Genomic DNA, 67,112 nt, shown 5'->3' with positions numbered 1-67,112 from the left:
TCCTGCCCCCACATCCGCCTGTCCAGAGAAGCCCACCCAGGCGCCCACTGGGCAGGCAGCTGTTGGCAGGAAGCCCAAGGCAAGCACAGCCTGGAGGGGGCCAGAAGGTTGTCCAGGCACTGCCCAGCTTGAGAGGGCCCCCAAGGCCAAGTCTGTCTGTGGGAATCGGGCTTGGTGGCCAGGGCAGGCGGGTGGTCACTGTTCTTTCCAGGAACCTTTCTGTGGGATTCCCCTGGAAACTGCCCTGCCAGATGGGTAGCTTAGGTCTCCTGACTACACAAACCCAACCCTACATAATTGTCAAGCTTTGCTAGCCCTAAAAACGTGTTCTGTATCCCTCTCTCTGGGAAAGTGCTAGCCCATGTAGCTGGGGAGCTGTAGGCCTTGGCTGGACTCAGACTCAGTTTCTTCATTGGAGGGGATGGGCAACATAATAGCCTGAGGGATGGACTTTAGGATGTGGCCTGTTGGGGGCACTCTGGGTCTGAGCTCCCTTGTCAGCAGCCCTAGCTGTGGGTGGGGCCACAAGCTGAGCCCAAAGCTGGAGTTGGACCTAAGCCCTGGTGGGTGGGCGGGTGGGGTGGTCTTTTCTGAGTTGGGCCAGCCCTTCCCTCTCCCCTGACCCCAGGGAGGAGGGAGGGGCTAGGGCTGGCTGTGGGCCCAGGCCTGGGAGATGAGGTAATGTCTGAGACTTGGGGGTTGGGCTGCTCATTAGAGCCCTCAGGCTGACTCACCCCCACCCTTTGCAGTGTCCAGCTCTCTGGCTTTCCCCCTCCTTGACTCGGGCCTTCTTGTCTCTCCAGCCCCCCACCTCACACCCAACAGGGTTTTCTCCTGCTTCCCTCTCCACTTCTCTGACCACTCCTCTATCCCTTTTGTGCTTCCTGTCCTCCTCATTCAGGAAAGGAAGTAGTCCCCAGATCCCCACCCCTCCCTGGGAGCTAGCTGCTCCTGCTCACCCCTAAGACCTCTACCTCAGGCTTAGCCCACACATCCCAGGAGCCAGCTTGTGTGGGTAGGGAGTGGCTGGACCAGGTTTCCCTTCTAGTGACTCATCATGACCTTGAGTAAGTCACTTCCTTTCGAGGGTGTCACTTCTCTATGCTTGTTATAACGGGCTGTTGGATTGAACTAAAAGCGAGAAAGAAGATCTAGGCCCCAGACCCGACCAGGGGTTTAGGGAATTGTTCTAGGTAGGCTGACCTCTGAGTTGGGTCCCAACACTCAGCAGAGGTAGTGTATTGTAGTGAAGCCTTAGGGTCAGGGTCAGCCCTGGCTTTGCCTCTTATTAATGGAGTGGCTTGAGGCAAGTTACATAAACTCCCTTTTTTTCCCATGTGTAAAAGGCATATAATCTCAGACTCTACTCCACAGGTTGTTGGAATTGTCAGTATTAGCATGTGACAGTATTAGGTGCTCCATAAATGTCAGTTGCTCTTCCTACCATTTAGCAGATGAAGGAGGCACCCAGCTGTCTTTCCCTTCTAACTTCCCAAGCATGAAATAGACGCAGCTCTCCCTTCTTGCCGCTGTGCTGCATCTGGTCTCTCTGCCTTCTGGAAATGTCTCTAGAACCTCCTACCTCCCCTCTCCCTGCCTCAACTCAGTCTGTGCATCAGCCCACCTGAGGAGCCTCCTGGGCCACGGGCAGCCAGTACCTCTCAGTCCTACCCTCCAACCTATGAAATGTGAATTGGCCTTCCAGTTGGCCTGTAGAAGTGTATTTAATGCTAGGTCCCTTGCCAGATGCCCAGGCAGCTCTGTGGGCTAGACCCACGAACAGCTGCATCATCCTTTCTGAGGGGCTAGAGGGCTAGAAGCGCCCAGTGGGGTTTGTCAGGGTTACCTCTATCAGGGCTCTGAGAAGTACCCCACTGGGGCTTTCCAAGGCCTGATGGCCCCTCCTAACCTCAGGGCCAAGTTCTGCTTCCTTCATGACTGTCTCAGTTCATGCTGGTGGTGACCATTACTGCCAGCCCCCTACTACCCTTCATTTTTCATAGGAACCAGGGATTCCCAAGGCAGAGCCCAAATGACTGGGGGAGAGGGTGATGTGGCATTCGAAGGCTTCAGGGTAACACTCATTTACAGCCCTAGCTGACTCATTAGACCCCCTTCAGTCACTTCACGGGGTACCTGGGCCTATTCCTGGCTCTCAGAGGGTCCTGGCAGATCCCTGCAGATGGCCCCAGGACAGGGTGCTGGGAGTGTAGGAGGTCAGTGAGAGGACACCTAGTGTCCTGGAGGAAGTGGCATTATACACAAGCCACGGGCTGGGTGAGACAGCTTGGGCAGGAGGCCAGCAGGGACCTCAAAGACTGTGGTTGGAGCTGGGAAGTTGGCTGCTTGGTGACTGTCACAGCAGTTCTGCCCCATGGGGGAGGGGGGTCATGGAGGTGAACAAATGAGGTGATTGTGGTGTTTATGAAGTTCATGTGAACCCCACCCTCCCAGGTTCCAGTATTCAGCAGCTGCTGAGCAATGCATTGAATGAAGAGGCCTCTGGGTTCTAGAAGAGGGACAGCTTAAACAGGGTTGACTAATATTGGCCTCAGTTTGGTCTGCAAAGGCCTTGGACTGCCGTGACCTTCTATCTCCCCACAGCTCACTCCTGGAGGCAAAGCTGCACAGGCCGGTGTGGCTGTGGGTGACTGGGTGCTGAGCATCGATGGGGAGAATGCGGGGAGCCTCACGCACATTGAAGCCCAGAATAGGATTCGTGCCTGTGGGGATCGCCTCAGCCTGGGTCTCAGCAGGTACAAGGGCCCTGGTCTACCTGGCGGGTGAGGGCACCCTCAGGCCTGGCCTGCTATTACCCCTTCCCCTTCTCCTCCAGGGCCCAGCCACCTCAGAGCAAACCGCAGAAGGTAGGCCTAGGACATCTTGGGGTGACATCTGTGTGATGGGAGGGGTGGGATTGGACTGCTGAGCTGACTAGCCCTCTCCCACAGCAAGGAGCCTTGATACCCTTGATAACCCCATTCCTGGCTGGAAATAGAGGGTGGGGGCCAGAGCTGGGAGAGTCTGGGAAACTGGGAGTTGGGCCAGGAGCTGCCGCACGGTCTGGGCACCACGCATGTCTGCCTGTCTGTCTGCTGCCTTCCTCGCTGGCCTGTGCTACAAGCCGCACTCATCTGCCCTTTGGCCCAGGTGGGCTGAGATCATCCTCCCACATGGGCCCCTTGAAAACTGAGTCGTCCCCCCCACCCCCGCCCTGGCCCCCATGCTCCCGGCCGGATGTGTCAGTGTGGGGCTGGAGAACCGCTGTCCTCTCCACACCAGAGAGGCATCCCCCTCCTGTCCAGCATCCCCGCCCCTGCCTGCCCTGCCCGGCTCTGTCTCTGCCCAGGCCCTGGCCCCCGCCGCGGACCCCCCGCGGTACACCTTTGCACCCAGCGCCTCCCTCAACAAGACGGCCCGGCCCTTCGGGGCGCCCCTGCCCGCTGACAGCGCCCTGCAACAGAATGGGTACGTCGGACCTGCCCACCCACTGCCCTCGCCCCCGCCCACGCCTTCTGTCTGAGGCCCCACGCCCCTGCTGCTGCTCAGTCTGCGTTGCGCCCCAGCCTGGCTGGAACCGTGCGGCAGCGACCCCTGGCGGCCGGGGCGGGGCTGTAGGCACTGGGCCCCTCCGAGGGTTGTGGCTCTTGCACCCTCCTGGCGCTGGGAGCCAGGCAACACCCCCCAGCTGGTGGCCCTGGGTTGGGGTGTGGTGTCGGGCGACTGAGCCCCAGACACTCAGTGCAGCCTTGCCCCTGGCTACTCTGACCCCTTGCCATTTTTCTTCTTCCTTGTGTCTGTCCCTTTGTCCCTTTATCTGTCCATCTGTCTATTTCCTTCACAGGTGCAGACCCCTGACAAGTCAGTGAGCCCCCTCTGCCTGTTCCTTTTTTCCTTCCTTTTGGCATTCTGGGCGGTGGCCCCTCCCCACCCCAGCCGCCCTCCTTTCCTGTCACTTAGCTACCCTCCCCCCCCCCACCACCAAGCAGGGCCCTGGCCTTGCGCTCCCCCACTCTCCCAGCACCATAAGCCACATGCACCAATCCCGGGAGGGGCTGCCCCCATGGCCCACCCCCTGCGTGAGGTTCTGAGCCACACCCTCCCCACAGACAGCCGCTCCGGCCGCTGGTCCCAGATGCCAGCAAGCAGCGGCTGATGGAGGACACAGAGGACTGGCGGCCTCGGCCCGGGACAGGCCAGTCCCGTTCCTTCCGCATCCTTGCCCACCTCACGGGCACCGAGTTCAGTAAGTGGCAGCCCAGGGCAGGGCGGACTCTCCTGCTGGCCCCCAGCCTGGGCCCGGGCTCCGCTGGAGCTTGCTCTGGTGCCCTGTGACCTTCCGCTGGGGCTCAGGGCTGGGGTGGCCCTCTAACTTCTCTTGGCCAATGCCTGCCTCTGCCCTCTCAGTGCAAGACCCGGATGAGGAGCACCTGAAGAAATCAAGGTAAAAGGATGCGCAGTAGCCCCTCTCTCACCTCCTGCCTCGCCCATTCCAGCCACCACCCTGTGTCTGCTCCTGAGGGTCCCCAGCCAGGGCTCTCTGTTTTCCTTCCTTCTTTCCTGCCTTCCTCCCTTCCATCCTCCCTCCCTGCCTCCCTTCCATCTCTCCTTCCTCCTACTTCCTCCTCCTTTTCTCTCTGCCCCCCCAGGGAAAAGTATGTCCTGGAGCTGCAGAGCCCACGCTACACCCGCCTCCGGGACTGGCACCACCAGCGCTCTGCCCACGTGCTCAACGTGCAGTCGTAGCTCGGCCCTCACCGGCCGACTGCCCTCTCTGCCTCTCTCTCTCTGTTCCTTCTACCCAGGGCACCCCCTTCTTAGTCGCTGCAGCTTCCGCCTACCTCACTCCCTCCTTTCCTGCCCCTGGACTGAGCCTCCTGCTGGCCTAGTGGAGGGCCTGGCTCTGTCTGACACCGCCTTACCTCTTTGCCCTGTGGTATTATTCTCTGCCAGGTCTGTGCTGGCTGGAGCATGGAAATAAACATTCTCAGCCCTGCTTCCTCTGCCTCTGCCTTCTATCTTCGTGGGCTTGGTTTGTGTTCTGGGTGTGGGGGTGTTAGATGGTTCAGACCCAGTGTGGGCCGTGCCAGTCTGGGTCTCAGTGGGGGGCGGTACCTGGCAGAGGAGGCCCTGCCATCAGAGCTCTATCTGGGGGCTGAGGAAGCCCCAAGAACCATCTCAGCAGGGAGAGCGCCCTGCTCCACCTCCCAGCCCTGTACGACAGACCTGCCAGCTGGAACCTGGCTAGGAGGAGCTGCCCTGCCCTTACCTACCCCTGTGGGACCCGGAATCTAGCCCAGCAGCTCCCATGATCCCAGGCGTCTCTCCCGTGGGGCCAGCAGGACCAAGGTTGGGGGGGTGGGGCCACCCCAGGAGCCTCAACCATACAAGGCCTTGAATGGCAGATCTTGCAGCCAGGTGTCCAGGACAGAAGCCCCAGCCCCAGCCTCAGCTACACCCCAGGAACCCTGGCTTGGTGAGAGAGAGTGGGCTTGGGCCTGGAGAAGGGTGGGTAGCCTCCAGGGGAATGCGGATGGGGGTGGGGGCCCTCCAGGCTGCCCCAGGCTCAAGCCCCTGACCTTTGGGGTCCCTGGGCACCTCCCTGGAGCCACTTTCCTTAGCCCCGGCAGGCCCTACCACCCCCAGTCCCACTAGCCGCCCACCCTGGGCTGTGGACCCCGCCTTTGCCGAGCGCTACGCCCCGGACAAGACAAGCACGGTGCTGACCCGGCACAGCCAGCCAGCCACACCCACGCCTCTGCAGAACCGCACATCCATCGTGCAGGCAGCCGCTGGAGGGGGCCCAGGAGCCGGTAGTGGCAACAATGGCAAGACTCCTGTGTGCCACCAATGCCACAAGGTCATCCGGTGGGTGGCCCTGTTCCTTTTCCTACTCTGGCCTTTCCCGTCCTAAAGCCTGGCCCTGGTATGTTTCCGACCTCTGCGTCCCCACCTGGCTCCCCACTCATCTCAGCCATCACTGTGGGAGGATAAGGATGCAGTTCCCAGTTGTGGCGGGGGCAGGGACCCGGCCTAGGTCCTCAGGTTCTGCATCCTGCATCCCTTCCCCCAACCCATCCCACCCCATGTCAGCCTCTGTCAGCATTTGCCCTGCTGAAATGGAGGATGTGCCCACAGCACACTCAGGCTTCACCCCTAGAAAGACCACTCTCCGGGCAGGGAAGGGCCTGTCCCTCTCAGCCCTTCTGCTCTCCCTCCTGCTCACTTGATCCCTGCCAAAACCTCTGTTCTCAGAGCAGACAGACCCGAGGCCCCTCCCTCCCTGCCCTGTTCCCTGGGGCCCAGAGTTGGCATGCTAGCTCCCTAGAACCTTGCTAGTGCTCAGCCCTTGTCCTGCACTGCTCTTCACGCCTGTCAGCTCTCAGCTCTGCGAAGAGCCCCCTTCTTCAGACATTGAGGTGGGCCTACAGGCCCCTCTCCAGGCCAGATGGACCAGGCAAGTGGGCCAGAGTGGGCACCAAGGTCGGCTCAGGTACCCACTGGTCTTCAGAGCCGCTGGGCACTCTGGGCCTCCTGCCCCCAGGGCACCAGTTCCTCTGGTTTATCTCACTGGGCCCTGGGTCAGCAGCCCCCACACAGTGTAACCTCCTCTTCATCCCAACACCATCGAGCACCGTGTCTTGTCATCAGAGTAGGGTGGCTTCATCACTGTGTCATCACTTGGGTCACCTCCCAAACCTGTTTCTCCTTTATCTGGAAGATGGGGAGAATGAATTTCCCTTCCAGGCTTCAGAGTAGGTATTCACTAACCATCTGCAGACTAGGCATACACCCCCTCTCACTGGCCTCACCTCCCTCTCAGGGGCCGCTACCTGGTTGCGTTGGGCCACGCATACCACCCCGAGGAATTTGTGTGCAGCCAGTGTGGGAAGGTCCTGGAAGAGGGCGGTTTCTTTGAGGAGAAGGGGGCCATCTTCTGCCCACCCTGCTATGATGTGCGCTATGCGCCCAGCTGTGCCAAGTGCAAGAAGAAGATCACAGGCGTGAGTGGGGCTGGTGGGTGGGCGGAGGGGAGGGCGCTTGGGCCTGGGGGCTCACCTCTCGGGACTCCTTTGGGTCCTTAGCATCTTAATAAACAGGATGCTCTCCTAGCCTCACTTTGTGTTAGCCAAGATCTTCCCCAATGACCGAAGTCCTACTCTGAGGGGCTCAAGCAAGCAAGAGTGGCACGGGTTTCCCCAGCTCTCTGAAAGTAGAGTGTTCCCGTGAAAACTTCCACAAGCTGAAATGGCATAGTGAAGAAGCAAGTACTGTTAATTTATGTGGAAGAAAATTTGAGCATTCCCAGGCCTAAAAAATAACCTCGTGTAGGCTTTCCTGATACCTTCAGACACATCTTGCTAACAGATGCACAAAGTAAATCAAGATAAAGCACAGATGCTTGCAGACACAGCTCAGAGCCGTGGGTACCTGGTGCCAGGATGTGGCCTGGTGCCCGGATGCGGAGTATGGCTCCCGGGGCAGGAGCCGGGCAGGGTCCCTTGCTCAGGTGAGGGCTGTGTGCTGCCTCTGGGATGGCTCACTACGAAACAAGCGCTGAACACTCTCACTTTATGCCTTTCTTTGTGAAAGTAAAATTCTTTTTGGGGTGTTTTTTTTAGTTAGCAGGTCTGTCATAAAAGTGAAGTATAACATTGACTTCTGAAAAGCAGAAGGTTCTGTATATGGGCTCAAATACTCAGAAAGCCCAAGGGGCACTCGCTTCAGGCCCAGCTGAAGGCAGAACCTGGGATCATCAAGACTTTTCCCAACTTGCCTCTGTCATCTGTGTTGGCTTCATTCCCTGCATACTTGTCCTTAGAAGGTGGCAAAGGTGGCGCCACAGTGGCTCCAGCGTGACCCCAGTTTCACGCTGCAGGAAGGATAGGCGTGCCCCTGCCAGCTGATGCATCGGGGGTCCTGGTGCTGATGCTAGTGGGACTAACTTGTGTCCCAGGCACATCTCTGGCCCGAGCCTCAGGACTTGGATTAGCCGGGCGTGGGTGCTACCCAGTGGAGCAGAGGTCGGATGGTCCCACCCGCACCACAGACAGACTGAGGGAGGATTGTTTCCCCGAAGTAAAACAAGATGGCCTCACCTGCAGAGGGAGGTCTGCGCGGATCCCAGTAACTAGTCAATGGGGTTGTGTTCAGCGACAATAATAAAACCTCGCCACAGAGATTTCAGCAGAAGGGTTTATTTACTTCACTCACAAGAATTCCAGGGCTGAAACTGCAGCTCAGGATGCCTTTAGACTTTTCCTGCCTTTGGCTCCGAAATCAGTAGCATGTAGACCCTTGTCCCCAAGCCTCTCATATCACAGTTCCCCAAGAACTGCTCAAGCCCCAGGCCTTGTGTTCTTGTTGCAGGTGGGCAGGAGAGGGCAAGGCCAAATGGCATGATTTTAACAAGGTTTTTGCTTTTGATTCTGGAAGAAAAACCAGGAACTTGCATCTTTATCCCAGTGTTTGGAATTGTTATCCTGTGAGCACCTGGGCTGCAGGGGAGGTTGGCAAACCCAGTACTTAAGCCTTCATCTTCCATGAGAAGAAGGCAAAAAGGAAGGGGGTCGTGACAGGCTTTGAGGAAGCTGACCCACAGTTCTGCCACCTCCAGTGCACGAGGAGACAGAAATTCTGAAGGATAATTTACTGTGCCTGGAGGGTGTAGGACTATGGAGTGCCAAAGCCAGAAACCCAGACACAAATCTGTGATTCAAAAATCCCATTCTTCCCACTGAGTCTAAACACACAACAGAGCCTGGCCATGTTTTCTGCAGGGCAGTCCCGCTCCCAACAGGAGCCAGGCTTGGAGCCTGGCTCGGTGTGTCACGGGCACAGTATGATGGGCCATCTACCTTCACTTGTTCATTCTCTTTATTTAATGTGGACAGTGTGCCAGATAGTGTGTTCCATGCTCGAGAATGCCTCATGAAGTAACAGGTTTGGGCCCTGCCCCCAGGAGTTCCTACTAGGTGGGTAGGACTCAGAGGGTGTCAGGGGTCAAGGGCACCGCCAGAGGAAAAGGGGGCAGAACCAGGCAGGGTGAAAAGCTAATGGGGTTCCTGTCGCACCTGTATGGAAACTGAAGCCCAGAGAGCGGCAGAAGCTGCTTCAGGCTGCAGAGCACGAGGGCTAAGCTGGAAGAGCCCCAGGCGCTCTTAACTCTCAGCTTGTGCTCTTCCTCACATTTCCTGCTTCTCCTTATTTCTGGATACCGAGGCAGGGCTGCCAAATGTGGCCAGAGAGCTCTGTGGTGATGTTCACATTAGCAAGGATTACCTTGACCACAAGCAGTAGAAGACTCCAAATAGTGGCAGCTTCTTTTCCACCTAAGAAAGTCCAGGGGTGGGCAGTCTGGGACTAATGGGCAGATCTAGGCCTCTGTGTCTTATTTCTTGGCCATTCTCTGCACCTACTTAACATTGGTAGTCTGAGATGACTCTCGAGCCTTGGCCAAAATTGCCACATTTCAGAAAGCCAGCGGGAAGCGGGAAGGGGAAGAAGGGATGGGGGCCGTGGCAGCCATCTTGAGAAGCTGCTGCTGCCCAACCCCCATTTTAGCATCCTGTCAGCCAGACCTTGGTCACATGACCATGCTGAGCTGCAAGGGAGTTTGGGAGAGACCGACTGTTTGGGGCAGCCTTGTGGCCAGCAACAAAAACAGAGATTCCATCAGTAGACCGAAAGGGGGGAATGGATATGACCACAGTCTTTGTCATAGTGACAGTTTGTGTTGTGGGGCACTTACAGTGTGTGGGGCTTCCACTTCACGGTCCTACCGTAGGAAGTAACTGCGGTGATTCCCATCTTCTAGATGAGGGAGTTTTGCCCCAGATCACGGTCCTTTTCGCACCAGGCTGGGCCATGCCCCACTGGACTGTTCTAAGAGAATGGGCTGGATCCCAGGACCTTTCTTGAGCTGGGCATCTACAGATCAAGGCCCCATTCTTCAGTGACTGCTTTGTCTGCATTACCCTGTACTCTTGTCCTGCTGTACCCCTGTCCTGAGTGGACAGGGTTATCATCCAGGACACAGAGGAGGCGCCAAGACGAATAGGGCCTGGCTGGCTCCCACATCCTGGAGTAAGCCTTGGGTGGCAAACCCTCTTCTGTCCCCAGGAACTCCTACCCAGGCTCAAGTTCCACAGAGGCCCAGGGGCCCTTAGCTTCTCTCTTATAGGGACTCAGGGTCTGACAAACTCTAGGAAGCCCCTACCTCACCCTGGCGGGGGGGAACGGGGAAGGCTTACCTCCCCAACCTGACAGGGGCTCCGTTCCTATATGTGCCCAGAGCTCAGAACTGTGGCTGCCCGGGGAGATCAGTCTGGAGCACAGAGAGAGAAACAGAGGGCAATCAGATTGTTTCCGGGGAGTTGGTGGGAAGCGGCACACCATGAAGGACACATTAGAGGAGACCTACCCAGGTTTGGGGGCCGCTGGAAATCCTGTGCTCTTAAGAGTCCCCTCTCACCACTTGTCCCTCTCCAGTGCTCCAGCCATGTGGCCCATTTCATTTTGCCCATGTGATGTTTCTGTTACCACAGGGCCCTTACATAGCCTGTGCTTTCTAGCAGGATTGCTATTTTAGCACCCTCTTTACCTTGTTCCTTCTCATCGGGGACTCCTTTCATTTCCTCAGGAATACCTTCCCTGATACCCATCCTTTCCACCAGACCAAAGGCCCCACAGTTTGCTTACTACTCCCCAGTCCTTTGTCCCATCTTTTTCCTAGGTGTGAATTCTGTGGGCTGGGACCACGGCTGGTCTGCTTTATATCGTGCTTTAGATTCAGGAGGTGACCAGTAAATGTTTGAAGGACTGGATAGAAGTGGCCTCTGAGCCGAACTTTAAAAATGAGTAGGAACTGGCTTGGAGAAGGATCAGGAGAGAACACCCCAAGCAGAAGGAATAGCTTGTGTCACAAGGTAACACCTGGGAAGGGTGTGAGATGAGACGGAAGAGGTGAGCGGGGGCCGTGTTAGGAGTTTGGCACTGGGGCTGATGAGGTCAGCTCTGCCACAGCAAGCCTCCTCTGGGCAAGGGGAGACTGAGCTGGAGAGGGGAACAGGCTGCTGGGGCCTGGCTCAGGGCAGTGGAGAGGGGAAAGGCAGACAGATTGAGGAAACTAGGGCATTAAAATAAATACTGATAATTGGCTTCCAGGTCCTTCTGAATACCAGCAGAAAGCTGCCTTCCTGCCACACACTGGTCCCAGCTCTGGACTACCCCCGCTCTTGCCCAAGCCCACCATCCTCCCAGCTTGCAGCCGAGTTCCTTCCCCCACAGCCTTTGTCTGCTTCTTGAAATGAGGCAGCACCAGGCAGTGGAAAAGCCTGCTTTGGAGATAGCTGGACCTGGCCACGAAACGCATTCCTGTGATCTAGAGACTCTGTGACCTGGTGTGGGTCACTCTCCCTGGGCCTCACCAACATGGTGGCAGTCACTTCCTGGCCAGGGTGGTTGCGAGGTGTATGTGAGCTGTGACAGAGAGGCGGAGGGCATCCACAGGCCATCAGAGAGCCAGGTGTTGCCCATGTGTCTTGCTTGGTCTACACCTGCATTTTAAATTAACGGGCAGTATCTTAAAATCAGATTTCATTTTAACACCCTGATTTCAACCTAAGCCTTCCGGGCATTTCTGCACGAACTGCCCAGCACTATCCCTACAGGCAGAAACAGGTGCTCCCCAGGAACATCTTGCCCTGTGGGGTACACTTCCAGGCCCCAGCAGGCATGGGGTCTGAGAGCCCCAGCTTCAAACATGGGGCCATCCTTACAACCTGCAAGGCTGGGATTAGGTTCCCTATTCACAAGGGAAGGAACCAAGTGTCAAGAGAAAGTAATGCTATGGGCCAAGTTGCCCAGCTAAGAAGCAAGGTCTGGTTGGACCCCCAAGATTGACAGCCTGGGCCCAGAGAGATCACAGATCCTCCCCAAGCCTCGGCTTCCTCCCCAGGCCATTAAGCAGGTTTGAGCACCCACAGGGATGGGCACTGTTGCTGCATATCAGCTTCTAGAAGTATCACACCTCATTCCCTCCTGGACCTTACATTTGATCAGGAAGAAGGGAGGAGAGGAAATGCTAAGCAATAAATACATCATGGGGTCCTGTGTTAGTAAAACCTGCCGAGGGATGTAGAGAACAGAATTAAAGATCTTAGGAACGTAGGTTTGGACGAGCCTATGGGAAGTACTAACTGGTGTTGTCAGAACAGGCCTTTGGAGAAGGGGACACGAGCAGAAACTGGAAGGCAGTAAGGGGTGAGACCTGGGACATACGTGGGGTAGACAGTCAAGTGGAGGGGACAGCCCATGTGAAGCCCCAAGACTGGAGCACCAGCGGAGGGCCAGAGGCAATGTGGGGAGAGCAGAGGATGCAGCGTAGGCCGGGATTCCAGCAGAGGGCAATGTGGCCTCGCTCAGCTTGACCTCAGCCTGCAGGGGCGGCTGGAGGAGCTCAGAGGGGCGTTTCCGGCCCCCACCAGGGCATCCTGGCCGAGGCTCACATTCCACATCAGGAAGACAATGAGAAGTGGTAGGGATCTGGATGCACCTTGACAGAGGACCTAACGGGTTCTTGGCAGCTTTGATGGGGTGTATGAAAGAAAGGGGCGTCTCAGCTGAGCAGATGAAGGAGGGAGTTACTGCCAGCTGAGCTGGGGACAGCTGTGGGGAGAGGTGGGTTTGGGGTGCAGAGGCAAGGCACAGTGGCCGACCTTGGGGAGACCGCAGGGCTGGAGGTAGAGTGGGGAGGGTGGGTGTGCAGATGTGATGGGTGTGCAGATGTGACGTTTACCATGGGAAGGAAGAGGGCCCATGGCCAGCCTTCCTGTGTCCCCAGCTCTGGAGAGGAGGGGCCAAGCTGCCTGGTGACTGTAGCGTCCTCCTAGGAGATCATGCACGCCCTGAAAATGACCTGGCACGTGCAGTGCTTCACCTGTGCAGCCTGCAAGACGCCCATTCGGAACAGGGCCTTCTACATGGAGGAAGGTGCCCCTTACTGCGAGCGAGGTAGGGGGCCCCAGCGGGGTGGGGGGTGGCCATGGGTAAGGGGTTGGTGGGGGCAGTTGAAAACCCAGGGCCCCCTTCCTCTCTGCCTTCATCCTCAGACTATGAGAAGATGTTTGGCACGAAGTGCCGGGGCTGTGACTTCAAGATCGACGCAGGGGACCGTTTCCTGGAGGCGCTGGGCTTCAGCTGGCATGATACTTGCTTCGTGTGTGCGGTGAGTGCCCCCTGCCTTGGACTCAGGTCTGCCCCCCACCCCCCAGCCCCGTGTTGTTCACCAGCCTCCCTTCCACTCCCTGCCTCTGGAATTCATGAGAGGCTGGGAAGGGGACCCTCCTGCCTCCCCCAGCCCCATGTGGCTTGACCCTGGCTGTCCTCAGATATGCCAGATCAACCTGGAAGGGAAGACTTTCTACTCCAAGAAGGACAAGCCCCTCTGCAAGAGCCACGCCTTCTCCCACGTGTGAGCCACTCCTACCCAGGGCCGCCTCTTCCAGCCCAGCCAGAGGGAGCTCCTTCCGGAGGCTCACCCCAGACTTCTGGATAGGGCTGGCAGAGCTCACCCCCCCCCCACCCAACTCCTGGCCTGAGCCTGGGGTTCCCTGGGCCCTGCCCTCTCCCCTCATCATTTCCCCGCACTCCCTCCATTTCCCCCCCACTCCCTCCACCACCATCACACACTGGTGCTGGCCACACCAGCCCCTGTGCACACCCAGTGCCACAATAAACCTATATCCAGCCGTGTCCGGCGTGTGCTCCTGCCTGTGCACTAGGAAGGGTGGGATTGGAGGCCTGCAGAAGGGTGGAGATTAAGATGGTTTTCCCAGGGCTGGCCATCCTGGTCATCCTTGTTATGAGGACAGCTCATGGTCAGCAGGAGAAGGTCAGGGGGGAATGTGGAGGTGCCAGATTGGGACTGGCTTGAGGGACAGAGAAAAGGAGTTGGAGGTACGTCTGCAGAGATGGGAGGTGGAAAACAACCAGAGCGAAGGCCCAGAGGTGTCAGCCGAATGCCACAGCAGAGGGTGGGATTGGAGAGCCCAGCCCCCCAGGGCCTGGGAGGCCACAGGTGCCTGGCCAAGGAGCTAGGACTGCATCGCAAGGGGGGTCAGAGCACAGAAGAGTATGAAATAGTGAAGCAACCCGTGAAAGAGCTCCAAAATCTGTGAGCAAGGTGGACAGAGGGAGGGGGGGCTAGGAGGAGGGGCCGTGGAAAGAGAGGAGCAGAAAGTGACTTGGCAGAGATGGGACCCAGGGACTCCCAGGGAGCCTAGAGTGGGGGCCTGAGGGATGAGGGGTGAGGAGAGGCAGGAAGGCAACTCTGCTATGCGTCTGGAGTACACCAGGCATTACACTAGCTCAGCCATCCTTCCAGCTGCCCTGGGAGGGCTCTACTCTCATTGTGGAGCTGAAAAGAGCTCCAATTTGAGGACTTCTCCATTGAGGAGACCTGATTGAGGGTTTCATGGCTCCTGAACCATGAACAGACTGGACAAGAGGCCTGAAGCTGGGCACCCTTCAGCGAGTGCCCCTTGGAAACTCCCTTCTGCCTGCTGTCTTGAAACTTGGAGGTTCTGGCAGTGGCCCCATCTTTCTCTGGGGCTTCTTGCTTCCCACTGATGCCCTCCCCCACCCTAGAAGAACTGTCATCTCTCCCTCCCATCTCAAGCCTGGACTGGAGAGAGACTGAGGAGAGGCCCAGACTATAGCCAGGACAACGTGGCATGAGGACATTTGAGCGTGTCTGAAGTTGCTGGCATTCTCAGCAGGTCCCTGGGCCCATCCTTCTCAGAAGAAGAGATGGCCTCTCTGTTGCGTTCTCTTGAGGACCCCCGGAGATGGGGCTTCCTGTGTTATTTTCATCACACCTCACCAGAGCCTAGAACAGTGCTGGCACACAGTGGAGGCCCAGTGAATGCTGAATGACTGCATGGGGTGCCTGTGGGACATTTATGTGATCAGAGAGCAGATGAAGATTCCAGTCCTTATTCACCTCATATTCAACTCAGGAATGAGTTTGGGACAGGGCCAGGGAGGTCACAGATGCTTGTAACTGATGTCCAGAGCTGAGGAGCAGGGGCAAGGCACATCACACAGCAGGAGTCAAGCAGGTAAGATGTGGTTTCCTTTCAACTGAGACATCCTTAGCATATTAAACACAGTATCTTTCACTTCCACAAAGAAATGTACTCTCTCCCACTTCTCTTGAACCGTGAAGCCCTCTCAGTCCATCCTTGGTTTCCATGGATACAGGTGAGCAAGAGCCCAGGGGATGATGGGGAGTGCTGCCAGGAGCAGTCTGGGGGAAGTCTTCTCTGGGCAGCCACCCTCGGCCCCAAGCAAGGGCCACCATGTAGGAATGCCCAGTGGTGCCAAACCCGACAGTTTACCAACAGCATCCAGAGATTCAGACTTTTATGTGAAATCTGGTTTTTGGATGTTGGCAATTAAATTCAATTATTTTTTACCTGTTAAAAAAAAATAATAAACATGGAACAAATCCAGTGTGAGGACAGCCAGGGAAGAAAGGAGAGGCCAGGAAGCAGCAACATCCCAGCAGTGGGCAGAGGAAGCAGACAGATGATAGCCTCTGGAATGCTCGGAGCAGGGAGGCAGGGGCAGGGCAGGAGTGTTTCCAGAAGTTGCCAACAGTGTCATGCAGGCAGATAAGGCCAAGGAGTCCCCATAGCATTGCGTTTCACAACAGAGCGACAACACTTGCCAGATCAGTTAGCAGAGCTGGGGCAGCAGCCCTGGTGAGAGGAACAAGGAGGAGGGCTGGTGAGATGTGGAATGAGGAGATGAGAGACTGTAGACAGCTCTTAAGAGGCTTGTCTGTGGTGGGCCAGGAGGAAGCTGGACCACCAGCAGCCAGGGTCAGCTGGGTGGCCCAGACGGGTGGAGGGAGGAAGCTGGGAGGCTTCTGCCCAGGGAAGGTGGTTAAAGAAGGGGAAGTTGGGGGAGGGGATGGACTGGGAGGGGAGGGTGAAGAGCAGAGAGCTGTCCCCCCCCCCCCCCCCCCCCCCCCCCCCGCCTCGATCCCCAACCACCATCTCAGGAAAGAGGAGCTAGCCTAGATGGAAATAAACATAGCGTGGGGGTACCTGCTCTGAATGCCCCAACCCTCTGCTAGGAACCACAGAGCAATACCTCATATATAATTTAATCATACAATATCACTTAAGAGAGAGCCTCAGAGAGTGACCTGTCTAGAGCCACCCAGCCAGAATGGCCTGGGTCTGCTGCTCCAAGGATCAAAGCCTGCAGTGCACCCCCCCACACCTCCCAGCTGCCCCCCACCCCCCCGCCCCACAAAGAGCTGTAGGGATCACTGTGTTCCAAAGGTGGGGTGTGAGGCTGTGTGGGTGGAGGCTATGGGGACTGGGAAATGTCCCTGTGCCAGGCAGGGAGGCCATTAGCGCCCTTGGAGAGTACAGTTTCCAACCGAGGGGGCAGAGCCCACGACGGGGGGCACGAGTGGGCAACTGGAGAGGCGGCGGGCGGGGGAGGGGCTTTTGCCCTCTCTGAGCGGTTTGAGCTCATTTGAAGTCAGCGGGGAGAGATGCGGTGCAGGGCGAGGGACTGTTTCACCAGAGTACAGAGTATAGAGAACTGATGATTCTGGGGCTGCCTCCTCAGTGCCAGGTCCCATGTAGCCTTGGAACATTCACAGTCCTGTGGACCCCTCCAAGCAGCTCTGCTAGGGAAAGGAAGCTGAGGCCGTGGGCTGAAGCGCTGAGCCCCACAGCACTCAGGGATCAGCCGCTTGGCTGGGATTCCAACAACCTCGTGAGCGAGGAAGGGCTCCTCCCTAACAGGGTCTGGAAGGGGTGGGGGCCAGGGCTCCAGGGGCCACAGTGGAGCAAGAAGCTTGCTGGGAGTCTGGGAAGAACTGGGGCGGGGGCTGCAGCGGGCTGGTCTAGCCCTGGGAGATTGTATGGTGAGGTCACCACAAAGTGGCCACAGAGGTCCTCCCTCTCAGGGCTGGGGCAGGGTGGGGCACTAAAAGGCCAGTTCAGCTTTCACCCATGTCCCTGCCAAGGACAAAAGTAAGTACTACTTGGGGATTAGGTAGATTAGGAAGGACCCTTTTAGCTGCCATTCAAACTAGTTTTAGCAAAAATAGGGATAATTTGTCTCATTTAACTGGAAAGGTCAATGACAGCCGGAGTCTCTCTCAGCTTGCTTTCTTGCTCACTATTTCTCAGCCCTGTTTTCTTCGTGCTGGCTATATTCGCAGGTGGGTGTTGCCACTATTGGCAAAGATGGCCCTCAACCAGCCCCAGGCCCACATCTTGCCTGCCCAGTAGCTCCAGTGGAACCTTTCTTGATGGTTCCAGCAATAGTCTCAGAGCCGACGCCCACGGGACTGACTTGGGAGACATGTCGATCCCAGAAGCAGTCTCTGCCTTGAGCCACCGACCCAGGACTATGTGCTCCCCTCGGAAGCCTGCCATGGAAAAGCAGCCAGAAGACAGGGACAGGGACACCTAACTGTGGACATCCCCAGCACTGGGCACACTTCCTCCCCTCCAAGCCCGGGAGACTCCCCCTGAGTCCCATCCCTAGCCTCCACAGCTGTAGCCTAAAGACCTACTTCAGACCAAACTCTAGGTTAGGCCACAACCCCTGGAAATGAGAGTGCTAAGAGGGGAAGCAGGGAGAGCCTGAGGCATCAAGTGACAGAGGACAGGCTTGGGTTCCCATCCAGACTTTGTCACTCACCAGCTGCATGCCGCAGGGCAAGTCACTGCCCCTCTCTGAGCCTCAGTCTTCCCAGCTGTGAAACAATAACGACTGCCAACATCAACAGCACCTACTATGTGCAGCTGGCACTTGCTCCTTTTTTTAAATCCTCAGACAGACCCTGTAAGATAGGCACCATCATGACCATCTCTGTTTTATATAAAGTTGAAGAGGAGGGAGACAAGAAAGGTCCAGCAACAAGTGTAAGGTCACCCAGTTGGCAAAGTCTGTGCCCTGTGCTGTGACAGCAATGGACTTACCAGGAGCAGAGCTGACGTGGTCGGGTGGCTGGCCCCATACCAGGGGCCGATGCCTGGGAAATGCGGTGAGCACTGGAGCAATGATGGGCACTCTTAAAGGAGTGCCTGGTTGGAACTTGGCAGAGACTGGACAAGGGCAGAGAAGGCTCTGCTGAGGTCAACATGTCAGCCTTAAAACCTTCCCTGAGAGCTGTGGAGAAGCACAGAATGGGAAGACAGGCATGGGATGTGGGGGACAGCCAGGCTTTGAGGAGGAGGGGAGGGAATTCTCATCTTTTAAGCTTCCATCCAGTCACATTTTGTCCCTAGAAGTCATCAAAGAGAAAACTCAGAGAGGGGAAGCCTTTTAGCCAAGTCACACAGTAAGTGATGAGCTTCTAGGTCTGAATCCTCCCTTTTTCTTGGCTTTTGTACTCCAGAAGCCACTGGACCAGCCTCCCAGTGTGGAGGGGGACTTGTGCTCTAGCAATGGGAGAGACCCAATAAGTTAGTGATGTGAAGGGTGACCAGTGCTGGGAGTGGGAGACATGAAAGCCTGGTGGGAGGACCTCCAAGGAGGCACTGAAGCCCACCCACCAAAGCTGAGCACATGGGTTTGTTTCGGGGGTAGCATGTGGCTGAAGAAAGGCAGATTCACAGAGGAGAGGGCAATCAGTGGCCACCTTCCTCCCACTGACAAAGGAAACTGAAGACTATTATGGGGCCACTAAATCTGGCAACTTAAGGATCCCTAGTACCCTTGGCTGGAGCAGTGCCAGGGGCAACAGGAGCAGGAGGAGATGGATTGCAGATCTACAAATTATAGGATGGAGATGATGTGGAGGGGGAAAGGGTAAGAAGAACAGAAGGAGTAGGCTCCAGGACCTGTAAGCAGGGAACCCTCTTTTCTCCCCCTGAAAATAGAGAAAACGGGGCATGGGACATATGAGGACTCTGTACTATCTTTGTAATTTCTCTGTAAATTTAAAACTGTTCTAAAATTAAAAGTTTATTTAAAAATATAGATGGCAAAGAGGTGAGAGTGGGGTGGCTGGAGAGAGTTTGTAGGTGGCTGAGGGGAAACAGGAATTTGAGGAAGGGAGAGCATGCTCATTGGACTTCTCTTTTTTGGATGTGAAATTGAGTGAGCAGGAAGGAGGCTAGGGAGGAGGAGGTGGTGGGGAGTTCTGAGCTGGGACACGTCAAGGGAGGCAGGAGGGGAATGAGGCCTGAGATCCCTCTACCTACCCCTACCAGTCACCCCTTGGCCCTCCTGTGGTTTCCTCCTGCCCCAGAATCCCACTGACTCTGCCCAGGACTTGCTTCAAGTGGGGGCTGTGGAGAAACTGTCAGGGCCAGGGGTCCATAGGCATAGTGGGTGCAGAGCTCCCCAGGCAGGTGTCTGTGAAATACAGGGTACGTGAAGAGGTTATTCCTACTCTAGGCACTGGGACTCACTTCTGATCAACAACCTACACTGATCTCTTTCTCCTCTTGGTGTAATTGATTACCCAGCTCCGAACTCAGAGGCCCAGCTGGGGATCACCTCCTCCTCCTCCATCTCCCAGACTGGACCAAGTAAGCTTGCTTGGTTCTGTCACCTTCCCCCAGAAGATGGGGGTGGGAGGCTTTGTAGGAGGTAGAAAGGCTTCACAGAGCTAGGGAGGATTTCAGGGTCCCACCTCAGCAAGTGGTGGAGATGTTCTAGGAGGCAGTGGTGCTCACTCCCTGATAGGGAACTTCTATACTCGGAGCTTTGGGAAATAAAGGTGCGGGAGGCTGGTCCTGTGGTGTCATTGGAGGAACCCTGCCTGGGAGTCTGGGGTTAGATGCTGCTTCTGGAACTGTATTTGGGATTCCTCTGAGAGGCCTGAGGCTTGGGAAAGAAGGCAAAGGAATTCCTAGGCTGGCCCCATCTGAGACCGCCCTGGGGGCAGCTAGTAAGGGAGGGGTGCCCAGAAGAGGGGTGGGGCAGAGATGGAGAAGAAGTTGGGAATGCTGGAGTACTGATCTAGGTTGGGGCTGGGCATGATCAAGGAGGCAGGGATGGAGGGGTGTGGTTGGAAACTGGAAACCCCAGGGGAATCAGGTAGGCTGGACTGAGGAGGGTGCTGCTAGAGAAGGCGTATGGTGCGCCCTGTGCATGGGGTTGAGAGTAGGCTAGGAAAGAAATGGGTTGGATGTGGCCTGGAGACACAGATGGCAGTGGATAGTGATGGGGATGGTCTAGGAGTGGACCTTTCAGAAGTGGTGGGTATGGGCTGCAGATGGGCCATAGTGGCTGGTCCAGTTGGGTTGGGGTTGGGGGTTTGGACACAAATGGATTTAACCTGGTTTGGGTGGATGAGGCTGGGATGGGGAGAAACTTAAGCAAGGAGTGGGGCTGGGCCCAATTGGAATGAAGTGGATTTGGGACTGGGATCAGCAGCTGGAAAGGAAGAGGGGTGACGCTGGGCCCGGGTAGTGGCTGCAGACAGGAATCTTGGTGAGGTGGGGTCGCCGCGGGGTATGGGGCTGGGGAAGAGGGTGAGCGCCCACGTCGGGAACACGGTAGGCGAGGGTTTGGGACGTGGGTGAGACGCGCCTGGGGAGCGGAAGGGCAGATCCGCTGCGGGGCGCAGCGCGCAGGGGCGGTGGGTGAGGGGCGTGGGGGCGCCCCGGGGCAGGCCGGGAAGGGGGGGCGGCCCTCCCCCTGGGCCGGGCAAGGGCGGCGCTAGGACCGAGCGCGCGGAGGGAGCGAGCCGGGCGGAGCCTGCGCCCCCCGCCCCCCGCCGGCCGGCTCCCCTCCCCCGGCCGCTGGCTCGCTCCGCTCGCAACGCTGCAGAGGCTTCGAGGCGGCGGCGGCGGCGACTCCTTCTTTCCTTCCCTCCTCCACTGGACGTCCGTCCGTCTGTGCGTCTGTCCGTTCGGCCTCGGTCCGGCCAGCAGCATGGCCGGCGTCAGCTTCAGCGGCCACCGCCTGGAGCTGCTGGCGGCGTACGAGGAGGTGATTCGGGAGGAGAGCGCGGCCGACTGGTGAGCCCCCCGCCCCCGCCCCCCGGCCCCTTTGTCCCCGCGCCGCCGCCGCCGCGCCTTTGTTTCCACCCGGCTCCGCCGCCCTGCAGCCAAGAAGGGAGGGGGAGACCCCGAAATGGTGCAACGGCCCGGGAGGGCCAGGGAGGGGCTGCCTTTGTGCGCGCCGGGGGAGGGGCCGGGCCGGGCCAGGCGGGGCACTGCCGGGCCCCGAGCGCCCACAGGCGGTCCCAGTTGCGCGGTGGGAGCGGTGGCCGGACGCCGGCCGGAGAGATGCAGGTTCCAGATGTGTGGCCCGGGGCCGCATGACCCTGCGGAAGCCCATCCCCCGCCCTCTGCCCTCCCGCCCTGGGCCCGGGGGACAGGTGTGCACGGGGCGGCCAAGGGCACCTTCGCCACCTTCGAGCGGGCGAGGACCGGGAGGGGACGAGGCGGGGACCAAGCCAGCGGAGCCAGCGCAGCCTGCCTGGCCCAGCCCGGCCCGGCCACAGCACAAAGGAAAGCTAGGGCGGGGGAGGAGCCGAGCGGGCTGGGGGCCGGGGCGCCCCGCCCACTGGGGGGCCTCTCGGAGTTGGGGTGTGATGGAAAGACGTTCATTTCCACATAGCAACCACCAAGCGACTCCTGTTCCCCTCAGGGGTCGCGGAGGAGGCAGAGATGAGTCCTCCTCTCCCCGACCCCGAAGGGGATTGCGGGGACTAGACAGCCGGGCTGAGAGATACCACAGGGACTGAACTGCCTGGCTAGGTGGCCAACTGGGGTCCCTGAAGGAGAGCTCTCAGGCACACAAGTGTGGAGGGAGCCCCGAAAGAGGCATGAGAGAGTGAGTAGATCCAGTGAGCCCCTAAGCCTCGTGGCCCAGTGGCCAGAGGCTCTCAGCAACCTGGTGGGGGAAAAGCTGAGCTACCCTCTCCCCCTTCCCCAGAGCTGTGGGAGCGATTGGACCACCTGCTCTTGGGCTGGAGTTCCGAAGGTGGGGGGTGGAAGCAAAGGGGTCCCACACTGCCCCATTCAGTAATCCTCTTCTCCCAAAATACTCTGTCCTGGGACAGGTGCCCGTTCTCTTCTCTAGGACTGATCTTCTCTTGGGAGGCGGGAAACTGAGGCACAGAGTGAGGATAGGTCTGAGGGACCTCACTGGGGCTGGCTTCACCCTTATCCCAGGAGGGCAGTTAGGTAGGGACACTGACCTGGGGGCTGGAGGCGGGGCAAGATGGCCAGGCGTCCATGCCAAGGTACTGCAGCACTGGCGGACAGCCAGGCCTGGAGGGATGGACGCGGGAGACAAGCTCTCATGTCCTGCGGGTCAGTCACAGGAGAGGCCAGCACAGGCTAAGCCGGCAGGCGGCCCACCCGTTGTCCCAGCCCTGCCCCAAGGGGGCTGAGATCATGGGAGGAGTTCAGGGCAAGTGGCCAGCTTGGCCTGGTGGAGGAGCTAGGCTTGGGGTAGGGGCCTTGCCTGCAGAGAGGCACAGCTTGCCTTAACACCCCTCTCTCACCCTCTGGTCTGGTGGTTACTGTCTACCATCACCCCATTTCCCTCTAACCTCTGGCAGCCCAGTGCAGGGAAACACAGCCACTGCTGGGCCATCTCCTACTTAGCTGGAGCCTGGGCTCCTACCTCCTAGCAGCATCCATGTGGCCAAAGCAAGTTATTCATCACTGGCATGCGTCACCCCCCATCTGGGTTGTGTGTGGGACACACACACACACACACCCTTGCACATGCACACATTTGGTCAATCCCGAGGGCCTGGATAGCATTTTGTAAAAAGGGTGTGAGTGTCCCATCCTGCAGAGTGGGGCATGAGTACTCCCAGTGCCCAGTACAGAGCCAGGGGTACAGTGGAGTCTTAAGACGCAGGGGCAGACCCTACACTCAGAGACCAAAGGAGAGCATCTTGGGTACAGTTGCTATCTTGGTCAGGGGCATGGGCACTGCCCTCCTGTACCTTGCCTCCTAGGGGGAGCTCACTTCTAGGTGGCAGAGGCTTTGAAATGGACTGTTGCTCCAACTACTCACTGTGTTGACCACACACAAGGGTCTCCTCCTCTCTGGACCTCTTGAAAAGAGAAAGCAGGGATAGGACTCTGCCCTATCTGGGACCCCCAGGGCACTTCCAACTCCAACATGCTGAGAGTAGAATTGTCCTGAGGGGTTCACCTGCCTTTGGTCCCCCCACCTCAGCTGAATGCAGGATCTCCCTGAATGCAGTGGCTACATTCCAGCCCCACCTCACCCTCGCTCAGTGTCCCTGGCCTGCGCAGTTTCTTCTGCGAGTTGGTGTCAATATCGTGGATATTTACGGGGGCTGTCTTATGCTGGCCCCGGGACCCAGTGAGTGAGAGGTGTCAACTGTCTGAATCAGCTATCTCTGCTTCACCCAGCTTACAGTTAGAGGCATTGTCTATCTCGAGGGGTTGAAGCTAAAGAGACATGTAGATTCCTGGGCCCCCCATCCTGATACCTTGTGGTTTCACCAGTTCCTACTCATTCAGGCCTGGGCTGCCTCTGATGTGTTTGGAAGCTCAGATCTAATGAGATCTGCGATGGGCTCAGAGGCTTCTTGCCATCCATGCTGGGGTATGGTGGGTGTTCTAAGGAGGGGCAGCTTAGGGCAGGACTTCCTTGGGAGCTGGTACTGGGTGCCTAAGGATTTCAGCAGGGGGTGGGGGGGCGCCCTGAGGTAGAGAAGTAGGTCTGGCCCTTCTCTGGAGGGAACCACATAGCCAGAGGCTCTCTGGTGGGAAACTTGTCCACTTGTGTTTGTGATTAGGGAACCATGCAGCAATCCCAAGTGTTTAATATGGATCTGGAGGTCTGGTTGGAAAGGCGGGCAGGGGCAGAGGTCAGGATTTGAAGGTCTGCTAAAGGCTTTGAACTTAGGTATTGTTTCTGCCAAGCAAGGACTGTAACAGTTAGCAGAAAAAGTTGCCCAGAGGTGGGTAGGCAAGGGTTGAGCGTGCAAGGGGTCCTTGGCAGGGCTGGTGTTCCTGGCCCTCAGAGAGGCTGACGAGTTGTCCCACGGGGGTGTGCTACCTAGAGCAGTGTCTGGCAACCAGGGTCTTTGAGTTCTGCCTCTGTTTCTGGTCTGTGGCATGGAGAGGGGCAGACCCCTGCTTCTCTGAGGGCCCTTTGTTCCCAGTGGTGGTTAGGATAGCCAGACAGGTGGTGGGACAGCTGTGCAGGGAGGCAGCTGCCAGGGTTGGGGCCCAGGCAACAGTTGGACCAGGAGCTTCCCAGCCCCACGGCCCACCTGTGTCCCTTTCCGGAGGGAGGGCTCCCGGAGAAGGGGGGTGGGGTGGGGGCTGGGGATCATTTGGCCCCGACAATGACTTGTGCTGACCTCATCTGAAACTGAGCCAGGCCCTCCTTTCCTTGCCTCCGCCCTCTCCTCCCTCCTCCTCCTTCTCCACCCCCGCCCCCTCCTCCCTCTTTCATCTTTCTCTTCATCCCTTCACTTCATTCCTTTCCCTTCTCTTCGTCCCCCTCTCCCGGGTTCTCCCTCCCATTCTCTTCTCCGCCACCCTGTCTCTCCTTCTAACCCCCACCCTCCTCTGCCTGTTCTGGAAGTAGGAAAGGAAAGCATGTGGAAGGGGCTTGATACCTCCTGAGCCTCTGGGACACGGCCCCTCACCCTTGCTCCACTGGGTTCCCAGGAGGAGACGTCTCTGCCTTCCCTTCCATGAAGTGGGTGCTTTGCCAGTGCCGCTGGGGGGTGGCGGGGAGCCAGGGCAGAAAAAGCTAGGGAGGAAGAGGAAGGAGGAAGGCTCCTAGGGTCAGCTTTCTGGTGAAACTAAGGCAGAAGGAAAGGCCAGCATTCCCAGGAGGCCAAGGCCGCCTGAGCTCTGGCAGAGGCCTGGGACTGGGAGGCCAGGAGAACATTCCCACCGGGGGTCTGAGGCTGGGCAAGAGTGAAGAGAGTGACTGCGGTGACCTCATCCCCATTTCTGAGAGGCAGAGGTTGAGGCCAAGGGCATGTCCCCAGGGTCCTTTGTGTTCAGGAGAATGTGGCTAGGGTGGGCCCGTCATTTGCCAATTGCCAAGTTGTCATGGTTACCAAGGGATGCCCAGCAAAGAGAGCACCAGGTTCTCCTCCCCCTTCCTTGCCTTGGGGGGAGGGGTCGTGGGTACTGAGAACACGCCAGGTAGGTTCCCCGCGCTGGCCAATGGGGGCTGAGGATCCTGGTAGCCAGGGAACGGTAACCAAGGAACCGTCGCCTTGGAGTCTCCATCTCACACCCGCTCACTGGGTTGTAGGCTGCCAGGGCCCGAGCTCTGAGAATGGGACACATGGGCTCCCTCAAAGCCAGCAACCAGGCAGTGATTTCTGCCCCCTTGCCTATTCCCCACCTGACTCTCGCCTCCCTCTACAAAGACCCAGGCTGCCCCCCCCCATGGGGCTTCAGCCAGAACTGGGGCCTAGCCCTGCTATCATGATGACATGGCAGCGCTAGACCAGAACCCCTACTCCTGTCCTGCCTCCTGGGTCCCTCCTCCTCTCCAGAGCCATCCCCGCCCAAATTGGCAGCCTGGGCCCTGTCAGTACTCTGAGCCATCCCTCCCTCTCCCCAGGGCCCTGTACACATATGAGGATGGCTCAGATGACCTCAAGCTCGCAGCATCAGGAGGTAAGAATTCCAGCCATTCCTCTGCCTTCCTCTCCGCCCCCTCCTCCGGTTGTTTTCTTTCCCACCCTCCTGGCTCTGGGCCATCTCCCTGCCTGCAGCCAGCAGACCCACACTTGTCTGCCTGTGTCCTTCCTCCAGCCACCCCAAAGATCCCCAGGGTAGGGAGGGAGGGAGGGAGCCATGCTTGCTCTTTGATTATGAGAAGACTGAGCTTCAGAAACGGAGAGTGACTTGCTCAAAGTCACATAGCTAGGAGGGAAGGGGCCTGGCAAGGATGGCCCAGATCACATCCACTTTCTCCAGAGCCCAAGAGTTTTATTTTACCTCACTGGGCATAGCACTGTGTGAGAGGTGATGATGTGCGAAAAGTGAGACATGGGGTGTGTGAAGAACAAACACTTCCTTGGTCCTAAATCGGGCCCTGGGGGATTCAGACAAAGCTTGCTGCTGCCTGTTGTCCCTGTCTCACAGCAGCACAGAGCTGCGGGACCTCCAGATCTCTGGGTGTGCTTGCAGAGCCCATGAGAGGAGTCTTTCCTTCAGGTTCTAGGCCCTTTGCAGGGCAAGGGTTCAGGAGATGGGGAGTCTGGCTTGATACCCTCCTTATTCCCCCAGATGGGGGTCTGCAGGAGCTTTCCGGCCACTTTGAGAACCAGAAGGTGATGTACGGCTTCTGCAGCGTCAAGGATTCCCAGGCTGCTCTGCCCAAATACGTGCTCATCAACTGGGTATGCAGCCGCGGGCTGGGGAGGGGAGGGAAGGCCCCAGGACACTTGCCCCTCTCCCCACTTCACCTACTGACGCCACCAGAGAGAGCCACACTAGTCCCTGGGGAAGACAACCCAGGCTCTCAGGCTGGTGCCCCCTCTTGTTTTTTTCCCAACCCCCTCTTTGTTGGGTACTTTGCAGGTTGGTGAAGATGTGCCTGATGCCCGAAAATGCGCTTGTGCCAGCCATGTGGCTAAGGTGGCTGAGTTCTTCCAGGTGCGAGTGGGGCTAGGACTTGTGGGGGCGGGGCCAGACCCCCAGGGCAGTGTCTCTCTGCTGGTGGGGGGTCACGGGATAGAGCCATGCTACCTGAATACACCTTCCTGCTGCAGGGTGTCGATGTGATTGTGAATGCCAGCAGTGTGGAAGACATAGATGCGGGTGCCATCGGGCAACGGCTCTCCAACGGGCTGGCGCGGCTCTCTAGCCCTGTGCTGCACCGGCTGCGGCTGCGTGAGGATGAGAACGCCGAGCCGGTGGTCAGTGTGTGCCTGGGGCAGGCCAGCCCTACCAGGGCTTCCCCTGCCTCCTCTGTGCCTGTTCATCTTCACCCTTTTGTGAAGGGGAGCTCCCAGAGCACTCAGCCCGTTTTCCTCACTCATGCCAAGCTGTTTGACTCTGCAGGGCACTACCTATCAGAAAACTGATGCAGCTGTGGAAATGAAGCGGATTAACCGTGAGCAGTTCTGGGAGCAGGCCAAGGTGTGGACCCCGGCCCCAGCTTTCAGGCTGAGCTGCCCCTCCCTGATCCCACCCCAAGGCACAGATCTGGCCTCTGTCCCCAAGTCCCTTGCTCATGTGTCCCACCTTGTGCGCTACCCCAGCTGAAAGAGGGAGTCGTTTTGGCTTAGCCCATAAGGCGTAGTTCCCAGAACCTTCCGGTCCTAGGTCAGGGTGGGTTGGAGGGGTGGGGGCGGGCCCCAGCTCAGGGCCTGCACTGCCTTGGTATGGGGGGTTGCAGAAGGAGGAAGAGCTGAGGAAGGAGGAGGAGCGAAAGAAGGCCCTGGATGAGAGACTCAGGTTTGAGCAAGAGCGGATGGAGCAGGAACGGCAGGAGCAGGAGGAGCGGGAACGGCGCTACCGAGAGCGGGAACAGCAGATCGAGGAGCACAGGTTGGCCCTGCCCCACCTTACGCCACCTGTGCCAGGCCTCGTGCGGACCCACCCTAAGGTGTGCATGCCGGCTTATCATTCCAGGAGGAAACAGCAGACTTTAGAAGCCGAGGAGGCCAAGCGGCGGTTGAAGGAGCAGTCGATCTTTGTAAGTTTCTGGCCAGGGCTCCCCATCTTCTGGTGAAAAGTGAGAACGGTCCCTGGGTGCTTGGGTCTTGGCAGGAGGTCTCGGAGGCATGGTTATCAGTGGCTTGGGGACAGTTCTGGGTGTTCGGAGTACCTCTGCATGGGCACAGAGTGTCCTAGAGTATCAGGCCAGTCACCTGACCATGGAGGTCTCTAGTCCCTGGCTGTGGAAAGAGACCTCCTTGAAGAAGCTTATTCTGTAGACTGATAGAGAAAATCTACCCTGACCTAGACCCTCACTGACCAGCCCCACCCCCCTTGGAGCCTAAGAGGCTTGGAATGAAGTAGACACACTTACTGCACTTGGGGGGCTGGAGGCCTGAGTCCCACTGCAGTTGTGCTGCAGAGCCACATGACTGAGTTCGGGCCAGCCTTGGGAGCATCTGTGCACACGTGGGTGTCGTTCGAAGGGTGCTGTCTGGCCTCCACACCTTGGCATGGCCAACAAAGTCACACTGGAGTTGAGTCTTCATGCTTTGAATGGAATTTTGTATTTCGGAGCTGAGGTCATTCAGGTGGGAGCATGGTAGAGTTCCGACTGGGAGGCGGCCAGTTATCTGGCTGGGGCTGTGCTGGCCAGTTGTGCCATGAGGAACCAGACAGGAGGCTGGGAGGGCGGAGGCCAGACAGCCCTGCAGCCCCTGGCTGGAAGTGGCTGTTACAGTTCCCTACAGTCACACCAGCCCTGGTGGTGGGGACGGTGAGTGGATAGTGAGCTCCAACTTTAAGTGTTCATTAGGGGGGCAAGACTTTTCATAAAAGTAACTGATAAAGCAAGTTTATTTTAAATCGTGCCAAAATGTCCGTAAAATGTGCCTTCTTGACCATTTTTAAGTGTACGGTTCAGTGGCGTTAAGGTTCCCAACAAATTCACTTTGTACAACCGTCATCACTGTTTATTTCCAGATTTTTTTTTTCAATCTTCGCATATTGAAACTCTGTCCACATTAAACACTCCATCCTCATTCTCTCCTCCCCCAGGCCCCTGGCAGCTGCCTTTCTGCTTTCTGTGAATTTGATTACTCTTAAGTACCTCATTTGAATGGAATCGTGATTTTTTTTTTCCTTTTGTGACCAGGTTATTTCACTTAGTACAGTGTTTTTAAGGTTCATCCACATGACAGAATGTCCTCCTTTTTTTTTTTTTTTAAAGATTTTATTTATTCATTTGAGAGAGAGAGAGTGCACACAAGCAGGGGAAGCAGCATACAGAGGGAGAAGCAGGCTCTCCACTGAGCAGGGATCCTGATGTGGGACTCAATCCCAGGACCCCAGGATCATGACCCGAACTGAAGGCAGAGCTTAACCAACTGAGCCACCCAGGCGCCTCAGAATGTTTTCCTTTTTAAGGCTAATAATATTCCATTGTATGTATGCCCACATTTTGTTTATCCATTCAAAGCGAGTCCACTTTGAAAAAGCTTATTTTGACAGAAATTTTCACACACACACACACACAAAGCCTGATAAACTAGTATGGTGACTCCCTGAAGTGATCACTCTTCAGCAGTTGTCAGAGTTTCAGGCAAAGTCTTAAAGTCTCGTGCCATTATTAGTCTCATCTAGCCCTTCAAGTGTGGCTCATATGACAGTGACTATGGATGTTCTAGCAGGTCAGTGTGGTACCCTACAACTTCAGGCCCTCTTAAGAAGGTCCCATGTGAGAACTTTGGAATTTAGAACCATAAAATGCTTTCCTGTTGCTTAAGCTGTTGTTCTGCTTTCTTTTCTCTGTGAAGAATTGCCTGCCTTGTCTGAGTTCCCATTTTGCCTGGGCTGCCAGGGAGCTCTCATGTATCTGAAAATGCTAGGGCACAGCAGAGCTTTTGACCCTCTGATTAGTGTACTGATCTCACTTTCCACCCTGTAGCCCTAATTTGTTTCAATGTTTTGCTCTTTGTTGGTAGTTCAGGTTTTGTGGTGAGCTTGCCTCCAGTCCTTTTTCTGAATGAGGCAGAGGAATCCGGTGAGGTCCCCCAGGCAGGGCTGGAATACCAGCAGAGGCTGGTGGGATATAATTTATGGGAAGGCAAGGGGCCTGACTGGAGCCCAGTGGGCTGAGGAGCAAGGGAAATTTGATTGGAAGGAGAGAGCTAGGTAGGAGGAGGACTTGAGATCTCGTTCTGGAAGACTCAAAGCTGTAGTTGGAGGGACAACTCTTGAGGCAGGTACCTGGAAGGGTCACTGTCTTAAATTATCCTGAGAGAAAAGCTTAAGTTTTAGGTTACGGGCGCAAAACAAAGAAGCCCTGCGACTCCCCCCACCTTACCTGCAGCTTCTTCCCCCCTTGGCCTCAGCCCCTCGTGCCCCATTTGCCACACTCGCGGCAGGAGCTGCACTGATCCAGAAGCTTGGCTGTCGTGAATTCGGTTGAGCAAGCACATTCCACTGACATGTGCCACCACATGCCTCTGGCCACTGAGACACAGATCTGACTGCTCAGTCCTTGTCACACACGGAGGATGGGGCAAGGATCCCAGAAAAAGGAAGTTAAGATACAGTGTACTCTGCAGTGTGTGCCTGGACCACCTCGTGGAGACCCAAATAGGCTAGGGACCTCTTCCCCAGGAGGCAGTGTTCACACTGAGGCTGGAAGCGGGAAGAGCTGGACCTGGCATGGGAGATGGGAATTTGGGGCAGGAGAGCTTTGAGCTCCTGTGCGAAGGCGTGGAGGGGGGAAATGGCGTGCCTGTTCCAGGAACTGTGACCACATCATGCTACAGGGTGTGTGGGTGAGTCAGGGCAGGAGGCGGGTGTTAGAGAGGTGACAGGCTAGATCAGACAAGGGGAAAGGGGACATGAGACAAACAAGGGGCCCCATCTACATTTACTGCTGGGGTAGCAGCCTCAAAACTGCAGTGTAGTTAGCTGGTACAGTGCAATAGGGAATGATGGGGACTGCAGTGAGCGGGACAGCATGTGCCTGGGGTCAGGGTTCCTGCAGCACAGCTCTGGCCAATAGTTGCTTTGGGGTGTGTCCACTGTGGCCAGGACTTCTGGCATTAGAAGAGAAATTGGGAGATCCTGATTTTGGTATGAAACTCCTGATTTTTAAATGGTAACAACTAATATGTTTTTAAAATACCATACTGGCAAAACAAAAGCTGTCTGTGGGCCGAGCAAGTACTCACTATACTGGTGATGTTGAGCTAGAAAAGATCCTGGTCTGATGTGGATTTTGGAAAGATCTTGTACGAGAGGAGAGCGAGGGACAGGTGGCTAGTGAGAAGCCCTTGGTCATGATGCCAGGATCAGGGCAGCAGTGATGGGGGTGTGGTTGACTGGGTGCTGGAGTAGGAGGCCCAAGAGCACTTGGGTACAAAGCAGGGAGGGCTCCTGAATGGTCCTGGATGCCTGGTCAGATCTGGGGGTGAAGGAGCAGGAGGAGTTGAGCGAGGTACGCAGGGGCCTGTCTGAGCTGGAGATGAGGTGGCCCAGGGCTTTGCAGGTGGAAAGAAGGAGCTACGTGACCGGCTAGTGCAGGGAGCCAGAGGTGCCACCACGAGGCCCCTTCCTGCCAGGTTGTGGAGAAAACGTGGGGCCTGTAAAGCAGCCAACAGCTCAGGGGGAGTGGGGTGCCCAGGACACTGTCCATTTGGTTTCCAGGGTGACCAGCGGGATGAGGAGGAAGAAACCCAGATGAAGAAGTCTGAATCGGAGGTAGAGGTGAGAGCTGGGAAGAGGGCGAGTGAGGTGAGCAGGGCTCACCTCCTCTGGGCCTGCCCTCACCCTTCCTCCGTGCCCCTAGGAGGCAGCGGCCATTATTGCCCAGCGGCCTGACAACCCGCGGGAATTCTTCAAGCAGCAGGAACGAGTTGCATCGGCCTCTGCAGGCAGCTGCGATGCACCCTCACCCTTCAACCACCGGCCAGGTAGTCCCAGGTCCCACCCCCACCTGACCCCAACTTCTCAGGTTTGGGGCCTGAGCCTCTCTGCGACTCTTTCTTGGAAGGGAAGCCTTGCCCAAGGACCCCTTGGAGAAGGCAAGGCCATTCACTGAGTGTGCTTTCACCCACCGGTTCCACGGTGGCAGGACCGAGAGGGGCTCAGGCCGGGGTCGGTGTTGGCCTCGGCTGAGCAGTGGGCAGTGCTGGAGGTCGTCTGGGCAGTTCTGGCATGGGCTGAGGCACCCCCCTGGCTGCAGGGAGCTGCCCCACTGGGGTTGAACTAGGTCTTGCCTAAAGGGCTGCGGGTGCATGTGGGGCAGGCTCTGACCCTAGGCCTGAGTTTAAGCAGCCTGGAACCAGCGCCCAGCGCAGCTTCCACCTCCCTCCACAAAGCACCCTTCCACTCCATCCGCTGCTCTGCGTGTTTGCCCCTGCTGTGTGCTTGGCCCTGTGCTGGGGTTCCAGGGGTGGGGCCCGCTGTCCCGTGATGCTTAGAGGCTGGCTTGGTGTGGCAGGCTCATTGTTGTGTGTGCCTGGCGCTGGGGGGAGTCGTCTGATGGCTTGAGGCTGTGGCCTAGTATGGCTGATTTTGTGCCCTAGCTGAAGGCACTTTGGACTTCTAGGGCCAGCTCTGGGGGCGGGTGAGGCCTTGGGGCGGGGGTGGGGGAGACTGACCCTCTCTTGTCCTCTGTCTCTCTCTGTCTGTCTCTCTCGGCAGGTCGTCCGTACTGCCCTTTCATAAAGGCATCGGACAGTGGGCCTTCCTCCTCCTCCTCTTCCTCCTCCTCCCCTCCACGGACTCCCTTTCCCTATATCACCTGTCACCGCACCCCAAACCTCTCTTCCTCCCTCCCATGTAGGTAGCAGCCCCAGGCTTCAGTGGGAGGGGTAAGGAGGGCCCCGCTTCCCAGCAGTGCCCCCACCCTCACTCCCCTAGCCTGACCGCTGATCTCCGGTGTTTGCCCCCAGAGCAGGTACTACCTGCCTCTTTCCCTTGGCCCTGAAGGGGCTCTGGCCCCAAGGGGCCTGGCTTATAGGATTTGGAGCTGTGGTCTGGCCCCTGAGGGGCCTGGGGGGGCTCCCAGCCCCCACCCAGACTCCACACAGGAGGTGCTGGCCAGACCCCAATGTGGACAGTCCTGGTCCCACCTGGCTCCCTGGCCCTCCCTGACCAGCCTGGGGCTTTGTTTCACAGGCAGCCACCTGGACAGCCACCGGAGGATGGCCCCTACCCCCATCCCCACCCGGAGCCCATCGGACTCCAGCACGGCTTCTACCCCTATTGCCGAACAGATTGAGCGGGCTCTGGATGAGGTCACATCCTCGCAGCCTCCGCCACTGCCACCGCCACCCCCTCAAGGTGAGTGAGGGGCTACACCCTAGCTGCCCTGGGGCTCCCACCAGTCCCTGGGGTGGCACCCCCATGGGGCCATGGTGACAACTCAGGGATCTGAGCCCTCCGCCGCCACCCAGAGTGTCTTGCGGTGGCTGTGGCCGGGAGGAGCCCTGGTGTTGCGGTCCAACCTGCTGTCTCTCGACCTCAGCGGTTCTCCCTGCAGTGGGGATCGTCCTTCCTCCTGGCGCTGCCGAGCAGATTGAAGACTTGAGGAGATAAAGGGGGCTGCAGGGCCCAGGGGGTGTGCTGGAAGGCGCTCTGTGTGGAGCTCTTAGTGGAAGCCTTCAATTCTGGAAGCCGGTGACTCCTCAGTGGGTGGGCTGAGTAGAGTAGGGTGGCTGCCCCAGGCCTGCGTCCTTTCCCAGGATGCTGACCACATGCCTATCCTCCATGTGTGCTCTGACAGAGACCCAGGAGCCTGGGCCCAGCCTGGATAGTGAAGAGACCAGCCAAGAGGCCAGATCAGCAGCCCCTGAGTCCTGGGCCAGCCCCACGGAGGAGCCCCCACAGGCACCGGAGCCTTCCCCGGGGCAGCGCAGCCCCACGGAGGACTTGATGTTCACGTCTCCAGAGCAGGCTGTCCTGGCTGCCCCTCTGGAACCTGCCGTGGCCAACGCCGCCGCAGCTGACGCCCCGGCCGCTGATGCCATTGAAACCGATACTGCCACTGCTGACACCACTGTTGCCCACACTGTCACTCCCGCCACGGCCAGCCTCATTGACCTATGGCCTGGCAATGGGGAAGAGGCCTCCACAGCCCAGGCTGAGCCTAGGGTGCCCACACCTCCCTTGGGTGCCGAGGTCACTCTGGCAGAGGTCCCCCTGCTAGATGAGGGGGCTGAGGAGCCACTGCCACTGGCAGGCAAAGGCTGTGCCAATCTTCTCAATTTTGATGAGCTGCCTGAGCCGCCAGCTACCTTCTGTGACCCAGAGGAGGAAATAGAAGGGGAGCCCCTAGCTTCCCCCCAGGTCCCAACTCTGCCCTCGGCTCTAGAGGAGCTGGATCAGGAGCCAGAGCTGGAGCCAGAGCCAGAGCCCCACCTGCTGACCAATGGCGAGACCACCCAGAAGGAGGGGACTCAGGTGGGGCAGGGACAGCCTGGTGGAAGGGTTGATGGGAGGGCTTCTAGCAGGGGGTACACCCTTTCTCTGTCACCCACATTACTGGAGGGAAGCTCCATACAGTACTTCCTCCTTGGGCCTGCTTTGCTTTTTTGTCAAGGCAGGCATATGTTTCCCTGGAAACCACTGATGGAATCACTGGTTGCTGGGGAAACGAGCTCAGGCCTGGTAGGTCAGCCCTAGTCCTCCTGGGTGGGACCCAGTGACCTGGAGCTTTCCTCCTGCAGGCCAGTGAGGGGTACTTCAGCCAATCACAGGAGGAGGAGTTCGCCCAATCGGAAGAGCTCTGCGCAAAGGCCCCGCCACCTGTGTTCTACAACAAACCTCCAGGTGAGTACTGGGGTGGGAGATGGGAAGAATTCCGGTAGGGGGGCTGGGTTCCGGTGTGAACATACGCACGTCCACACACACAATGGTTGGCGGTGCTGGGTTCAAGTGTTTGCACACACACAGCCACGGCTCCCAGGGGTTGGGGGACATAGCCGTGGATCTGCCGGGCCTTAACTCCCCTCCCTTCCCAATATCACAGAAATCGACATCACCTGCTGGGATGCAGACCCAGTACCAGAAGAGGAGGAGGGCTTCGAGGGTGGTGATTAGCGGTGGCACCCGCCCTCAGGCTGCCCCTGCCAAGGCCGCCCACCTGTGCCGGCCTCTGGCCAGACGGCCCGCCGCGCCTGCACTCGCAGCAGCTCCGCCTGGCACCCACTCCGGATTCCGGCCCTGGCCCGGGACTTGGCCGCTTCCTTACCCACAGGGCCTGACTTTTACAGCTTTTCTCTTTTTTTTAAAGTTGATAGGAGACTTGTACAGTTGACTGGTTTTCCTCCCGTTGGTAGTTGAGACGCTGTTGCAAATTCTACCCAGTCCCCGCCCGGTCCAGATTGTAGCTCTTAGTCCTCCCTGCTCACTCAAGCTGGCCGGGGTGGAGGCCTCACCCTACCTGGGGCCTGGCGTCGGGGGAGCTCTGGTGGGAAAACGTCCCACCTCTTTTCCTAGTTTTATGTTTCTTGGAAAAATATCACTTTGTATTCTCTGTCCAGGGCTTCAGATATTTTGCACGAATTTTAAAACATGGCAATAAATGGCTCGTGGGCTCTGGCTCCCTGGGACCCCCTCCCCGCCCATCTCTTGACCCCTCCCTGCCTGGCCCAAAGGAAGTCGGCCCAGCTGGGGCCCCTCAGCTTCCAGGCCCTTTCCTGCCCCCCTCCTGCTGGGCAGGTCCCAAGCTGGAGGCCCTAGGCGCTGATCAGGTCAGGGCTGTCAGTGGGGCCCGGGGCTTGGACGGCCCCTCCCCAACTCCTCCCTCTTTGCTTGGGTTCCTTTTTCACGTTCAGTAACTGTTTTTTGGAAAGCACAAACTTCTGTAACGGGTCGTGCTCATGTCTGTTAATAAAGAAATCCAGATCCCTTCGGGCCTGCGGCTCCGGGCCTCCAGGGGCAGATCTTGGGTGTGCCGCCTGCCCTGACCCCAATTCCCAACTCTTCCCACCTCCAAGGTCACTGGGGCCACCCTCACCTTGATCTGATGGGCAGGAAAGGTAAAGTCTGGGGCTTCCAGGGGAACCAGCCTATGAACTTAGGTTCCGTACCCTCAGGCCAGTTTGCAGACAAAAGGTGCCCTCAGGTTCTGTCCCACCAAGGCCCAGGCATGCCTGGCTACCAGAACCTTGGGCGCAAGCAGTGGGTGTCCCCTCCGCTTGTACCAAACCAGATCACACACCTTTATTTTCCTCAAAATGTAACAAACGGGGTAAGAAATCCCCCCCCCCCCCCCCCCCCGCAGTCCAAGGGAAGCATTTAAAAAGCCCCGCAGTCAGGCCACAAGTCCGCGCGGGTGGGGCCCAGAACGCCCGGCGCCCTTCTATACGGCTGTAGTCCTCCCAAACAAGGGGATGGAGACCGGCAGACGCCAAGCTCCATGCTCCAGCGGCTCGCGGCTGCTGAGCTCGGAGTCGGTCCAGCTGGGGAAGACCCGGCGGCCACGGTCCGCTTGCAGACAGAGCGCAGGGCAGGGTGGCGCGGGCCGTGGAGCGCTGGGCAGGTGCAGTGCCGATGTGTAACCCCGGTCCAGGAAGAGCGGCTTGTAGCTGGGCGGCGGCTGCTCCTGTTTCTCCGAGCTATCTCGGCGGCTCAAAAAGGGTGTGACGATCTTGCGATAGAGGCCGCGCGTGTCTGTGAGCACCTCACTGTAGGGCGGCGGCGGCTCGGCCATCAGCACCGCCTCTTCATAGCACGGTGGCTTGGACATGTCCGATTCCGCTGCAGAGTAGGAAGCGGTCCGAAGGGTGAGGCCCCCGGTCCCCCTACGGAGGCCTTGGCCAGTTGCCAACCCCAGGCCCAGCCCGCTTCCTCCAAGATACCCAGAGAGGCTGTCCAGTGGAAGCCTCACTGTCAGCAGCGACCCCGCCCACCCTTAGTGGCCCGCGTTGCACCTCCACCCCCCGGCGGAGATCTGGACTTACCTTGGCGTGGGTAGCTCCAAGGCCTCGGCGGCACCGCTAGGTGCGCCGGCGGCGGGTGCGGAAGTGCGTGGTGGTGTGCGTGCGGGTGTGCGTGTGGCTGCGCCGGCCCGTGGTGCAACAGAGGGTGGACGTGCACGTGCTGATGCGCGTGCGCCGGCGCCTCGAGGCGGCCGCGCTGCGGTGGTGGCGGCGGCGCCAAGCCTGGGGGGCTTCCAGCCAGGCTGCCCTCGAGCTCCAGGGGTTCCAGCTCGAGGGCGCGCAGGTTCTGCTCACGTAGTCGCTCCTCCTGTCGCCGTTTGAGGCGGCGGCGCAGAAAGCTGCAGAAGCAGCAGAGTAGGACGATGAGACCCCAGATGAGCCAGAAACCGGCGAAGCACGTGAGGAACGTGTAAGTGCCCTGGGACATAACCATGGCGGCGGCGGGGCGGCGGGTCCTCGGCTGCTTCACTGGGCACTGGGCTCCTCTGCGTGGCCCCGGGCCCGCGCCACGCTCCCAGGCGCCGCCAGCGTCACTCGGGGACCTGCGGCCGGGGGCTGCCCGCGGCGGGACTCAAGTCGTGCGCGCGCCGGCGGGGGACAGTAGCATTGGCGCCCGCTCCTTCCCATGGCGCCGGTGGGCGCGCGGGCGGGCCTCACTCAGGGCCGCGCGGGACCTGTAGGACAGACACAGGGCGCGGTAAAAGCGCGCTGCAGTCCCGTACGACTTCCCTGCCCGCTCCCGTGCCCTGCGCAGTTCCGGGGAAGCCTCCTCTGTGGGAACCCCCGCACTCCCCGGGGGGCCGCTGACGTCATCGAGGAGGATGACGTCACACATCGAGGTTTCCCCGGTAGGGTTTTCCTGGATCTGAGACTCGGCCACTGCTGCCGCTGCCGCTCTAGGGGACTCCAGGCGCACCAGCAGAGGGCGTGCGAAAGCCAGACTCAGCCTCAGTGGGCGCGCGAAAGCCAGACTCAGCCTCAGTGGGCGCGCGAGGTTCGCCACTCCAGAGGGTACCACAGTTCGGAAAGGGTTTCAGAGGCCCGTGGATAGACCCCCAGGGCGCAGAGGGGGCGTCTTGGCGGGCGGCCCACCTCTTACAGCCCCACAGTCTGCCACTGACGCCCAGCTTCAGCCCAGTGCATACGCCTTGCAGCCCCTGGCACTCTAGGCCTTGTACCCACTCCTACCCTTGGCCACCCAGAGCATGGAACATCCAGGCTCGCACTGCGGGCTCCTGGCTGTCGCCGCTCTCGTAAAGGGGGCTCACGCGGGGTCGTTCCTGATATTACTGCGTGTCACAGGCCTGCTTTCGTCTGCACCGCCAAGCGTGGGCCGTTCCTTCTTTTCCTTTCCTCTAGGCGCCTCCGCCTGTCACATCCCAGCTCCCAGCTCCGTTTCCCCACCCTCCTACCAATTCGCAGCCCCACTTGGACCTACCCTCCTATCTCCTGTGCTTCGTATCGCTTCCCCTCAATCCCTTTCCGTTTCTGCAGAGGGTAGGAAAAGTAGTTCATTTGCTTACTGTATCACCTGGTCTCTCATCACTCCAGATGGGCACGTCTAGTTCTGCCTCCTCCTCTCCACAGCCAGGGTTTAGAGGGGAACCTTGCATCCTAAGAGGTACGTAGGAGGGAACCCTGACTGCGGAGTGACGGGTGGCAGGCGACTGTTCACCACCCCTGCAGAACAGAAGTGTGCCCTTCTTGAATGCCTTCTAACTATCCAGGGCTTTCACATACAACCCTTTGGGGTAACTATAGTTATTCATATTTTACATATGAGGGAGGGGGGAAGCAATTAAGTGTGTAAATGGCAGATGGCAGTGCCTTAATTTGAATCCGAGCCTGGCCACAAAACCCTAACCAGGGGTGGAAGAGTACTGCTGCTTGAGCTACTCTGTGGGCCTCTTCCAAGAGCCCCATGGACCCCCCTCCCTTCGTCAGCATGTCCAACACACACACACACACACACACACACACACACACACATTTAGCTTTGGGGGCCATGGTGGGCCTGAGCCCTAAGCAGGGATCTCCACATCAAGCTAGCTCAGACTGTTCTGGTAACAGGCTGTGGGGGGAGCCAGGCCAGGGGCCACCCCACACTTCTCCCCAGATGGCTCCTGTCTGATTCTGTGGCTGCCTTGTGCCATGTGCCACTTGGTCCCCGTGCCAGTCCATTTCTCCTGGGCCTGTGTTCCAGAACAGACAATGACAAGAACAATAGCTCCACCCGCCCCCTCCACAACCCTGCCATGAAGCTGCCATGGCGACGCAGCCCGGATGAAAACACGATGCTGCCAGTCACTGGGAGTTAATTAAATCTGTTGTTCTCCTTTTCCTGAGCCCACAGGAATTTTCAGGAATGCTCTGAGGAAGCTGGCAATGACTAGAGGGCCCTTTGGCCTGCACAACAGGAACAGCTCCAGGTCAGAAAAGGTACTTAAGGAGCTGGAGGTGATGGAGTTCAGCTGAATTAGAAATAGAAATACCTGCCAAGAACTGTCTACTGCATGTCAGGCCTTGTTCTAGACACTTTCCATTCAGAATCTCATGTGATATGTAATGCCACCTGCTCAGCAGGGGCCCATTTGACAGATGAGGAGATAGGCTCTTATAGAGAAACAACCTGGCCCAGGTCCCACAGCTAATAAGGGGAGGAGCTAGGATTTAGCCTGAGTCTGAGTCCAGAGTCTGTCAAGATACCTTCCCTTATGTGGCCACTGGGGTGTAGATGAAGAGCCCAATGCATGTGAGCACTTGGTATGTGAAGATTTGGCAGCCACGGAGACACTAGGCCAGCCGGCTAACTTGTAGGCAAAACGCACCTTCCTGTTCCTTCCCAGCAAGACCCTGGTGCTTCTGGCCACCAGCCCTCAGCTCAAGAGTAGGAAAAGGCTTTAGGGTGGAGAAACAGGGTGGCAGCTCCAAAGTTAACAGGGAACAAAGGGCAGACCACCCTGAGGTAGTGAGAGCATTAGGGTGTATGGCTGCAGGCCCATCCAGAACCCCCTAAGTGCCAGTGTGGCTCATCAGCCAGGAGGCAGGACCCACTGCTATACTTTACAGATTAGGCCACTGCAGGTCGGAGAAAGGAAGACTCTCTGATGTCACACTGGTACCAACACCCAATTTGAGTGGTTAGGGGTTTGATGCTAAACACTCTCTCCTGGGCTACTTCACTCTATGGTGCTCTGGCAGGCCCAGAGGGCATGAATCCTGCCTGAGGCCTCCCACCTGCCTTTGTCTAGCCCACAGGAGTTGCTCAGTACATCTCATCTAATCCACAGTTTATGCTCAATACATAAACATCAAGAGAGTCATTTGGACCTTTCCAGAGGCTCCTCCTGACAGGCCAGGCTTCTCTAAGCTTCCTCCATGCTTCTGGGCATGCTCCTGCCTGTCTAGGGAGCCCTTCTGCGCAGACCCCACCTGAAGCCTCTTACTCACAGCCACAACTTCCCCATCCCCTCCAGACTGTCCAGAGCCAATGCTGCACTTGTCCAGCTCCAACTGTGTGCTAGGGGTGGTGCCTTCTGATGGACTCATCCTTAAGCCTGCCATGTTATGATTGGTCTCTTCATTCTCTTTCCTTACCTTGCAGGTTATTTGAATATTTTTTAGGATTCCATCTTGATTTATTTGTAGAATTTGTGAGCGTATTGCTTTGTATGTTTTTTTTTTTCCTTTTTTAAAAGATTTTATTTATTTGATAGAGAGAGAGAGACAGCAAGAGAGGGAGCACAAGCAGGGGCAGAGCAAGAGGGAGAAGCAGGCTTCCCGCTGAGCTGGGAGCCCAACACAGGGCTCCATCACAGGACCCTGGGATCATGACCTAAGCCCAAGGCAGACGTTTAATGACTGAGCCACCCAGGCGCCCCTCTGTATGGTTTTCTTAGGCCACACACTCACTGGGAGTATAGCAGGAGGACAAAAATGAGATACTAGAGGATGATTGTCTTAAGCCCTGTGTTGCTAGTCTCCTTGTCAGTGACCATGGTGAAAACTGGCCTAGTTCATGCCAAGAATTTGGAGATGCCCAACAACATGAATGTGAATGATGGTGGCTTCTGAGCTGGGGATACAGAGATGTGTATGTCCTTATGGCACTCTGCCTGAAGGCCGGACATCACAAATCATTCTCAGGCATCCTCAAACTAGTTAGCATTCCATTTGACAGATGAGAGCACTTGGCTCCCAGGGACTCAGTGGTACCCAAGGTCACAGAGATTTCTTATTCTGGGGCCTGACACATTGCTGGGGGCACCTACCACCTTGTTCCTCTGCATGAAGAACCCCACCACTCCAGTCTTAGACCCCAAAGATCTGTTAAATCCTTTATCTCAGTAAACAGCCCACCATCCACTCCATCCACTAAATCCTGGTCTTTTGCAGAGCACCTGGGCAGCTCAGTCAGTTAGGCATCTAACTGTCGATTTTGGGTCACGTCATATCTCAGGGTCTGAGACTGAGCCCTGCATCAGACTCTGTGCTCAGTGCAGAGTCTGCTTGAGAGTCCCTCTTTCCCTCTACCCCTCCCCCTGGTCATGTTCCCTCTCTCTCTAAAATAAAAAATCTTAAAAAAAAAAAAAAAAAAAAAAAAAAGTAAATCCTGTTCCTTTTACACTCAGTGCACTGTGCCTTTGTCTGTCTACTTCCTTTGGTCCCCCAGCCACTGCTTTGGCCAAGCCACCATCATCTCTCACCTGGGCCCTGTTGCCATGCTTGCCACTGCTCTCTCTACTTCCATGCTGTGTCCCTGCCCAGCCTACCCACTTTCCATGTCGCCCATTTCCCCCAGGCCCTCTCCTGCCTGAGCCCTCTGGCAACTCCCCACCACTTCAGGAGGCAGCCCAGCTCTTTAAGACAGTTGAGGTGGGTGCCTCTCAACCTTGAATGGGCATGAGAGCCATAGGGAGGGCTCGTTAAAACAGAGTGCTGGGCTCTGCTCCCAGTGTTTGGTTCAGTAGGTCAGGGTTGGACCTGAGAGTTTGCATTTCTAACAAATTCCCAGCAGATACTAATGTTGTGGTCCAGAGAGCACACTTTAAGAACTGACCTAGATCATGGCTTCTGGGAGGAGTTCCTGCCAAGGCATCTGCAGCCTCACCTCTCAGTGCCCTTCCCTCTGCAACCAGCCCATATTCCCATCCTAGCTGCTCAGAGTCCTGCTTTCTGCCCCCCCGAGGGGCCTGAGACACAGCCTCAAAGCTCTTGCCCCCACACTTCTCACCTTCATGGCCCCACTGTAACTTTGCTGGACAAGTCAGCTCCAGGCCACCTCACAACCCGGGTCAGATGAGAAGCCCAGGGATAGGGCAGTGTGCTCTAGCTGCCTGTGTGTAACTCCAGAGGTGGCGTCTGTCTTGTCATCTGGCATGTAGCCGCTCCAATACCACTTGCTGGGGTGACTAGATGATGCCCAGTGCCCAGTTCCCTGTTTGGTCTTTTAGCCGTAGGACAGGGAGCACCTCAGGAGCTGGGTCTGCAACCCACTCACTCCTGGGAAAGGTCAGCTGTTTACCAGAAAGTCACTGAGAGAGAGATGCCATCATCCAGCCCTTGGCCCTCGCAAGCCAGTTTACAAATGAGATGAGGATCCCTGTATCCATGTGAACAAGAAGAAATTGGAAGCCTATGTCAGGGGCTCTGGAGTGGACGGAGGGAATCCCAGACAGCAGGGCTCTGGGTCATAATGTTCCCCAGATATATGGCCAGAGCTGCTGGTCAAGTGAAGGGACAGGGACTCAGACTAGGGGACAGCAGAGGGAGGGCAAATGTGGGGCACAGAGTGAGGATGGGATGGGAAAAGTTACTGCTAACCTGTCCTGCATGCCCAGCACACGCCAGGCCCACTGCTGGCCTCTTCACATTCGTGATCTCAGGGACACCCAGGAGGTGGCTGCTGCCATCCCAATTCTCCAGAAAAGGAAGTGGGGCCAGTTCAGGCCCACACAGGCAGGTGGTTATGACACCCAGGTGACTGCAAAGCCCCCTGTCCGGGCAGGAAGGGCATTTCAGGCAGGGCCTGGTGACAATTTTACACTCCTCCCACACCACGACACGTGAACTGAGGCCAGAGAGAGAGGACTGCTGCCACAGTCAGCCAGGCATAGAGCTGACCAGAGCCTCATTCCAGCTCGGCCAAGGTACTGGCTTGGCACCCTTGCCTATAGGTAACACCTCTGTGACCCCACCCTGGCACTGGGCCTGGAACCCAGAGGTTGGAAACTGCAAACAGGACAACAGAGACTGGGATCACAGAGAGCTTGTAGGCAGAGAGGCCCTATGTGGCTCACTGTCTACTATACCCACATCAGTCCTTCCAAGGGAGTTAGCCACACCTCAGGGGCTGGGGGAGATGAGGACGCCCTCTTCTGAGAGGCAGCATATGTAACATGCAGGGCACTGAAGGGACAGCCTAGGGCTCAAATCCTGCTTCTGCCTTGATCAGGCTGTGTGGCCCCATCCCACTCCTGGGCTGAAGTTTCTTTGCCTATAAGACAGGGATGATGCGATCAGCCTAGCATTGCCAAGGGAGGAGCAAAACTGCTGAAGGAAGTGAAAATCCTTTAAGACTGGTGTACACAGCTGCACGTGACAAACCAAATGCCAGCACTTTGCAGCCTCAAGAGGCTCAAATATGGAAACCAGCCCATGGTGCTAATCTACACATGCCTGGGAGGGGCCCAGTAAAAACTGCCATTGCCTTTCCACAGACCAGAGGTCACCACCTGGTGACTCTCAGGCTGGACACTTATCATGGGCATGTTTTTTGGGTCCACAATCAATATTCTGATCAGTTGCCAAATTTAAAACCCAGGAGATTTTACATAAAAGTCTGGATTTTTGGTTCATCTTGAAAATTATCTGGTCATTCCAAGTCCACATTCTCACAGAGTGACATAGACTGTAGCTGAGTAGCTCCCTGGCCCACCTGGTTCCATTGCTTCCTGGGCCCTAGATGCATTTGGGTTTCCAGTCCCTGAACTAGAGTGAGCACCCACAGCAGCTAGCACTACACAGACCCATCATTGCTGAATTCGACCACAGCCAAGGTTGCAAGCTGATTAGGCCACAGAGCCCCAAAACCAAGAACTAGGGCCTTGGGGGTTTCCCAGGTAACTGAAGTAGCCCTCCCTGCTCAGGTTCACCCAGAGAGAAAATGGAGGAAGGGAGCCAGCCCAGCAGCATCACAGTCCCATAGAGCATCTGGGTGAGCAAAAATCTAGCTGATTCTGCTGGAAGAAGGAAAGATGTGCTAAGGCTGGAAAGACATGGTAATTTCCTCACTGGAAGAATATGAAAGAAAGTTAAGGCTGTTCCTCTAGAAGGCCCTTCAGTCCTTTTCTGCCTGGGTCACAAGAGATGGTGTGTGGCAGGCAGAGAGCAGCTGTGCCAGCAGAAAACCTTCTCTGAAAACTTAGCTCCACGACTTACTGATTGTGTGACCTTGGGCAAATCACTCTACCTCTCCGAGCCTCGAGAGTCTACATCTCTAAAATGGGGATAATAAACTTACCTTGTACAACCGTTGAAAGGATTAAGGGATAATGGATGCAGAACACTCAACACAAGTCTCACACAGACCGGGGACAGAATGAAAGGAGCCAGTGAATAATCCCCAAAGCATTCCTGCCTGCTGGAGGGAGACTCAGGACTGACTCAGGGCACCACCCATCTAAGGGCATCTTATGCCAAGGCCTTAAATGCCTGGAATGATGGTCATCTCTGGTGCCCAAGACACTTTCCTGGATGGGAGAGGAAACCCAAGGATGGTTGTGGTCACTGGGATGTTGAATGCAAGGTCTACAATTGGAGGCGTGCGTCTGCTGAGTCAGGTCTGGGAAAGCTGGCAGGAGGACCATTTCTCTCCCCAGCACTCTGCCACTGCCGGCTGGGGGAGGTTGGGAGAGGAGCCAGAGGTCATTTCCTCTGACTCAGCGGCCATTCTCCTCCCAGAGGAGCTCCCCTGGAGGACAGAGCATCTCCATGTGGCACTGGCCGGCCTGCCTGCCAGCCAACCTGCATGCCACCCAGTACAGTCTGGGCTTTGTGCTCAGACAAGAAAGAGACACTTGTGATCCAGACAATGGGCCGGGGCGCTCCCATTGGCCTGAGCTTCATCTTCCCTGGGTCAGCAATGTCCTTTCCTCTGCTCCTGCCCACTCTGCTCCCACCACTCCCAGGAGAATGGTGGCTTGGAACACAGAGCAGAAACCCACAATCGGCCTTAGCCGCGGTCTGACATATGCCCTGGCCATGAGGAGGAGGATGTGAGCTTCTTTCTTCTCCCCGGGTAAGGAACATCGCCTCTGTGGCACCCAACTCGGGTCTGGCTATTTCGCAGGCGAGAGGTGGTAGAGGTGGTGGGGGTGCTGGAGCGCAGACGCCGGACCCAGCCTCCAAGCCTCCTCCTCCCGAGGCAGGCCCAGGGGCTGGGCCGCCCCCACGTTTGCAGCCACCCCAGGAGCCCTGCTGCGACGACTGCAGCCACGTGGGAGCCAGCTCGTGCCCACGGGGCCGCTCACCCCCCACCCCCATCTTCCACGAACTGTGGAGGCAGGCACACCCAGACTGGCGAAGTTACCCCCACCGCTCCAGGGTAGTCCCCGCACCCCCTCTTACCCTGCGCCCCTAGGCTGCGGACCCGTTTGGGGTGGGGGAGGGGTGGGAGGGGGCGTCGCCGCCCCGCAGCCGCGTTGCCGGGGAGCGCAACCCCGTTGCTGTGGCAACCGTTTCCAAGCGAACCGGTGGCGGCTCGCGCCCGGCTTTGGCTCCTCGCTCACTGGCGCCCTCCCTCTCTCTCCCTCCCTCCCTCCCTACCTCCGGAGTGGGCTGGGGGAGGGGCTGGCCAGGGCGGGGGTCCGGGGCGGCGACCCAGGGCCAGAGCGCGGAGCTGCCCGCGGGGAGGGGCTCAGCCCGGGATCATCTTCCTCCCGCACTCCGGGCCCGCCCGGCCTGCCGCCGCCGCGGTACTCACGGGCCCAGGCATCCTCCTCGAGCTTGTCCTCCTGGCTCGGGGCAAGTGGCGCGGGCCCCGCGGACAGAGCCCCCGGCCGTGGGGGAGGCGGCGGCGGCACCGGGGAGCTGGCTGTGGCACGAAGGCGGCTGCGAGCGCTGGGCTGGAGCCGTGGGGCGCGCGCACGGGCGCGTACACGGCGCGTACCAGCCCGGCGTGCGCGCGCGCGCGGCAGCCTACAGAGGGCCCCCACCCCCAGCCACTCGCCGCCGAGAAGGCTGTCCTGGGAGCCGGAGGCGGAGGACCTGGCACCCACCTGCCGCGTGGAGACTCGCACGCGGGGCGCCGGGCTCCCCCTGCACAGGGAAAGCACGCGCCACGCCGCACAGCTCCTGGCAACAGGCTGTCCAGAACGGGGCGCACGCAGGCAGACGGGGTGTACACAGTTGGCTGAGCACACAGGATGCTCAAGCCAAACAGCCGAGGTCAAGGACCCTCACACACACACACACACACACACACACACACACACACACACACACACACACACACACACACACACACACACACACACTTCGACCCGGAAAATACACACACGTCCACGCCCCAGCCACATCCGGAGAGGCACTGCACACATGCGCTGGGCAAGGGTTGGAGCAGGCAGGCCCCCCAGTGTCGTTCCAGCTTACCAATACACGGTCCCCTCCCAACTCACAGCCCCTCCCAGTGTGTCCCCGGTGAACATACATCACCACACGTCTACTAAAAAGTGGCACAGGAAGAACACAGCCCTGGTCTTCATGGACCCTACTCATCCCCAAGGAATAGCAGTGAAGCCTAGTAAGGGCCCCACTGTTTAGCGGGGAGTCTAAACCTGGAGGTTCATCAGTCTCTCTTAATTGGGTTGTTTCTGGTCCAACTTCTCTGTCACACTTACGGTGATCTTCCAAAAACTCCCTCCACCATCGTATCAGCTAGGACACTTTGATTTGCAAGTGACAGAACGGCAAAACAAATAGGTTTGAGCCCAGAGGTGTTCAACTCATCTAACTCATCTAACTGAAAAAGTCCAGATGCAAATTTTAGCTGTGATTACAATTGGTTCCAGGTGTCCCACCATGGTATCAGACATGTGACTGTTCTCTCCACTCTGCATTCTTCTGTTTGCATCATTCTTGAAAATTCCCAGGTGGTGGCAAGAATGACCCCACGGCTCTTGGTGTATATCCTGCCACCCAACCCCAGAACCCCAATTATTTCCCAATAGTTCTAGCAAGCCCTCCAAAAGACTCTTTTTGGCTTAGTGTCCATTGGTGAACGAATCCAATTGGTCATGCCTAGGCGAGGGGATATATGTTCAGCCACCCAGTACCCATTTCCTTTTCGTTGGGTATAAGCACCCTATTTCATCAGGGGGACTGACTGCATGCCATGGGTGTCATCAGGCTGGGCCTTTGAACCCAAGGGTACTTCTCCCTGAGTGCACAGTGAGATTTCCTGCTGGGCCTTTTGGACTCCTTGGGTTTGCAGTCCAGCTCAACAATGCAGACATAGACATGGCTGTTGCATCTTGCTTCTGGGGATCGTATCCTGATGAGAATGGGGTCTGTAACTAAGACCCTAGGGTGCCCCAGTCCTGGTTCTTCATGTTCCCCCATATCCTTTTAACACTCTGTTAGTTGGAGGACCATTCTGTCACTTGCAACCAAAGATCTCTAACATCCTCACCTGGCTCACATGCACTGTCTATGTATGCAGGGGGTGCAAACCCAGCCCCATTGAAACCACACGGACTAAGACAGGAGGTTTCCCAAAGTAAATATGGGGTACTTTTTGTACATCCTAGGCAGACTTCCCAACACAACCAGCTGAAATCCTCTAGGGCTGCCCCTGTCTTCTAGATGAGGCCCCACATCCTCAACATGGCTTTCAGAGCCCTGCATGGCACTCACGGACTTTGGCTCCAGTTGCTTCCTTTACCCACCCATAACCACCCACTCTACCTCAAGCCATCCTAAGCCACTGGAGGTCCTAGACCATCCATATGGCTCCTCCAACCAGGTACATCTGGTTCTGTGTCCTGGAGGGCACCAATTCTGAGACTTTTGTTCCAAGAGGCCTCCCTGCTTGGCGTTGACCCCCAGCCCCTGCCAGCTCTAGAACCATCTCTGCCACAGTGCCGATCACTCTGGATCTTAAACTGTTCCCATTTCCGTCTCCCTAAAAGGCTGAGCTCCAAACTGGTGGGGCCCTTGTCTCCATCTGGGTCCCCAGCTCCCACCAAAGAGCTGGGCTCACTGTGCCAAGAGCTTTAAGGTGAGTTGAACTGTAGCCAACAAGTTCCCTGGATGCCTCTCTAGCCCAAGGGGGGAGCTTGGAGGGAGGTCTTGACCCATCTGCATAGTGCAGGGACCTACTGGTCCAACTGGTACACACTCGCCCTTATACACCTGCTCAGGGCTGGGCTTCAGCCAACTGATAACCTAACTGCCCTCCCACCAAAATAGACGGGCAAATGCACCTCAGGCCCCAACTTCACACATCATGAGTAGGATCCAACTTCATCTTCGGCTGGCTTCCTTGCCACTGTGCAACAATGGCTGACCAGCTGGAAGACATTGGGCATGGCCCTCTCCAGTTTCCCTCAAGTTAACAGAAGCAGCAGCACATGCTCCACAGACCATCAAGAAGTGGACCACCACCAGAGAGGCCCCTTCCAATAAGTCAGTGCTTAAAACCTTCTGGATGCCCTTGAGATGGCTGTCAGCCTGGCATCCAGCACCCACTCCCCTAATTGGCAACAGTCCTGTCAGTGACCCAGGAGCAAAAGGTGACAGGCTGCTTTCACAAATTCTCATTTCACAGCTGCCCTGAGAGGGGATGGGTATCACACCCATTTTTCTAGACAAGGGAAGGGCCTATGCAAAGCCAGCTTGAAAAGTGGCCTGGCTGACTTGAACCCAGAACTTTCTGATTGCATGTGAACCTGTGGCACTGGTCCCAGCCCACAGGCAAGGAACAAACTTGTTACTGTGGTTACAAAGCATCCTTAGAGGGCTGGGAGCACTGGGAGACTATAATATGGCAACAGATCTATGAAGTCTGGGGCAGACTTGTCAAGACTGTCCTCTCCTTCCCTGCATAGGTGGAATGCTATGGAATGTTCCCCAACTCCTCTGTCCCCAGGTGAGTAAGTCTCCTTTAAGACCTGGCTCAACTTTTCAGAGAACCCTGCCTAATGCCCTCATGGCTGGTCCCCACCTACACTTGCCACAGCCTAACTCCCAGCATCGCTACTGTCTCACCTCTGCCCGCCACATTTCCTGCTTCCAGGGCTGAAGGATGGCTCTAGTTCACTGGCCCTGGGCTGCACATACAACAGGTGTCCGGGTAGGACAGCAATGGCGGATGTTTCTAACAGCAGCTTCCACCTTTCTCCCCAGGCTACTCCAAGCCCACAGCTGGTCACCAGACCACCCTGGCCATGGCTCCCATGGCCTCCCCAGTCCAGGTAGAGCCCAACTCTCACCCTAGTGGGGACCCAAGGCTTCTTCCCTTCTTCCCTCCTTCCATTTAGGAAGCTGAGAAACTCACTGGTGAGCCCAAAGGCCACTGAGGCCTGGCTGCCTGGAGAGGCTAGTCTTAGATCAGCTTTAGGGGCGGGGGTCCAGGGCATGTTGGAAGGGTAGCCCCCCCAGGCCCACCTCCGATCCCTTCCCACTTCCAGCAGGGCGAGGGAAGCAGGAAGACCCCTGGAACACCAGGAGCAAGAAAGAGGCAGGCAGGGCGGCTGGCCAGGTTTGTGCTCGACTGTATTCACTCAGAGACACGTGGCAGCTTACATTGGACAAAATGAGTAATAAAAATTGGCTTTAAATACGGAAAAACCAGGGCCTTATAATCCCATGCTACCCTAACACTGGGACCAGGATGGCCATTACCATCTGGGAAGGACCAGAACCGGGGCCTGGGGTGCAGGCACACACACACCTTGGCCAACCCCCTTCACATACACGCGCACACTCACATACACACCCCACAGGCACACACAGGGAGGGATGGATTATTGCTGGGCACATGTGTCTTTTTTTAAGAGGGGAGTCTGGAATGTTTGAGAGTTGGGCAGGGACAACCTCCTCCCCCCTTCCCACGGCCTGGGCTGGGGTGTTTCTGCAAGAGGTGTCTTTAGTACAGGGCCCAGCATGAGGGACGAGGCACCCTGGGAGCTGGAAGGCAGAGGCAGACCCATCTGGGGCAGCCTGGGCAGTGGACTGATGGGTCCCAGGGTCAGCCCAATCTCTGGTCACACTTTGGCACAGGCCTAGGGGATACAGAGGCCCCAGATCCAGCTTTGACAAGTGCTGAGAAGGGACAACAATGGACCCCAGAGGTGGTGGCCTGAGCCCAGGGCGGCAGAGGCAGTCATGAGTCTCACTCGGAGGTCGGCGGTGGCGAGCACAGTGCTGGGGGCTCAAGGGCCTTGTGTGGCCCAGTCTCGGCCTGTCCAAGCTGGGCCCAAGGAGCCTTGAGTTTGGCAGTGGCCCCTCTGCCAGCTCCAGGGTGGGTCTTAAGAACGCTCTGGTTGCTATATACATTCGTACAAATACATAAATACAGAAAGCCCCAAGCTCCACAGACAAGAGCTGAAGGGACGCACCTTTGTCCCAGGGACAGCCCAGGCCTTGCCCGAACCCAGCCAGACCAGGGGCTGAGGGGCAAAGGACACTGGGGACAGCTCCGGCTGTGTTCCCCAGGCCACAACTCGCGTGGGCAATGGGGAAGACCACTGTGCAAAACTGTAAACAGCGCTCGGAGTAGCTGCTACCGCCAACCACCGGTGGGGGCCTCAGGCTGGGGGCTAGAGGCGGGTGGGGAGCTCGAGGCGGGTGGGGAGCTCTTCCTCACTGTCGCTGCAGTTCCCACAGCAATCCTGGAGGGATGGGGAAGACACGGAGGGAGAGAGGCAGAGCGAGTGCCATTAGCCACCAGTGCTACTACCCAGGCCGGCCCTGCCAGGAGCTGCTTGGAGCCATGCTCTGGGCTGGGGGCTCCCTGCGAGGGGCCTGGAGCAGCAGCTCAGGCCAGACATGTGTGGACATCAGCGCAGAGGATACTGACAGCAGACTGAAGTAAGAGGGTCCGGGCAGATCTCGGGCTCTGCCAGAGCAAGGCCCTGTCCACACCCTCTCCCCCAGAGATGTTGGAGGCAGAGCATGGGGAGACAGATGGCTAAGCAAGGCCAGCAGCTTGAAGGAGCCAGGGTGCAGGGAACAAAGTAGTTGGGGTAAGGGGGGGAGCGGGCACCAGACTTCTTTCGCCCACATCTTGCCTCTGCCATGGAAGGGCTGCCCGTGGCTCCCCGAGGCCCGGCAGCAAGGCCAACCCACGGGGAGCCTACACTGCTCACCTCTGGAAAGAGAAAAGAGGCCGTGAGCCCAGCCAGGGGTAGGGGACAGGCGGGAACGAGGCCAGAGACCCTGGGCACACGTGGCGTGGTTGGAAGAGGCCCACTCCCAGCACGTGCGGGCACCAGCTCTGCCTCCCGCCCACCGTCCCCTGGAGCTAGGCGAGGGGCAGGGCCGGGATGCCACTGGGGCTTACCTGACGGCTGAAGAGTCTCTGCAGCAGTCCCTTCTTGGGGGGCGCAGGGAGCTGACCCTTCCAGTCCAGGTCTGGGGGAACCGAGCCATCGAGCCCAAAGACATTCAGCTCCTGGAAGCACTCAGTCTCCACCATCTGCCCAAGCACAGGCAGCGGTGAGAGCCGGCTCCAGGCTTCTGCTCTGGAGCCCAGCCCACCAGCTAGGCAGCTCCTTACCTCATTCTGCCAGGGGATGGGCACACTGCCCGTGGCAAACTTCTGATAGAAGTCCTGGTCAGTGGGCTCCAGCTCCACACCCTTCACTGTGGAAAACTGTTCGATGTCCAGAACATCTTTGCAGTAAATGGCCTGGGGCTGGTGGGGACCAAAACAGCGGTCAGACGGAAGCAAGAGACTCACAGGCAGGCACACGCGTATGCTTGCCCACCTACATGCACACGGGCAACTCAGCCCTGAAAGTCACCCGAGCCTTGGCCTGGCTGTGCCCTAACCCTTGCAGCTCTCGGATTTGGGAGTCAGAATCTAGGTGTCCCATGCACTTACTAAGCACGGCAGTCCCTTCTCGTTGATATCTTTTCCACTCTGCAAACTGGGGGTTATTAACCCTCATTGCTTCTGACTGGTGAGGCTTCATAAAGGCCATGCCTCTCCCTGTCAATGGGAGCTGACTGGCTGCAGCCAAGCAGCCCTGCAGTGCCTTAGGGAATCAGTGACAGGTACCCCCTCTACCCACACATGGCCATCTGGGGGTAGAGTGCAGGCAGGATCTTAGCTGCCTGAGCTAAGCATCCCCATGCAGGGCCTGGCACTGACGGGTCCTCTGTCCCAGGATGTTCCAACGGACTGCCCTATCCCCTCAAGCTTCCCAACTTGAGGAGGATTAGAATAGTCCTCCCAACTCCCCACACCCTCAGGGCCCCTCCTGGGAGCCCACCTCACTCCAGAAGGCCAGTGTCTTTTTTATCCTTGCGTTGTTTTCTAAATTCTACTATTAAGGATGTCAATTAAAACAACATCGTCAAAGGGGCGCCTGGGTAGCTCAGTGGGTTAAGCCCCTGCCTTCGGCTCTGGTCCTGGGATTGAGCCCCACATCAGGCTCTCTGCTCGGCAGGGAGCCTGCTTCCCCCACCCCTCTGCCTGCCTCTCTGCCAATGAAATGATCTCTGTCTGTCAAATAAATAAATAAATTCTTTAAAAACAACAACACATCATCATGTAAAATGGTACAGCTGCTTTGGAAAACAATCTGGCATTTCCCCAAAAGGTTAAATGCAGCGTTACCATATTAGCCAGCAGTTCCACTCCTGGGTATATATCCAAGAAAAATGAAAACATATGTCCCCACCGGCACTTGCATGCCAGTGTTCATAGTAGAAGAATTATTCACGATAAGCCCAAAGTGGGAACAACTCCAATGTCCATCCACTGATAAACAAAATGCAGCATACTAAAACAAAGGAGTATTATTCGGTAATTAAAAAGGAAGAAAGTAGGGCACCTGGGTGGCTAAGTCAGTTAAGTGTCTGCTTTCAGCTCAGGTCATGATCAAGTCCCATGTAGGGAACCCCTGCTCGGTGGGGAGTCTGCTTCTCCCTCTCCCTTTGCCTATTCCCCTGCTTTGCTCTCTCAAATAAATAGTTTTTTAAAAAGCCAGGGGGTTGGGGGGCCTGGGTGGCTCAGTTAGTTAAGCATCTGCCTTCAGCTCAGGTCACGATCCCAGGATGCTGGGATCGGGCCCCACATTAGGCTTCCTGCTCAGGGGGTGTCTGCTTCTCCTTCTCCCTCTGCACCTCCCTCCCCACCACTCATGTGCTCTCTCTCTCAAATAAATCTTAAAAAAAAAAAAAAAAAAGGGGAACAAAGTACAGGCTATAATACTGATGAACCTTGAAAACATTACACTAAGTGAAAGAAGCCAGTCACAAAGGACCATGTATTGTATAACACCATTTGCATGAAATGTCCAGTACAGGCAAATATACAGAGACAGAAAGTAGACGAGTGATTGCCAGGGCCACAGGGAGAGGAAAATGGGCACTCATTTTGTTGGGTGGGAGGAAAAGGGTAATGTGAATGTTCTAAAATCATTATGGTGATGGTTGCACAACTCTGAATATGCCAAAAGCCATTCAGTCACACGCTTTAAACGAGTGAATTATAGGGTATGTGCATTAAATCTCAACAAAGCTATTAAAATAGTATCAGTATCAAACTTGCTTCTTCTCTGTTCTGTCTAAAAAGTTAAAGTCCAGAGCACTGATTTTCTAACTTTGAAGACTCAGGGTGGTGGGATGATTTCAAGGTTAGATGAGAAGATGTATACCGGAAGCAGGGGGAAACCTGATTGTGGGGTCGGCCCCAAGGCAGGCTGCTCTCAGTTCAATCACTCACAGCAAGGCCCACACCCCAGGATGCTGGTGAGGCCAACAAGGCACAATTCTTCCTAGCTGGCCTCCCACTTGTACTCACCCTCTCTAGCCCTGCCCCAACCCCTCACAGGCCTGCTCAACCCCCGCCCCCCGCCCCCCGTCCCTGTCACACTTAGAATAAAACCCTGTGCCTCTTCCAGCCCACGCTCACTCCTGCCACACTAGCCTCCACGCTGATCTTTCCCTCGAGGCCTCTCCTTCTCCCTGGAATGCTCTCACCCCAAAACTCGGCCCAGCTCTCTCCTTCACATTTTTAGGCTTCTGCTTAACCATCAGGTCCACCCTGTCTAAAAATACTCCCACCCCCATCATTCCTTATCTCTCTCTTAGCCACATTTATCCTTTTGACATTAGCTGTTATTCTTTTTCTCTTAGTGCTTACTTCCGCACGCTCCTCTCTACAACAGGAAGGCAGGACTGGGTCCTGCTGACCTCTTTATCTCCAAGCTCTGGCACTTATGGGCACTCAGACATTTGCTGAATGAATAAACAGTCACTGTGTGGCTGACAGCCATCAGGCTGGCCTGCCAGTGACCCGTCAATGCCAGGACCCAGTCCTCTTACACATGGAAGGAGGGCAAGCATATAACTTCATCCTGGCCACTCACAACATTCCCTGTGACTTCACACACAGAAGCCTGAACTCAGTGGGAGGACAATTCACAGGATGAAGCAGAGCCGAGGGATCAAGTCCTGGCAACACTGCACGAAACCCTGATGCGGGCTCAAAGCTATGACCTTCTGGCCAAATGAACGAATGAGCTCCATGCCAGACACAAGCTTTAGCTGGGCTTCTGCCACCTGGAATATAATGACTCTGCCCATGGGATGCCTAACCCCCCAAGATACTCAGTAAATGGGTGAGATCAGCACCACGAGGTGTGGTGGGCGCCGATATTCAGCCCCTGACTCCTGCTGACAATGGGCATGTTGGTTTTCCATCAGGAACCCAACCTCCCCCACTGGCTGTGGGTCAGGTGGGCAAGTGATCCAGTGTGGCCGCTGAGGGGCTTCCGAACAATCAGTGGCCATAAGCACTAGATTTAGGACTTTTTACCCCCTTTTAGGACTTCTTTTGAAATTATTGGGCAAGAGGTACACTGTATCTCCTGGGCTGGTTGAGCTGGTAGGACGTGGACCTGAAATGCTGGGTCTACCTCCGCCATACCCTAGAAGAGCCGCCAGAGAGTAAAGACCACATGCTGGCCAGTCCGGCGGGGTGGGGGAGGAAGAGGGAATCCCTGGCAACACTGCTGGAGCCCCAGGTCCCGGCATGCCCAAAGCAAGATCAATCCGGAGGCTTTCCACCTATGAGAGCCCACTGAATTCTGTCCTGCCGGCCAGGCCATTTGAGTTGGGTTTCCTGACACTTAAACTCAAGGTGTCCTGACCGCGCCTCCGAGAGCCCTGAACCCCGAGCCCCCCACCGCCTGCCCCAGCACAGTGCGGCCTGCCCTCAGCAGGAGTGGAAAGCACTAACGTCAGGCTTGAAGGGTGGCTCCAGCATGCCAGCTCCTAGCCGCTTGAAGTTCAGCTTCTTGAAGAGGGGGTGTTCCTTCACTTCACGGGCACCACCTCCACGACACCCCAGGCGCTCAGCGGGGTCCTTGCACAGGAGCTACAGCGGGGCAGGGGAGGTCAAGGTGGCCCGAGAGAGGTGGCGCCCCCCCACCCCCCCACCCCCATCCCCACGCCTAGCCAGCCTGCCTCCTGATGGCCACCATACCTGGGAGCAGAGCGAGCGGGCCTGTGGGGAAAAGCGCTCGGAGTATTCCTCAGGCACCTCCTTCACTAACCGCTCCACCTCCTCTCGCTTGATTTTCTTTTTCCTCTGCTGGAAGGGGGACTGGCCTGCAATCATCTCATAGAGGAGGCAGCCCAGCGCCCACCAGTCTGGGCTGAATGTGTACCGTTCGTTCTTCACCACCTCTGGAGCTGGGCAATGGGGTAAAGAGGAGTGAGGGCCCGACGGCAGGCACCGCCTAGGAGGGACGTCAGAACATGGGATGGCCCCTGCCCCACCAAAAGGGGTCAATGTGGCCCTGCAGAAGGCCAGGTTTGGCAACTTTTCAAGAGAAGTCAGAAATCTGTGTTTTTAACATGAAGGTGTCCAGCCTATCATATGTTGGTAACCCATTCCAGTTGTTTTTAAAAAAAACACTTTGATTTAAACACAAGTGTAGGCCACATCAGGCCTGTGTGGTTATGTTTGTAATCTTGGGATTTAGTATAGAAGAGACTCACCTGCCGCATACCTAAACCTGCTGGGCGGGGCACATGGGGATCTCTGCCCCTCCTGCCTCTCTGCATCCTCAAAGCCACTCTGGGAGCCAGTATGGCTGCTCTACAGTTGGGCCAAGTGGGGCTGGGAGCAGCAATATGTGGCCTGAGGACACGTCACAAACAAGAGGTGGGCCTGGCAACTGGGGCTCTGTCTGCCATGTCTCATGGTCTCCAAGGGGAATATGGGGCCTATCTTGGCACTGCAGATGGGCACTTCCTCTCAGGACCTGGGCAGTTCAGGAGAGGGCAGGATGGGGACGCTAAATTCAGCCCCTTCTCACTCTTCTTGGTAGCCACCGGCAAGCCCAGCCAAGAGCAGGAGCTCAGTATCTGGTGAATGAACACGTATCTGCATTGTGGGGGGGCCCCTGGCTGAGTCTCGGGCCTAATTTATACAAGAGGGCCATCGGCTCTGTCTACTCCCGAGACACAGAAGACTCCCAAACAGAAGTGATGGGGCCCAGCCAGGACAGCAAGGGGACCCCAGAGGCAAGGCGGAAGGGCAGAGGGAGACTCACCCATGTAGCCCACAGTGCCCACACGACCCTTGATGGTCTGGCCCTCTGGCACGTGCACCGCCAGCCCCAGGTCAGAGATTCGGATATGACCTGAATGTGGGTGGAGAAGCGGGGCGGGGAGTGGGGCATGAAGCAGGTGAGCCAGACCCTGCCCTACTCCACAGCACCCCACCTCTGAGGCCCCCCCCACCCACCGTGGTCATCCAGTAGGATGTTCTCCGGCTTCAGGTCCCTGTGGGGAGAGAAGGGCAGGGTCAGATGTTGACACCACCACCTCCTAGCTCACTGGTCTCCTGGGATGGAATGTGCAGGAAGGTGCGGGAGCCATTTATTGCTGCGCTGAGAGGAGGCCCTGCCCTCCCTCGCAGCAGCCCCAACTTGAGGGAGCAGCCTCAGGATCTGTCCAGTCAGGACACCCTTCCTGGGATTCCCCAGGCAAGTGGAGAGCAGCTCCCACGTGGGGGGACAGCACCCGGAGCCTTGTTCTCCACGGTGATGATGTAGTCCCACCCTCCCCCACCACTCTGGTGGCTGACTCTACCTTTCCTGTCCAATGGGGCTGCTCATCTGTCCCTTCATGGGGCTACTGTGAGGTTCAAATGAAATCACTGCCCGTAATGACAGGCAGAGTTGTCCACTGACAAGCGCCTAACGCCGGGCTTTGTGCACTTTACTGCATTATCTCATCTGGCCCCTAAAACCACCTGCAAGGCAGGAATTAATAGTCTCTGCTTCCCAGAAAAGTCAAGAGCATATGGAGCAGGGTGCCGACTAACCCAGGGTCACACAGAGAGGGGTGACAACACCAGCATTCATGGGAGCGAGCCAGACCCAGAGGCGGTCAAGTGCACTGGGCATTGGCAAGTGTGGCAGGGCTCAAACGGGCTCCTGTGCGCCTTGGCAGCCTCCGCCCATGCCCCCACTGCAGCGCCCCCCTGCGGGCAGGCCCAGGGCCATCACCTATACACAATGCGCTCCCGGTGCAGGTCCTCCAGGCCACAGCAGATCTCCGCAGCGTAGAAGACAGCCCGCGCCTCAGGAAAGCCAGCCTGGCCCATGTGGTAGATGTGGAATTTGAGGTCGCCTCCGTTCATCAGCGTCAGCACCAGGCACAGCGCATCCTTGGTCTCGTAGGCATAGGCTAAGCTCACCTGTGGTCAAGGGGACCGGAGCCCTCAAGCTGGGGCCAGAGGCCACCCTGCGAAAAGGCTGGCACCGACCACCCAAAAAAATCCTTCTCAGTGCCAGTCCTTGGGACCCAGCCTGCTCCCCAGGCCTGGTGTCGACACCCCAAACCTGCCCTTTCCAGGCATCTCAGAAGGCGGTAAGGTGGTGCCTGGAGGGGATGGGGCAGGGCAGGAGACCTAGCAGGGCGTGGGGAGGGCAGGGCAAATGCAGGGCCAGGAGCAAGGGAGGGGTCTCCTGTCTGTACTTACTACAAACCTACTGTTCACTTTCTCCAGGATCTGCTTCTCATTCAGTGCCATGGCCTCCCCTTTCCGCTTCTTGATCCGCTTCTTCTCCAGCTTCTTGCATGCGTACATCTTGCCCGTTGCCCGCACCTGGCAGGCACACACCTGGAACCAAGGTAGATGGGCAAATAGGGACCAGCTATGCCCTCTCTGGGGCTATAGGAGTTCAGAGAAGGGGTGCTGTACCACTGTACCCCACCACCCCTCTCCATCAGGGGCTCTGGCCTGGCCACTCACCTCACCAAAGCCGCCTTTGCCCAGGACTCGGTACTGCCTGAAGGTGTTTTTGGTCACTGGCTGCCTGTGGGCAAGGGATTTCAGAGCAAACACTGGCTAAGCAGGGGCCCAAGGCCTGTGAGAGTTCCAGTAACTTAGCCTACTGAGGCCCAGGCTTCAAAGCACTCACCTTTCCAGCCACTTCCACTGTAGGAAACGGTTGAAGTAGATGCTGTCGAGGTAGTCGGCAAAAGGAGCCATGCTCAGGTACTCATGGGTCAGCCTGTTGAGAGGGCCCAGCCCATGGGTCAGCCTCTGAACCCCCAGATTCTCAGTTTGTTGGGCCAGAACCCCTGTTATGTGCATTGCTAACCCGATGAGGTGGTAAGCATGCACCCTGCAGAAGCTGAAGATACCACAGAGAGGGAAGGCAACCCGTCCAAGCTCACACAGCATGTGCAAAGCCAGGGTGGGAGGCTGAGCTCCCTCCCTAGCTGCTGAGCTGTTCACAGCCTTCCAGGCCCACAAAAGCCCCCTCCTCAGGACACAATTCCAGGCCTGTGGGCAGGGAGAGGCTTACCGGGTGAGCTCCTGGAAGAGGTCTTTGCAGGGCCCCTGCTCCAGCCGCTGGGAGCAATTAGTCACCAGCTGCCGGGGGACCTCAGGGATGAGGTCAGGACCCTAGGGACAGGCAATAAAGCGATCAGTGCAGGGGGCACCCTTGGCCTGCTGTAGGTGAGTGCTGCGCCAGTCTGCCCAGTTGATGGACTCAGTTCCATGCTACCCTTGAGGCAGGGTGAAGCAGAGCCCTTGGCAGACTGCCCAGCCTGGCCCACCCTCCTGGGCTCTCTGCCCGAGGTCTGCCTGGTGAACCCAGTCTAGCTCCAGAGCACTCTCTGCCCAGGCTGTAGTCATTCCTCTCCCCATCACTGAGCTCTGCCCACTGCTGTCCTCCCTCCATCACGGCTCACTCACTGTGTGGCTCAGAAAATTCTGCACTAGTCGCCGCCCACAGGCCTTCCGCTTCTCATCGGGGGTCACTTCATACTCGGCCTGCAGGGTGGGAGGCAGGGAAGCTTGGGGTCTGGGCAGAACAACAGGTGTGGGAAGATGGAACACACTTGGCCTAGGGGCCCCTGCCCACCCTCGGGGCTGGCCTGGGCTGCACTCACCACTCCATCCAGGAAGGCAATGCAGCGGGTCAGCTCGGGCCTGGTTGCGCAGAACTCACGGAACAGCAGGCGCCCGATGGGCTGCCGCTCGCACAGACTATGGTAGTCACGCTCTGCAAGCAGGGGTAGGAGCTACTGGGTTCCCAGACCTGGAGCCTGCCGGTGGGGCCCTCCTGTCCATACCACCAGGCCCTGAGCCCCAGTAGCAGCTTCCAGCCCTGTAGTATGGAAGCCATTATCTTCTTTAGAACCCTCACCACAACACTGAGGTGGACATTACTCTTTTTGTTTCTTTTTTTTTTTTTTTTAAAGATTGTATTTATTTATTTGCCAGAGAGCGCGAGCACAGCAGGGGAAGTGGCAGGCAGAGGGAGCAGCAGACTCCCTGCTGAGCAGAGAGCCGATGTGGGACTCCATCCCAGGACCCTGGGATCATGACCTGAGCCAAAGGCAGACACTTAACCAACTGCGCCACCCACGTATGCCAACATTACTCTTATTTCCATCACAGCTTGGGACTCTGAGGCCCAGAGAAGCCAAGTCATTACCTCAAGGTCACACAGCCTGGAGTATGGCCCCAGAGCTAGGCCCTCACCTCCACCTGCTATCTCCTGGTTCACACCACCTACAGACATCATAGTGCTGGGTTTGGGTGTGGTTTGTGAGGTTCCGGCCAGGCCCAGGCTAGGCCCAAACCTGCTGCCTGCCTGGCGAAAGTGCAGGAGGAAGCTGTGGCTTCCGGCGAATTCGAGGCTGGGCCTCCTTCCTAGGCCGTGGAAGCAGCCATGGTATACTCCTTGCCCACGTGCGGGCTGTCAGAGGGGCCTAGGTAACCTTGGGTGCTGTGCAGACTTGGGGCCTCAGCCAAGATAAGCAGGGGTCCTGGCTCTTCTGGTCCAGGTTTTGCTGCCCCCTCCCCAACACCTGCCATTCATACCCCTCTGAGGTGGCCTGTGCTAAACATGGGCTTGGGGATCCTCACACAGTCCCCCTCTGGGCTGGCTCCAGCCTCCGCTGTGCCCTCTGTCCCTCAAACCCTAGGCCTGACCCCCTTTCCTCGGCTTCTCTCAGACTGTCCCAAATCTGACCCTGCCCTACTCCCCCCACCCACCCACCCAACCTCCTCTGCTGTCCTGTTTGCACCGTGTTCTCCACCCATCTCAAGCCCAGGAACTGAAACTGGGTTGGGTGGTGCAGCCTCAATCTTCCTGCTCCCCAGAACCCCCCAACCCTGCCTGCCTCAGGCTGAGGTCTCAGGGTAGGCTCCCCTCAGCACCCCCGAGTCTCCACCCAGGCCTCACCAAGGCTGAGCCGCAGCTCTTCACACTGGCTGATGTGGGGAAACTGCAGCATCTGTCGCCATTTCTTGCTTTTGCCTTTGCGATTCCCACCACCACCTGTGGGAGCAAACGGGCGCTGGGTCTCCAGTCCCACCACCACCCCACTTCCCTCCCCATGCGGGGCATCTGGAGGCCTTCTGGCAGCCCACTCTAGGAGGGACCTCAGGTCTTCATCCCACATGCATCAGCATGCCTTTGCTGGACTCTGGGACACACACGGTCCCCTGGGCCTTCCTGCTCGGGGGGCTCCTGAGCTGAAGAGCCAAGAGGGTAGCAGGGACAGGCCACTGGGAGTAGGGGATGGGGATGGTGTGTGTGGAAGGGGGAGCTTCCAGGAAGCCTTAGCTGCTTCCTACCAGGTAAGAGGTTCCCAGGAGAAGAAAGTAGAGGACATAATAGTGGTGGGAACTAGGTAAGTCAAGGCACAGAAGGAAGAGACTCTAGAACATGTGGGACTTGCCTGAGACATGCCAGAGGCACAGGGCAGCCTGGGTCCCTGGGAAGGCTTCAGGCCCCTATTACCTGGCCCTGTACCAGAACTATCAGAGACTCGAACAACGTGGTGGCAAGAGGGCTGGCATTCAGGGTGCCCACTTCAGTACACAAGGGTTTCCGTGGCTCTGATACCTGCCTCATTTTACCCATCTGACTCCCTACCTGTAGCTGCTGAGACCAGAGTAGCAGCCCAGGTGCCTACAGAGCCAGATGGGACAATAAATGTGGGCCAGGTGGGAGACAATAGGGAATGGTGGGGAGTGTGGTGAACTGTACCGTGCATGCGTGGGTTGCTGCCAGGCAGGAATACAGGCTCAGTGTGGCTAGCTGGGAATCTGGGAATCTGGACTGTTATGGGAAATACTGGTTTGTATTTTTTGTAAAAACCCACTGCAGCCAAATGAATTAAACCTGATAGAGAGCTAGCCAGATGTGGCCCCTGGGCCAGGAGGTTGAAAATGGAAGGGCCCGAGTCTTGGAACTCCACAGTCAAAGGTCTGAATCTCTAATTCACACTTTAAGGCCCATCACTTGCCCTCTATGGACCTCAATACCCTCATAGGTACTTTGGATTCAAAGCTGCCTCCAGAGGTGTTGTCAGGGTGACAGGGACAGTCTGTGTCTAGTACTCTGCAAGGCTGGGGCAAGAGGAGGGCCTCGGCTTCAACAACTCATGTCAAGCTCAGGCAGCCACTTTGCCCTGCCTGGCCTCAGTTTCCCCTTGGTTTAGCCAGCCTTATTTTCATCTGGCCTGACTGAAGGCAGGTGGCACAGGGGAAAGGGCTCCTCCAGGGATGGGGCAGAGCTGGGTACCTCCCTGGATTCTGTGACCTAAGCCGCCTGGAGGAGGAAATGTTGCAGGACACCCATTGGGAAACCCACTAGCAGCCCTGCAGCAGCCTGCACACAGCGTACCCCACAGTCATTGCTCCACTGTGAATGAGCAACAGACCCCCACCCCCAAGCCTGGGCAAGGCCTCCCCAGAAGGGGAACTCCTCCCCCACCCCCACAGGTCCCTCACCCAACCCTCCATCCGCTGGCCTCCCCCCACCAGTTACTTCCTCCTCCCCCTCCTCCCAGCCACATCAAGGCAGCAACAAGAGTCACATGCAAATATCCTGTCCTGGAACTGCCACCAAGAGTCAGTGGGACTCCTCCCTGGCCTAGGCTGGCCCCCTCCCTGGGCCTCTGGGTGCCTGGGCAAGGAAGGAGGACTAAAAAGGGCTTGCTCCCTCCTTCCCCCCACCAGTGCTCCCCACTTCATCCTCAGCAACGCTGCCACACTAGTTACAACCTCATGAGAAAATGGAGGCCTTGAAATGAGGAATCAATTTGTCCAAGATAACCAAGCCTGGAGGTGCCAGATGCAGAATTCAAACCCAGCTCCCTAGGAACACAACCCATGCTTCCTCCCCACCCCAAACATGCCAGGCCAGCCATCCCAGGGCTCCCAAACCACTCAGGATCTCAGACCCCTTGGGGAGGTGGCAAAGGCCAGGCCCCAAGCTCTCAGCCAGCTGATGAAGGGATTCCAATGCAACCAGTCTATGGGCCAGGGTTTAGGGCTCAGTGACAACACGGATTTCTTTTAGTTTTCATGTCCCATCCCCAACCATTCCCCATAAAGGGTTACTAAAGTTTAGAGAGAAGAGACTTGTCTAGAACCATGCAGGTGGGAGGGGCAGAACCAGGTTGGGTATGGGCTCTTCAGGGAAGGCAGCACTCCAGGTCTGGCCATACCCCACGACACCTCACCCATGGCCTGAGGAAGCCTGTCCTGAGGTGTCACACTCTCTGGCCAGTCAAGGCAGTGCTCCCAGCAGGCCTAAGGCCCGAACTGGCTACAGCCCTAGGGAGGGAGGCCTGGCCAGGCTCTCCCCACCCCTCCTCCCTAGCTGGCTAGATGACGAGGCAGAACAGAATCGGCAAATGCCCCCAGAGGCTAGGAGGAAGGCCTAGCCCTGAGACTCGATAAGGGACAGGAGATAAGGAAGGCTTTGGGCACTAAGGACCCAGCCTGCCATGCCTACTTCCAGGCAGCACCTCCCAGGGGGCAACACACACTAGGCAGGCAGAGGGTACCAGATGCTGTGCCATCTGAGGGCTCCTCTGGGCTGCCTTCAGACTATATTGGGGACATCCTGTGTCCTAGGCCTGGGTCAACCACAGTCTCACTGTATGACTTGGGGGCTAGTCCCTAGTCTGAGCCTGTTTCCCACCTGTAAAATGGAGCAGAAAAGTGAAGCAGACGACTCAGCCTGGAAGCCCAGCAAAGGGTGGAAAATGACCATGTCATGACCTCCCTGCCCTAGAGTTCAAAAAAGAAGGGTCTTGTTCACTGCTGGTTCCCAGCACCCTAGACGGGACAGGGCACAGAATGAGTGTTCCGTGATTATATTACTGAGGTGGACCATGGCAGGTTAGGGCCAGACTGACCAGAAGGCAGTGAGGACCAGGTCTGGTCCTGTGTCCCCCAGGACCTTCAGAGAGCAGGTGTCTCCTAACATTTGGGGCAGAAGTCCTGAGAAGCTCGGTACACACTCACCAGACTTGCTCCCTCTGCCAGGCCTTGCACTAAGTCCTGCCAGCCCCACATGCTCTCTGCCTTCAAAACACAGCTCGCACTTACTTCTGTGCCCATTTAGCCCACTAAACCGTGGGCTTCCTGAGGACAAAAATCATGAACCATTCGCCTCTGTCCCCAAGTGTCCTGAGGCACAAAGCAACCTATGTGACCAGCAGTTACCCCCAAACCAGGTGGGCTGTGGTACCGTAGTGGCTCCGCTCATTCATTCTCCAACCTTTATCCTGCACCAACTTTGTGGGGATCCAGGCTGGGCGCTAGGGTCTGGGCCTGAGACACGTGGGGTAGGCTACCCTTTCTTGGGACATCTTCTCACCTATCACCTGGGACAGGCCTCAGAGAGGCTCTCCAAGGACCCAGGTCCCACCCATCCCTCTTCCTTCCTCTCTCTTTCCCTCACCGCACCCCGCCCCCCGCCCGCGCCGCGAGGGCGGTGGCCTGACCCCCGCCCCTTCCTGGGCCGCGGCACCCCGGGGCAGGTGCGGAGGACGACCGGCCGGAAGGGCTCGCCTCTGCGCGGGGTGCAGGGCGCGGAGCGCGCTGCCCTACGAGATCTGGAGACTGGGGCGCCCAGCCGAACTCGGAGGCCGCGCGTCCGTATTCCCCGCACCCGGCCGTCTTCTCGGCCGCCTCACCTTCCCGGGCCTTGAGTAGCACCGTGTTCGCTACGATGTTCTCGAGCTCCATGGGCTGCGGCGCCGCCGGGCCCGCCGGGCCGCGCCGCCGGCCGGGATCGCTCGCGGGAGCCGGGGCCGGAGGGCGATCGGCGCGGCTCGGCTCGGCTCGCAGTGACCGCGCCGCGGCCTCCCGGGCCTCCCCGGCCGCCGCCGCCCGCCGCTCACACTCCGCCCCCTCCTGGGGGCCACCCCGGCGCCGGCCCGCCCAGCCCTGCCCTCTGTTTACTTTACGCGGCCAGTAACCAGGCGGGTGCTCCCCGCGCCGTCTTCCCATTAGACAGCCTCCTTATTAACCCCCGCCTTCCAAGCCAGGGATTCGCCCAAAGGAGCAGGGGGGGCGGGACTTCATACGTCACCTCTTCCTGGTTGGTCTGCGGTGGGGTTCAGCCCCTAGGTTCGAATTTCTGGGCCTTGGTAGGACAGCCAAGTGCCAATTAGGGCCGAGCCTTCTGCTAGGACAACAGAGGTGGGGCCTTTGGGTCACGCCCTGGAGGCCGGATGTTTAATTGGATAAAAGGGGCGTCAGTCCTTCTCTTTGCTGCGCTTTAACTGGGGCAGATGGTGTGGTTGGGGTCCCTGTGACTAGCCTGGGCTTTGCGAAGGTTTGCTGTCTTGGGCCTCCTGCGGGCCGGCTTCGAACTGTTTTGAGCCATGTGTTCAGCCGTATTCCTTTGAGTTGGCCCCTTCTGGAGAGCGCACATCGGAAGCGGGGAGAGGACCCGAGGAGGTGGTTGGCCTCCCCAGCGGCTCCTTGGCCTCCGGGCCCCCGCCCCGCCCCTGCAGCCGGATGTTGTGATTTCTCTCCACCCACACGGCCTCGCCCGCCCTTGGCTCTGCGGCCTTATAAGGCAGCGCTACCACCCCGAGACGTTGGGGTGAGCTCACACCCATTATACAGGTGGTGAACAGAAGTGCCAGAAGTCCCGCAGCTGACTAGAGGCCAGAAGCTTGGAAGAAAACAAGGCCAACATCCTACTCCCTCCACTCCCACTTCACACAACACAAAACGGAGACTTGCCTAAACTGAGCGAGTAAGAGTAAGGCAGAGCCGAGTTCAGCCAGGTTTCTCTGATCCCTATCCATTCATTCATCCAAAAATTCAGAGCCCTCGCTTTGTGCCAGGCATTGACACAGTGCTGGGGAAAAGAGTAGTGTCAGCCAAGCTCTCTGCTTACATGCTAGAAGGGTGGTAAAGGTTAGTCTGTAAATAAACAGGATGGTCACAGAGAGTGGTAAGTGCAATTAAGACATTAAGACAAAATACTAAAATACAAAATACTAAAGTGTGAGGGGATAATGGTCTTAGGGTGTGACATTTGAGGAGATCCAATAGACACGTGTGGCTACCGTGATAGACAATACAGAAAATATCTCCATCATCACAGAAAGTTCTGCCAGATAGCACTAGTCTGGAAGAAGAAATGGCTTCCATTTGTACAAAGGTTCCGTGGTGACAGCCTGAATAACGGAGAAAGACGGTGCAACCAACTGAGGAGGTACTTTCTGATCCCCTAAACTCGTCTTTGAACAGGCAGTTCTGCCACCTTTTGAAACTTATGCCCCAAGTCTCTGTGAGAGAGAAGTGGGGTGTTGTGTGTGGGTATCCAGACGTCCGTGAGCAGGAGCCTGATGGCTTCTGACTTCTTATCCCATAGACCCATGCCCCAGCTGTACAAAGATGGAAGCCAGGGCAAGAGAACGGTGCCTTTCTGCTCTAATATAAGTTGTTGGAAGACATCCAGATGTGCAGGAAGAACTGGGGCAGATGTGTAGAAACTGCTGAGAAGGGGAAGTGTGTCTATATGGGAAAGTTTCTTCGCAAATTTCTGTAAATTGAGTCCTAACCATATGCGAGGCTCTGCTCTGCTAGTTTGTTTGTTTGTTTGTTTCTTCTTTCTTCCTTCCTTTCTTCCTTCTTTCCTTCCTTCCTTCCTTCCTTCTTTCTTCCTGACTTATTATTTATTTATTTGAGAGAGAGTGCAGGGGCAGGGTTGGGGAGAGGCAGAGGGAGAGGGAGAGTCTTAAGCAGACTCTGCTGAGATCAGGACCCTGAGCTAGAAACAGGGATCAGATACTTAAGGACTGTAGCACCCAGGTGCCCCCAGGCTCTGCCCTTTCAAGTGCATCCCCATTCAGCCATCTCAACAAGCTGGCCAGGCAGTGAGTGTCCCTCCCTCCCTAGAGAGGTGTGGTGGTTAAGGTTCATAGAGGCTGACAAATTATGGAAAGAGCCCAAATGTCCATTGACTGATGAATGGATGAAGAAGATGTGGGGGCACCCCCAGGTCGCTCAGTTGGTTAAATCCCCAACTCTTGATTTTGACTCAGGTCATGATCTCAGGGTAGTGAGATTGAGCCTTGCATCCAGCTATGCACTGGGCGTGGAGCTTGCTTAAGTTTGTCTCTCTCCCTCTCCTTCTGCAACCCCCATCCTTTTCTCTCTCTCTTTCTCTCTCTCTCTTCCTCTCCAAAAAAAGTGTGGTGCGTGCCCTCACGTGCATGTGCACACACACACACACACACACACACACACACAGGAATATTACTCAGCCATCAAAAATAATGAAATCTTGCCATTTGCAACAACATGGTTGGAACTAGAGTATATTAGGCTAAGCAAAATAAGCCAGTCAGAGAAAGACAAATATCATCTGATTATACCATATGATTTCACTCATATGTGGAATTTAATAAACAAAACAGATGAACATAGGGGAAGGGAAGGAAAAATAAAATAAGATAAAAACAAAGAGGGAGGACTGCCTGGGTGGCTCAGTCGGTTGAGGGTCTGTCTTCGGTGTGGGTC

General features: G+C 57.2%; 4 protein-coding genes across 11 annotated transcripts in view; 2 read left to right on the top strand and 2 right to left on the bottom strand.

Moving 5' to 3' along the window:
- The window catches only part of PDLIM7 (PDZ and LIM domain 7), a 15,884-nt gene extending 2,129 nt beyond the window's left edge, over positions 1-13,755 (top strand). The window contains exons 3-13 of one of the 5 annotated variants that reach the window (XM_059417477.1): positions 2,605-2,756; positions 2,837-2,867; positions 3,845-3,861; positions 4,110-4,246; positions 4,408-4,444; positions 5,415-5,476; positions 5,622-5,868; positions 6,824-7,004; positions 12,894-13,014; positions 13,113-13,228; positions 13,392-13,755. In XM_059417477.1, coding sequence (XP_059273460.1) covers positions 2,605-2,756; positions 2,837-2,867; positions 3,845-3,861; positions 4,110-4,246; positions 4,408-4,444; positions 5,415-5,476; positions 5,622-5,868; positions 6,824-7,004; positions 12,894-13,014; positions 13,113-13,228; positions 13,392-13,478 — 1,188 coding nt within the window. In that variant the 3' untranslated portion in view covers positions 13,479-13,755. Of the gene's footprint in view, positions 1-2,604; positions 2,757-2,836; positions 2,868-3,349; positions 3,469-3,844; positions 3,862-4,109; positions 4,247-4,407; positions 4,445-4,649; positions 5,002-5,405; positions 5,477-5,621; positions 5,869-6,823; positions 7,005-12,893; positions 13,015-13,112; positions 13,229-13,391 lie in introns of those variants that run through there. The other 4 variants (XM_059417476.1, XM_059417475.1, XM_059417474.1 and 1 more) reach the window with 4 other exon arrangements.
- A 6,997-nt stretch (positions 13,756-20,752) lies between these two features.
- DBN1 (drebrin 1) lies at positions 20,753-35,152 on the top strand. Of its 2 annotated transcripts, XM_059417472.1 has the most exons (15): positions 20,753-21,011; positions 25,585-25,640; positions 26,256-26,368; positions 26,550-26,624; positions 26,741-26,887; positions 27,033-27,110; positions 27,370-27,521; positions 27,606-27,669; positions 31,314-31,373; positions 31,456-31,579; positions 32,313-32,450; positions 32,790-32,954; positions 33,397-34,073; positions 34,340-34,442; positions 34,642-35,152. In XM_059417472.1, exons 1-15 carry the CDS (start codon positions 20,926-20,928, stop codon positions 34,710-34,712), a joined length of 2,109 nt encoding a protein of 702 aa, XP_059273455.1. In that variant the 5' UTR covers positions 20,753-20,925; the 3' UTR covers positions 34,713-35,152. The 2 variants fall into 2 exon arrangements, with proteins under 2 accessions (XP_059273455.1, XP_059273456.1); XM_059417473.1 differs by lacking the exon at positions 32,313-32,450 and having other exon boundaries at positions 20,757-21,011.
- Positions 35,153-35,895: 743 nt separating this feature from the next.
- PRR7 (proline rich 7, synaptic) lies at positions 35,896-36,990 on the bottom strand. The gene is made up of 2 exons (XM_059417471.1): positions 36,578-36,990; positions 35,896-36,374 (listed from the first exon to the last, which is right to left on the bottom strand). Exons 1-2 carry the CDS (start codon positions 36,987-36,989, stop codon positions 35,977-35,979), a joined length of 810 nt encoding a protein of 269 aa, XP_059273454.1. The 5' UTR covers position 36,990; the 3' UTR covers positions 35,896-35,976.
- Positions 36,991-37,141: 151 nt separating this feature from the next.
- On the bottom strand, positions 37,142-64,458 carry GRK6 (G protein-coupled receptor kinase 6). Of its 3 annotated transcripts, none has more exons than XM_059417468.1 (16): positions 64,265-64,458; positions 60,511-60,606; positions 59,210-59,322; positions 59,013-59,090; positions 58,618-58,718; positions 58,228-58,320; positions 58,059-58,122; positions 57,786-57,926; positions 57,310-57,500; positions 56,544-56,581; positions 56,350-56,439; positions 55,275-55,483; positions 55,029-55,166; positions 51,336-51,473; positions 51,120-51,254; positions 37,142-37,230 (listed from the first exon to the last, which is right to left on the bottom strand). In XM_059417468.1, exons 1-16 carry the CDS (start codon positions 64,314-64,316, stop codon positions 37,210-37,212), a joined length of 1,698 nt encoding a protein of 565 aa, XP_059273451.1. In that variant the 5' UTR covers positions 64,317-64,458; the 3' UTR covers positions 37,142-37,209. The 3 variants fall into 3 exon arrangements, with proteins under 3 accessions (XP_059273451.1, XP_059273453.1, XP_059273450.1); XM_059417470.1 differs by lacking the exon at positions 37,142-37,230 and adding an exon at positions 49,314-50,927; XM_059417467.1 differs by lacking the exon at positions 37,142-37,230 and adding an exon at positions 49,314-50,448.
- Positions 64,459-67,112: the final 2,654 nt, after the last annotated feature.

Source organism: Mustela nigripes, chromosome 12 (assembly GCF_022355385.1).
Source record: "Mustela nigripes isolate SB6536 chromosome 12, MUSNIG.SB6536, whole genome shotgun sequence".
Lineage (NCBI taxonomy): Eukaryota > Metazoa > Chordata > Mammalia > Carnivora > Mustelidae > Mustela > Mustela nigripes.
This window is presented reverse-complemented; position numbering and strand designations above follow the sequence as displayed.

Coding starts and splice junctions, on each gene's coding strand:
- DBN1 (XM_059417472.1), top strand. CDS start 20,926: ATGGCCGGCGTCAGCTTCAGCGGCCACCGCCTGGAGCTGCTGGCGGCG. Junction 27,111..27,369: donor AGTTCTGGGAGCAGGCCAAG/GTGTGGACCCCG, acceptor GGGGGGTTGCAG/AAGGAGGAAGAGCTGAGGAA. Junction 34,443..34,641: donor GTTCTACAACAAACCTCCAG/GTGAGTACTGGG, acceptor CCAATATCACAG/AAATCGACATCACCTGCTGG.
- PRR7 (XM_059417471.1), bottom strand. CDS start 36,989: ATGGTTATGTCCCAGGGCACTTACACGTTCCTCACGTGCTTCGCCGGT. Junction 36,375..36,577: donor TTGGAGCTACCCACGCCAAG/GTAAGTCCAGAT, acceptor CCTACTCTGCAG/CGGAATCGGACATGTCCAAG.
- GRK6 (XM_059417467.1), bottom strand. CDS start 64,316: ATGGAGCTCGAGAACATCGTAGCGAACACGGTGCTACTCAAGGCCCGG. Junction 60,607..64,264: donor GCTACTCAAGGCCCGGGAAG/GTGAGGCGGCCG, acceptor TTGCTCCCACAG/GTGGTGGTGGGAATCGCAAA. Junction 51,255..51,335: donor CCATCCCCTGGCAGAATGAG/GTAAGGAGCTGC, acceptor GTGCTTGGGCAG/ATGGTGGAGACTGAGTGCTT.